Below are 72,089 nucleotides of genomic sequence, written 5' to 3' on the forward strand. Positions count from 1 at the left end.
GATGACGCTGGTCCGACCACCGATGACCACTTTCGGGATGACTGTCAGAGCTGACTGTGCTGTTTCTGCATGTAGCCCCCTCCCTCAGCCTATAAAAGCTCTTGCCCCCTGACTGTCAGAAGAGGGCAGTAGCTCTTTGGACAGATGCCCACCCTCCCCATCCCACCCGGCATCCAAAACAAAGCAAGCTTTCCTTCCACCACCCTGGCCTCTTGATTGGTTTTGAGTGGTGAGCAGCCAGCCCTGTGCTGGGCAGCAAGGTGCCAGTCAGCATACAGAGCTGGGACGTGACGGGGACTTGAGTGGTCCTGGCTCAGCAGGTCGGGGGCTCCCGGCCGTTCTCCTGGTGCCCGTGCGTCCACCCTCTGTGAACTTGTGGACTTGGTGCCCGTCCCTTTCCACATCCACGATGTCTAACAAAGGAAGGGGGGACAAGTTTACTTTCTCTTTACACTCCTCACACAGTGTTGACTGTGGCTTCGTAGTGTCTTTGTTAGAAAACAGAGATGTGCAAAATGAAAAAGTAAGGTAAGAACAGTGCATAATAAGTTGCCTGTTATCTTTATTATTATTATTCATTTATGGCTGTGCTGGGTCTTTGTTACTGCACAGGCTTTTCTCTAAACGAAGGCCAGAGGTTTATACTCTAACTAGATGGCAAATTGCACAGCATTAATCTACGCTGAGCTGGCCACAGGGAAGCCCTTGTCTAGTATCTCGGCCACAGAAGAGGCAGCAAGTCCCCTCAAAGGGCAAGGCCCCTCTCAGGGCTTGTCTGTGAGGTCCCCTCTTCCTTGGCCCTTTCCCACCCCACATCTGCAGTTCAGGGACCAGAGGTGAAGGCGTGGGGGCCAGCTCATCAGGAAGTGGGGCTGGTGGAGCAGGCTGGAGGCAGGCTGGGAGATAAGCTGGAGTCGCTCCGGGAGCCAAGGAGGTCTTGAAGCAGAGAAGTCATGTGACAAGATTAACTTTTCAGGACAACTCTCCATTGTGGAAAATGGAGCAGGGATGGGGTGAGGGGCTGGAGATGTGTTATGGGAACCAATCAGGAGGCTGTTGCCTTATTGGACTCTCACACAGTAACTGTATGTTACTCTATAAAGTATGCCTAAGGACCTCAGAGTCCTGTCACTTTTAATGTTTATTTAATATTCAACACAATTTTATTCCCTAGGCATCTTCCTCCCGTCCTCATTAGTATATGTTGAAATGCTATCCTAATAGAAAATAAACATTCAATCCAACAAACATTTTGAGATATGTATAGTAATCTTCACTCTTTCAAAAGAATAAAGTGAATAAAATATGCATGTTCATTCTATATATGGATATGAAAATCTTAACTTTGAATTTAAAAGACCCTATATCATCTGTAAATATATTTGCTTTGTGTTCCATGGTGCAGTGTGTCTATTTTCTGATGTAAACTAATGTCAAAGGTTTGGATACTAACTAGACACTAAATTGTACAGCATTGAAATATACTAAGCTGGCCACCTTCATCTGTAATAAGTCTGAATACACATGTGTGAATACACAGGCATATCCAAGGGCTCCACTGAGCCTAAACTGTCTCATAGGAGATTTACTAGCCGAATTTGCTCAAGTCACAGTTTGGAAGCTCACTCTTTTTAGGAGTTTTAAAGTATTCATAAAAGCTGAAAAAACTGCAAAAATTAGCATTGATGGATGTTTCCTTATCCTCCATCAGGAAATGATGTACTTGAAACTCATCCTAGGTTTTCACAGAGACTCGACTGAACGTGCCTGGGGCTTTGTGGCCGTCAGCACATACCACGTTGGTTGCATAATTCATATCTCTTGTGTCACATTTAATATATAACATGGATTTCCTGCTAATTATGAAAATAAAAGCACATCATATATTCTAAGAGCATAACTACAGAAAAATTGCAAGTTTGAAGCCTTTTAGCCAATTTCTCTTGTAAACACGTAAAGGGAAAGGGCCGTTTTCTTCTGCTTTTGTAAACTCAGTTTCACAGTGCTTCCTTTCTCCCCTCCACCTGACTCGGCAGAATGATATAGAGGCTCCATAACATAGGAAACAGGAAATAATAGAGACAGAGGAGTTACCAAGTCTATCATCTCGAAAGTTTTAGACAAATAAATAAAATGAACTCAGGACTTTCCAGGACAGAACTGAGATTGTTCTCTGGATAGGAAGACCAAAGCAATTCACCGATTAATGACTAATTATTTTTTTCTCTTTTAGAGATATCATTTTTTAATATATTTGTAGTTCATGGAAAAACAAAATTCCACAAAGGCGCTGATCCTATAAGCCTCCCATAGTCAAAACCCCCTTAGATAACATCTTCCTCTATAAAGAGAAAATATATCATGTAATTAAAATTCTAACTACTTAATAATTATAATTCAGCTTGAGAGGACTTTTTAAGTATCATGTAGGGTTCATAAATCCTGAAGTGCATGTGAAGCTATAACCCCAAGCGTAGTCTAAGCTTTCACACCTCCATAATATACAAGCCCTGCTCTATGAGGCAGCCACCACTCTTTGGTTACTAATTAAACAGGAATGATGTTAAAAATTAATTAGCTATACAATTAATATTGCATACTTGTCATCGGTAGTTAATGCGCATCTTTTCCCTTGACTCAGAAGAGAAACTTTTTGGCATGGAACTTTTGTGGGTTAATTTGATTCACTGCATAAGAAGTGAGCTGGATTGTTAGACTGGTTATCATCAGACATGGACTTCCCCACTTAGAAGCTGAACAGACAAGAGTTCCCTAAAGTGACTGCTTTGCCACCAAAAACCCTATCCAAGGAAATATTGTGATTCATTATCACACTAGTGTTAATAGCGTAATATGATAATAACTAATGAAAATAGTGTTCATTCACAAAGTTATTCATAAATTTGTTTTTTATCTACAAGTGCCATTAAAAACTAAGAGGCTTGTAAAAGCGAATATAGAAATGTTTATTTGCCAAAATGGAGATCAGGTTTTATCTGACCTCTCACCTCCACTCTCTTGGCATTAACTGCGTACCATGCTCATACGGGGGCTTCCCACGGTGCTAGTGGTAAAGAACCCACCTGCCAATGCAAGAGACACAAGAGATGAGGGTTCGATCCCTGTGTCAGGAAGATCCCCTGGAGCAGGAAATAGCACCCCACTCCACTACTCTTGCCTGAAGAATCCCCATGGACAGAGGAGCCTGGAGGGCTACAGTCCATCAGGTCAAAAAGAGTCAGACATGACTGAAGCGACTTAACACACACACACATACTCAGACAAGTTCAGCAAATAATTAATAAGAATAGCTATTATTTTATAATAATGAAGACGGTGATTGTGTGTTAAGTATTTGAAGACCTACAATAATGATTCCAGAAGCTTGTACAACATACAGAAAAGTGTTTCTTAGTGAGTAGAGACACCAGAGAATTCAAGGAGAGAGGGCCAGTGAAGAGTGGGACCCTCGGCCCAAGAGCTGAGGACAGGCGTGGACTTGAGTCATGGGTTCAGGCCTTGCCAGACGTTCCTGGAAGGTGTGGAGGTTTCTAGGTGGCCCAAGCTGGAAAGACATCCCAGGAAGCCACCAACTTGAGCAAAGAACATCCTTCTCAGCTTATTTGATAGTTTGTGACAATAGAAACATTAACAAGAGGCAAATGATAAAGCATTAGAAATGTATCTGTATGGAAGAAAGCATTAAACTAGAATTTTATTCTTCCTCAATTTGTATTTCTCGGAGATGAAATATGTCACCAAACTTACATCTTGGTGTATTTATATTTATATGTACATACTTTAGCACTCCTAATGGTGAAATTCTATTACTCAGTAACCTATTCTCTTTATTCAATCATAACTACTTCTTTGTGAACCTTATAAATTTAATATGTCTTTGAGACAATAACTCCATGCTGTCCATTTGTTAATGAGAAAAACTTGAATGAGATTTTAATAAGGATTTTCACATGTACTTACATACTCAGGGTTTTCTAATGAATGAAATTCTTGAATATAGTAGAACAAATACACAAATTTTCAAGGGCTTGTTTAAATGTGTCAGGCACAGTTCAAGATAAAACAAGTCTAGGAGTTTTATTAGACAAATTTTTTTTCTAAACTTGGGCAAATGGCTTAAAGTTCTCTAACATCAGTTTCTTCTTAAATGAAAAAACAAGATGAGAGAGGATAAACCAAGATAAAGCATGCATAGCATGAAAATGCTAATAAATAACGACTATACTCTTCCTGGGGCATCTTATTATGAAATGGTATGCATGGGCTCTGCAAAAAGTAAAGAATGTGTTCAAATTGCCCTCAAATGTAAACGCAGCCTACATGAGACCGTAGGTCATGTAATCGCTTTTAAGGAATCTACCATCAAGTGCTGTCCTAAGTGCGAGATGCTAAGCCAGTTTGCATTAGGACCGCCACCAGTGCACACATCCAACCAAAACCGCGTCCATCAGCAGTTTATGGATGATGGCATTTGTAATGTAGGGAAAAGACTAACAGAATCCCAATTTTTAAAAATTGCTTTTTAAAGATCAACTTAAAAGAGATGATTTCAAAATCATGAAATTATTTGATTACATGAAATAGTACATTTTAAAGGGCTTCCAATATTTGGTTAAAACCAAGTGTCCTTTGACTCAAAGAGCATCTTATTTGGAAGTTATTTCTAAGCCCCCGGTGGAGACACTCTCATTAGTCAAGTGAGATCGATTGCGGGGAGGAACATTCTAGTGTGTCCTTAAAATGGAACCCTTTCTCCCCCTTTCCCCTTTCCCTCCTCCTTCCTGCACAGATTTATTTGGATTTGTTTCCTGTTTTCCCGTGATTGATCACTCAGGGCCTGTTGTTTCACATTCATTATGGCCGGGCTGGGCGCAGAGCCGGCAGAAGATGCAGGGACCTGACTGAGGGCTAGGAACTGGGGTTCCTTACGCCTCTGTTCTGTGGCAGTCAGTTCGAGGGACTCACTCCACTTGCCATTTTGCTCTCGCCTTCTCTGTTAACATTCTCACTGTCACAAACACCTAGAATATTCTCTGCACCAAGAATTGGGCAAATAGTAAGAAACTATAATTTTAAAACAATGGGAAAAGGGAATTCTTCCCAAGTGCAGGATGACACGGTGATGGGGCAGAAAAGATTGGATTAACCCACAACACCCAGCCCCACTTCTAGAGGATCAGCAACACTTACGTTCAAAAGTTCGGGAAGAGAAACACACCATATTTATTTTTTCCCTGTATTTATTCCCTGGGTGATCTCGTCTGATCTCATGGCTTTAAACACCATCTGTATTTAAACGACTCGTGACTTCCAAGTATCTGTCTCCAGCTTCAACCTCTCCCCTGAACACCAGGCTCACACCCAGCGCCCTGCAGGATGTCCCCATCAAATGCTTAAGTGAGACCTCGAACCTGAGCTCAATGCAGAAATTCCAGCACTTTCTCCCCAAATCCCCCCGCTCCACTTGTTCTCTTGTCTCATTAGATGGACACTCTGCCCTTCTCTGATCCGTGAGGACAGCCTGCCAGCTTCTCCTGGAGTGTCCGAGCGGAAACCAGCCTCACCCCCACCTCTGCAGCGACCAACCTGCTCCAGCAACTGTCTGTCACCCAGATCATTCCGGCTGTCTCCCAGCTCAGCTCCTTGCTTCTCCGGATAGACATAAAGCAAAGCAAGGACAGCAGAGCGCGGCCTGAAGAACAGGGGGCAGGTCTCCGGGCTCCTCCCAGTGGCTCCCACTCCCTGGCTCAGGGACCACAGTTCTCACTTTGACCTACGGGGGCCCCGGGTTGGCTCCTGCCACCCCTCCGCCCTGTCTCCATCCTCTCTGCCCCTGCCTCCTCTCCTGCAGCCCCCAGCCGCCTGGGTTCCTCGGGGAGCCCGGGCTCACCCCAGCCCCGGGACATGTGCAAGCTACCCTCTCTGCTGAGATGCTGTCTCCCAAGCCCTTTCCTCCTCACGTCTTTCAGGTCTTTTTCGGAATGTCCTCTTATTATCAAGGTCTTTCTTCACCGCACTATACAAAGTAGCAACAGCGCCCTCCACGCACACGCACACGCACACGCACCCGCACACGCACGCAGAGAACGGACCATTCTCTTCTGATCTGCTGTATTCCACTCCCTAGTACAGCGCTGCCCGTCATCTGTCCACGTCCGCGTGTGCCCGTCTATGTCTACATCTAAATCTGCGTCTCCATAAACGGGTGAATTTGAGGCGCCCCCCCCCCCGCCCCGGGCACACGCTCCTGGAAGACGCGCCAGGCTCCTCTGCCTTTCCTATCACCCCCTCCCTTCCCAGCGACCCCACCCCTCCCCTCCCAGAGGGGAGCTCTCCAAGAGCAGAGACCAAAGTCGTCCCTCCTCCATTCTGTGCCTCTGCACCCGAGCTCTCCCCTGCAGTCTCTGGTATTTCCGGCCCCCCAAAAGAAGACACAGGCGTGGTTTCACAGACCCCTTTACACTTCTGAGCCACCCTCACAGGACAGTAATCACTACATCAGCCAGAAATAACTCTTTCCTCCCATGAGCCCACTTCAGAATCAGCTGTCTCTAGCTGACTCTTCTGATGAGGATACACGGACCAGTCACTCATGCAAGAAGGTGAACCATGTGCCCCCTCCCCACACAGAAGCCCAAAGAGCCCCCTCCTCTCTGCTCACACTGGGGTGGGGGGGAGTTACCAGAGGGTCTGGAGGTGGGCTTATTGTGAGGCTACGACATATTTCGAGCTTCCCAGGTGGCGCTAGTTGTAAAGAATCCACCTGCCAAGGCAGAAGACGCAGGGGATGCAGGTTCAGTGCAGGAAGATCCCCTGGAGGCGGGCATGGCAACCCGCTCCAGTATTCTCGCCTGGAGAATCCCGTGGCCAGAGAAGTCAGGTGGGCTACAGTCCACGGATTCACACAACCACCGGGCACAATGGAGAGACTGAGTCCACATGAGCCATGACAGGTCACAGAGCTCCTGTCTCACGACACCTCCCGAGGCCCGAGGCTTACGTGCCTATTCGTAAGTTTGCATTTTCTCTCTTAAAGAAAGCTGCACTTTAAATCTTTTAAACTTCAAACCCTTCACAACATGGATGCGGTGGGAATTCTCCTGAGACAGAAGGAAAGGAGGGGCATCAGCCCTTGGGTTCGACGCGCACGCACCTCTCACCGCTGAACGCTCACCTGCTCAGCCCCTACCTGTCCCTCTTCCCGCTTCCCACCCACCATGTTTGGCAGTGCCTGCTGACTCTGACATCCTTTAAACCTAGACTGAGTTTGTCTCTTTTCTTATCATTATACATGGTAATTTTCACTCTTGATTTTTTTTCAAGGCTCTTTAGCAACCTCGTTTCTGAAAGATTTTGCATCATAAAATCCGGCTACGATTTTTATTGCATTCCAGGTTTTCTTGTGGTTGGTTTCTCTCCTGCTCTGAGCTGTGGCAGGTTTCTCACTAATTGCTTTCTTTTCCTCCTTTTACACTCCTTTTCCTACTGCGCAGGCTGGCGGCCGACGTTGCCCTGTGGAGCCCGTGATTTATGGAGGAGGCCGCGGCTGTCAGCTTTATCGCTGCTTCCCTGCCTGTTCTCCACCATCAGGTTTCCCTTCCAGGCCTGACGCAGCACTTGGTGTTAGAGGCCCAAGACGGACTCACAAAATGCTAATCTAGAGGAAACGGCCTTTGAAAGGCATATGGCGCCCGCTCCCAGAAGGAATGCAGAGCTGCCTGTTCATTCATAAATTCAGAATCCCCAAACTGTATTATTCACAGAGTCACCCAGACATGTAGTCGCTGTAAATTTAACATTTATGGAGCAGAAGCTAAAACCTGGATTGTCCCCACGGACTTTCTCTGGGGTCGAGAAACTCAGGGAATTAGCAATATCTGTAAAATATTTTTTAAAAGAAGAACTACAGACCTGCAGACTAAAGGACACCTAAATTTATAAGGTGGCACATTCAATCAGCCAGAACTTTATTTATTTACTGATGCCAAAGGCTTAACAGGACTGGATCAAATGCACTGAAGTCAAAAACGTGGGGTTTCTGGTTTTCCCAGCATTTCCCATCCCTATAAATTTCCTTCTAGAACAGGATCTGCATTTTATGCCACTGATCAGGATTTTAGGAGAGAAAAATGATTTTGCCTCTGTGATTTACAGATAAACACAGAGAATTTCCGACAGAACAACCCCACAGTTTTCCTTCGCAAGAACTCATACCTGATACAAATACAACACAGCTCCCTGCGTTAGGCAGACTGCGCTCGCTGTGCTCTATTTTCCTGCCAATCCTCCTCCACAGAGCATCCAGTTTGCTTGGGAACAGCTGAAATAAAAGACAAGGAAGCCAGCCAGTCACTTCCCTCTGAACCTTCTGTCCCCAGGGGAAGCAAAAGAGCCCTTCCTCTCCAGGACCCTAGAGCGTTCTCGCTCCTTCCATTTCTACCTCGTCATCCGCACCGTTCAGAGTCTTCCCTGGGGCTGGACCACCAATGATCTGAGGTCCCAAACTGAACACTGTAGAAATTACACAGGAGGGGCACTCGCTTTTCCAGTCTTCTCTTCTCCTTGGAAGTAAATTGAGGGGGAATTCTCAGTTTGGTGCCAACAGGACGAGAAGCCCTCCTAAGCCTCACTAACAGGCGCTTTCAGTCAAAGAAGCGACTGAAAGCTGGACCAGCCCGGAGTCAACGACACGAGGCGCTCGAGTGGCCGGTCGTGCCTTTTAAGCTATTTCTGTTGCAGTGTAATTGACTTACAATGTTGTGTTACTTTCTGCTGTACAACAAAGTGGGTCCGTTACAAACACACAGACATCCACTCATTTCTAGACTCTTTTCCCATATAGGTCATTATAGAGTACTGAATAAAGTTCCCTGTGCTGTGTTCAGTTATTCAGTTCAGTTCAGTTCAGTTGCTCAGTCATGTCCGACTCTTTGCGACCCCATGCACTGTAGCATGCCAGGCTTCCCTGTCCTGGAGAAGGGACTGGCAAACCACTTCTGTATTCTTGCCTTGAGAATCCCATGAACAGTATTGATAAGGTCCTTGCTGCTAAATCACTTCAGTGGTGTCCGACTCTGTGCGACCCCATAGATGGCAGCCCACCAGGCTCCCCTGTCCCCAGGATTCCCCAGGCAAGAACACTGGAGTGGGTTGCCATTTCCTTCTCCAATGCATGAAAGTGAAAAGTGAAAGTGAAGTTGCTCAGTGGTGTCCGACCCTCAGCGACCCCATGGACTGCAGCCCACCAGGCTCCTCTGTCCATGGGACTCTCCAGGCAAGAGGACTGGAGTGGGCTGCCATCGCCTTCTCCGATAAGGTCCTCATTCGTTATCTGTTTCACATATAGTAGTGTGTCTATGTCAATTCCAATATCCCAATTTATCCCTCTCCCCTTGCCCTCCTAGTAACCGCAAGATTGGTTTCTGTATCTCTGTTTCTATTTTAAATAGATTCCACACGTAGCAGTGTCTTGTGGCATCTGCCTTCTCTGGCTCACTTCGCTCAGTGTGGCCGTCTCTAGGTCCATCCATGTTGCTACACATGGCCTTCTCCATTCCTCTCTGTGACTGACTAATATCCCGCTGCGTACGCGTACCGCATCTTCTTTACCCATTCACATTCCTTCTATTGAAAACAATCTGAAAAAAGGGTGACTTTATGTATACGTATAGGTGCACCACTTTTCTGTACACCTGAAACCCAAAATTGCAAATCAACTACACTTCAATACAATTTTGGAGTGAAACTATAAAAAAAATAATAAAACTTACTCCAATAAAAAAGAAATACAAGATGGTTTCCCCTTTGTGGGAGTGACTCAAAGGTTTCTTTTAATCCATAAAAAGTGAGTTTCGAACAATCATAAAGAAGTAATGGCTGATAAATAGACGTGGCAAAAGCTCTGAAGATTGCGTGGGAATAATGAAGATTTAATAAACAGAAGGCCGAGTCAGTGGCATTATTCACGGAGGCCTTTAGGAAAACATTCTCTGCCTGGAGTAAGAAAATGGCTTTTATGGCCCCAAACTGCCCTGATCGCCTGGACTGCCTTTCCTTGTGAGTGGCCTGTCTTTTCTGAAGGAACGCAACGGTGTCCCCCTAATAACTAAGGCAGGGAAAGCGCTCTGGCTGAGGCTGAACGGGAGGCAGAGGAGAACGGCTAGCACAGTCGGGGGCAGGAGCAGCGGAGGGACCCGAGGGGAGGACCCTCACATCCTGCCCTGGAGCAGACACCCCAGGGTTCTCCCCCAGAGGTCAGCGCTCCCTAGAAGGAGGGGGACCTAGAGATGGGATGACGCCCGTCTTCAGGGTGGAGCGGCCAGAGCAGACGATCTAGCCACCTAGCGAGCCCTCCCTGCTCTCAGCTGCTCATCTGAACTCTCAGCATCTCGGCCAACCCCAGCCTCTACACAACTCCCCACCGAATAGCCTTCACTGCCCACGTGGACCAGGAGACCCCAGCTCTTATAGCCCCACTACATTCCAGGAAGCCTTCCAGAAACGTAAAAACGCGTAGCAACCATGCCTCAGCCACACGTGTGCTTCCTCACCCTCCCTTCTCAGCGACACTTTATGCACAGCGTTCCAACCACAGAGGCCCCCCCCCACCCCAGGTAGCAAAATCCCCAAAGACTTCACGGGGATGGGGGGTTGGGGATACAAATGTAGGCAGGCTCCTACTCGGACAAAACACAAACTGACGCTCTCAGAAGGAGTAAGGCCTGTGGGTTTGCCCAAGGTCTAAAGTTTACCGCTGAAGAACAAGACTTAGAAGCTGGGACCGTACCTAGGGGGGAGACAGCAGGAACAGAATTTTAACTAAATTGGAAGTTTCACCAAGACCTCAAGACATCAGTTAGTCTTTTTGTTACAGGGGACTGTTTCTAGAATAAAATACAACTGTCTGGGGGTTGTTTCAATGAGCTTTGCACTTCAACACCTGAAACGAAAAAGAGCAGTTACTAATTGGACGTGCTCCTCGAGCACGCCTTAAAATTCTTCTCGGAATTAATGAGGGCACGTAGTACACAAAGACGCTCAGAGGGAGACATTTGAACATCTCACCGAAAGGCAGCTGTTGAACAAGTTCGTGACATGCATAGGGATGGTAGTGGGCTTCCACCTGTGCCCACCCCTCAGAGGGTTTCACACCCCCGAGCAAAATTAAATAGTTCTGCCACAGACTTTCAGGTCTATTGTGCTATTCAACCGACTCTTGGTGCCTACATAAACAGCTCATTTCCTTTTTCTCTTTAATTACATATGGCGATGGCTGCATATTAATCTTGTCTCATTTTAAAAGGAAACAATGTCTGTTTTTGTCTGTCATTCAGAGTGTTTATAAATTCTTCGCATTTGAAGCAGAGTCAATCCCAAAGGCACCCCTACCCCAACTACCTCTGGGCTGCCAACTGTCCATACAAATGGGAGGTGGGGTGACAGGAAGGGACCTCGGATTCACTAAGTGTTTTATGCATGCTCCCAGTTCCAGGAAAAGGATAAATTTGTTTTCCAGATCCTCCTTCTCTCTACATGTGTCCCTGGTGAAAGAGGCAGGGGTTCTTTTATCTTACTGAGAGCTTTGTTTTGTAGAGGATACAGAAAACAGAAGATGATTATAACAATGAATTTAAGGTTTCCAATATCAAAATGCATATAAACTCCTGCACGAAAATATTGTCTAAATGAACGCAGCTATGAAGATAGTAACGGCATCGCCACGTATTAATCCGTCCCTGGCTGTAGGGTACACAGACTTAAAAGGCAGCAGTTCTCCTGTCTGTTCATCAGCTCCTCATAGTTTACTTTTCACGGAGAATAAGAGGCACGCTCTGTGCTGCTGGCTGCCGTCTGGCAGTCAGTGAGCGCCCTGCCCTCTTTCCCCCCACAGCTGCATGGAGACGTTTCCATGTCACCCCAGGACCCAGCAGAGATGTAAGAAAGTGTCTGGCGTGTGCATTAGGGAGTTAGCCGGCAGGCACGGAGAAGAGGCAGGTTTATAGAGCACAGCAGAGTCAGGCAGTCAGAAGCGACAGCAAGGAAGTTTTCAAGATGTAACTTTGGCTCTGGAGCCAAACCATAAATGAGAAAAAAAGAAGAAATCTCGACTACAACTTCAAATATGCAGACCGCTTTTCCAGTGCTTGGTTAAGTTCCTTGCAGCCTTTGAGGATTTGCAGACATAGTATTTCATTGCTAGTAACTGGTTTGTATAATTCAGGTTGTTTTTCTGAAAGCCCTCTGAATCGGAGAACACACAGAATTAGCCTCCGCCTGGTTCGGAGTCAGAGCCCTCAGGTAGAATGAGGTTGCATGTGAGCACGTGACTCATTTGTTTTATGATTTACTTAATTCATCCTAGGATTTTCCTCTACGACTTACTCCCCAACAATATTGATCTGCTCTTCTCCCAAAGCAGGGAGTCCAGATCTGGATCGAACCTGTCTTTGCTGGTCACAGGCTGTCCTGGAGACAGTTCTATTTAGAATGCTCCATGGGCCATCTAGTTATTCGTTCATTGTTGGGGATGGTGGGAGAGGCTATAACAGCCGGGCAGCCGCAGCTGGCGCTGGAAGGAAGACCAGGGCTGGTATTATTAAAAGGATAGATGGTATATTCTATGCCCTATGGAAAATAGTGGGATAATACATCTTGACCCAGAACTTATTAAAAAATCCATTACCTTTTTAATTCAAGTTCATAATGCCCTTTGGAATTTCAATTTAGGCATTTCTTACCAAAATAATAGATAGCTTTAATACTGGACACGGGAAAATAGTGTGTCTCCCACTGACAATTTTAACATGACGGTTATTCATTTATTATTGACGAATTCATGTTCTTCAAAAAAAAAAAAAGAAAATGCTAGGGGGTGCATATCCTTTTCTTGGGAGTAGACCTTAGATCAACTTGGCTGTTTCCTTGTGTTAATCTTACTAGAGGTGCACAAATTCTGTTTATTGGGCTGTTAATCTTTGCCTAACAGGACCAGGATCAATCCCTCAGGTTGCTCATAAACTCCGCACGGGGAAGACAGTTGACTTTGAAAGCTGTACACAAATGTTGAGAGAGGGCAGTGACACCCACGGAATCTGAAAGACCACCATCTCGTCTGCAGTATCCAAGATGGTGCACAGCAGCTGCTGGAAGAGCACCAGGGCACCCCGCTGGCAGGGAGCCCACCCCCAGAGCCCTCCCGATGGCACGCACGCAAGACCAGCGCGGGCCCATGGAGGTCACTCCTCCAGCCCCGCTTTGTCACCTTCCCACACACCCGGCTTGAGATGGTGCCTGCGTCGGGGGCATCAGGCCAGTCAGGATGTCTTGGGATCACGGAGCAGGGGGCCTCCTGGGAGGCCGGCTGGTGAACTGGCCACAGTGCCAGCCGCCCAGAGCATCCTCCCAACTCCAGAGCCAGGCTGAGCTCAGGCCTTTCTCCCCCGTCTTTCTGAGGTGTTTAGACTCCTCAGGACGTGCTGGCCAACTCAGCATCCTGGTGACTGTAGCCAAAAGGCAATGTGGTGTCTTCCCCCACCCTGTCCAGCTAGTGGAGGTCCTCCAGACTTCTTTTAAAATAATCTACAAGCCAAAAATTGCTTGTCTGAGTATCAGATGCTCTAATGACTGTTCTAACTGCCACAAGGAGCTAGTGAATCCAGCCTAGAGATGTAGCGTGATTATGAAACTGCTTATTCTCTGAATTTGGGCCACAGATTCTCCACATGAGTCTCATGGGTCAAGTGTGATTGCAATTTTTGGCACAATCTGAAATTCTTGGGGAGGGTTTGCGTGCATGTTTAATCCCTCAGTCGTGTCCAACTCTTTGTGACTCCCTGAACTGTCGCTCACCAGGCTCCTCTGTCCATGGGATCGCCCAGGTAAGGATCAGAGTGGGTGCCATTTCCTACCGTAGGGGATCTTCCCAACCCAGGGATAGAACCCGCATCCCTTGCGTCTTCTGCTTTAGCAGGAGAATTCCCTACCACTAGCACCACCTGGAAAGCCCCTTGGAAGGCCTTTGACCAATCATAAATGTATCAGTATTAAAAAAGAAGGCATCCAAACAGCAGGGACATCTCTACGGGCATTTTAAAAAGATGCAAATTATCATTTAAGTAACACTACCTGTCTGTCAGGGGAGAAAACCTGAGGCAACGAGCTCTACGTTTGAGGAGTACAATGATCAATACCCACCTTCCTCTCCTTTCTGGGCTTTTAATGAATGGTCAGTGGCCTTTCTTCAAGGTGCAGCCTCGGCCTTTCCCAGGAGGAAAGAACACAAGCCCATTCAGCATGAGTGCCCAGGGGCAGGGTCAGTGATGCCTTTGTGGGTGGGGCGGGGGGAGCGCTTTGGACAGTTAGCACTTAGGGACAGATTAGCTTGTCTTAAAGGGTCTTCATTAAGACCTTAAGATGGGAAAATTACCTAAAGGGAAAAGGCTGGGGAATAAACTGGGAGATTGGGGCTGAGTATATATACACACTATTATATTTAAAACATAACTAATAAGGACCTCTCGATAAAGGACAGAAATGGTATGGATCTAACAGAAGCAGAAGATATTAAGAAGAGGTGGCAAGAATACATGGAAGAACTGTACAAAAAAGATCATCATGACCCAGATATCACGATGGTGTGATCACTCACCTAAAGCCAGACATCCTGGAAAGTAAAGTCAAGTGGGCCTTAGAAAGCATCACTACGATCAAAGCTAGTGGAGGTGATGGCATTCCACTTGAGCTATTTCAAATTCTGAAAGATGATGCTGTGAAAGTGCTGCACTCAATATGCCAGCACATTTGGAAAACTCAGCAGTGGCTACAGGACTGGAAAAGGTCAGTTTTCTTTCCAATTCCAAAGAAAGGCAATGTCAAAGAACGCTCAAACTACCACACAATTGCACTCATCTCACATGCTAGTAAAGTAATGCTCAAAATTCTCCAAGCCAGGCTTCAGCAATATGTGAACCGTGAACTTCCAGATGTTCAAGCTGGTTTTTGAAAACGCAGAGGAACAAGAGATCAAACTGCCAACATCCGCTGGATCATCGAAAACACAAGAGAGTTCCAGAAAAATATCTATTTCTTCTATATTGACTATGCCAAAGCTTTGACTGTGTGGATCACAATAAACTATGGAAAATTCTGAGAGAGATGGGAATACCAGACCACCTGACCTGCCTCTTGAGAAATCTGTATGCAGGTCAGGAAGCTACAGTTAGAACTAAACATGGAACAACAGACTGGTTCCAAATAGGAAAAGGAGTACATCAAGGCTGTATATTGTCACCCTGCTTATTTAACTTCTATGCAGGGTACATCATGAGAAATGCTGGGCTGGAAGAAGCACAAGCTGGAATCATGATTGCTGGGAGAAATATCAATAACCTCAGATATGCAGATGACACCACCCTTATGGCAGAAAGTGAAGAGGAGCTTAAAAGCCTCTTGATGAAAGTGAAAGAGGAGAGCGAAAAAGTTGGCTTAAAACTCAACATTCAGAAAGCAAAGATCATGGCATCTGGTCCCATCACTTCATGGCAAATAGATGAGGAAACAGTGGAAACAGGGTCAGACTTTATTTTGGGGGGCTCCCAAATCACTGCAGATGGTGACTGCAGCCATGAAATTAAAAGATGCTTACTCCTTGGAAGGAAAGTTATGACCAACCTAGATAGTATATTCAAAAGCAGAGACATTACTTTTTTGACTAAGGTCCGTCTAGTCAAGGCTATGGTTTTTCCTGTGGTCATGTATGGATGTGAGAGTTGGGCTGTGAAGAAAGGTGAGCGCAGAAGAATTGATGCTTTTGAAGTGTGATGTTGGAGAAGACTCTTGAGAGTCCCTTGGACTGCAAGGAGATCCAACCAGTCCATTCTGAAGGAGATCAACCCTGGGATTTCTTTGGAAGGACTGATGCTAAAGCTGAAACTCCAGTACTTTGGCCACCTCATGTGAAGAGTTGACTCATTGGAAAAGACTCTGATGCTGGGAGGGATTGGGGGCAGGAGGAGAAGGGGACAACAGAGGATGAGGTGGCTGGATGGCATCACGGACTCGATGGATGTGAGTCTGAGTGAACTCCGGGAGTTGGTGATGGACAGGGAGGCCTGGCATGCTGTGATTCACGGGGTCGCAAAGAGTCGGACACAACTGAGTGACTGAACTGAACTGACAGTTGACTTACAGCTTCTGCACAGCAGTAATTCAGTCATCTGTCTATACTGCCCCCAGTGATTCAGTCATCTGTCTGTACTGCCCCCAGTGATTCAGTCATCTGTCTGTACTGTCCCCGTCCTCTTTTTCACTGTGCTTTACCCCCAGATGCTGGGGGCAGTGCCCTGTGCTGCACCGCAGGACCTCGTGGTCTACCCGCTCTGTGTCTAAGGGTCTGCCTCTGCTGACCCCAGCCCCGCTGCATCCTCCCCCATCCCCGCTCCCCCTGGGCTCCCACAACTCTGTTCTCTATCTGAGAGTCTGTCTCTAGACAGGTTCATGGGCGCCATAGCTTAGATTCCACAGGTGAGCGCTGTCGTGCGGCACCGGTCCCTCTCTTTCTGGCTCACCTCGCTTAGGACGCTTTCTGGCTGCCTCCATGCTGCTGGGAGCAGCGTGACCTCATTCTTTGTAAGGCTGAGTCGTCTCCGTTGCATATATGCACCACGTCTTCTGTGTTCTTCCATCTGTCAACGGATATGTAGGTTTTCCCATGTCTTGATTATTGCAAATAGAGCTGCTGTGAATGTTGGAGTACAGATATCTTTTAAATTATAGTTTTGTCTGGATATATGCCCAGGTGTGAATTTCTGGGTATGGTAGCTATGACTTTTTAAGGAACCTCCATACCATGCTCCAGAGTGGTTGCACCAACTTACATCCCCATCTATAGTCTGAGAGGGTTCCCTTTCTCCACACCCTCTCCAGCATTTGTTATTTGTCGACCTTTTCATTAAACAAATCTGCAAGACTGACAATTCAGTATAGGGGTTATAGTTCAGTTCAGTTCAGTTCAGTCGCTGAGTCGTGTCCGACTCTTTGTGACCCCATGAATCGCAGCACACCAGGCCGCCCAGTCCATTACCAACTCTCGGAGTTCACTTAGACTCAAGTCCATCAACCCCGTGATGACATCCAGCCATCTCATCCTCTGTCATCCCCTTCTCCTCCTGCCCCCAATCCTTTCCAGCATCAGAGTCTTTTCCAATGAGTCAACTCTTCACATGAGGTGCCCAAAGTACTGGAGTTTCAGCTTTAGCATCAGTCCTTCCAAAGAAATCCCAGGGTTGATCTCCTTCAGAATGGACTGGTTGGATCTCCTTGCAGTCCAAGGGACTCTCAAGAGTCTTCTCCAACACCACACTTCAAAAGCATCAATTCTTCGGCGCTCAGCCTTCTTCACATTCCAACTCTCGCATCCATACATGACCGCAGGAAAAACCGTAGCCTTGACTAGACGGACCTTTGTTGGCAAAGTAATGTCTCTGCTTTTGAATATACTATCTGGGTTGGTCATAACTTTTCTTCCAAGGAGTCAGCATCTTTTAATTTCATGGCTGCAGTCACCATCTGCAGTGATTTTGGAGCCCCCAAAAAATAAAGTCAGCCAATGTTTCTACTATTTCCCCATCTATTTGCCATGAACTGATGGGACCGGATGCCATGATCTTCGTTTTCTGAATGTTGAGCTTTAGGCCAACTTTTTCACTCTCCTCTTTCACTTTCATCAAGAGGCTTTTTAGTTCCTCTTCACTTTCTGCCATAAGGGTGGTGTCATCTGCATATCTGAGGTTATTGATACTTTTCCCGGCAATCTTGATTCCAGCTTGTGCTTCTTCCAGTCCAGCATTTCTCATGATGTACTCTACATAGAAGTTAAATAAGCAGGGTGACAATATACAGCCTTGACGTACTCCTTTTCCTATTTGGAACCAGTCTGTTGTTCCATGTCCAGTTCTAACTGCTGATTCCTGACCTGCATACAGATTTCTCAAGAGGCAGGTCAGGTGGTCTGGTATTCCCATCTCTCTCAGAATTTTCCACAGTTTATTGTGATCCACACAGTGAAAGGCTTTGGCATAGTCAATAAAGCAGAAATAGGTGTTTTTCTGGAACTCTCTTGCTTTTTCGATGATCCAGCGGATGTTGGCAATTTGATCTCTGGTTCCTCTGCCTTTTCTAAAACCAGCTTGAACATCAGGAAGTTCATGGTTCACATATTGCTGAAACCTGGCTTGGAGAATTTTGAGCATTACTTTACTAGAGTGTGAGACGAGTGCAATTGTGTGGTAGTTTGAGCATTCTTTGGCATTGCCTTTCTTTGGGATTGGAATGAACGCTGACCTTTCCAGTCCTGTGGCCACTGCTGAGTTTTCCAAATGTGCTGGCATATTGAGTGCAGCACTTTCACAGCATCATCTTTTAAAATTTAAAACAGCTCAACTGTAATTCCATCACCTCCACTAGCTTTGTATGTAGTGATGCTTCCTAAGGCCCACTTGACTTCACATTCCAGGATGTCTGGCTCTAGATTAGTGATCACACCATCATAATTATCTGGGTCGTGAAGATCTTTTTTGTACAGTTCTGTGTATTCTTGCCACCTCTTCTTAATATCTTCTGCTTCTGTTAGGTCCATACCATTTCTGTCCTTTATTGAGCCCATCTTTGCATGAAATGTTCCCTTGGTATGTGTAATTTTCTTGATGAGATCTCTAGTCTTTCCCATTCCGTTCTTTTCCTCTATTTCTTTGCATTGATTGCTGAAGAAGGCTTTCTTATCTCTTCTTGCTATTCTTTGGAACTCTGCATTCAGATGCTTACATCTTTCCTTTTCTCCTTTGCTTTTCGCCTCTCTTCTTTTCACAGCCATTTGTAAGGCCTCCCCAGACAGCCATTTTGCTTTTTTGCATTTCTTTTCCATGGGGATAGTCTTGATCCCTGTCTCCTGTACAATGTCATGAACCTCATTCCATAGTTCATCAGGCACTCTATCTATCAGATCTAGGCCCTTAAATCTATTTCTCACTTCCACTGTATAATCATAAGGGATTTGATTTAGGTCATTCCTGAATGGTCTAGCAGTTTTCCCTACTTTTTTCAATTTGAGTCTGAATTTGGTAATAAGGAGTTCATGATCTGAGCCACAGTAAGCTCCTGGTCTTGCTTTTGCTGACTGTATAGAGCTTCTCCATCTTTGGCTGCAAAGAATATGATCAATCTGATTTCGGTGTTGACCATCTGGTGATGTCCATGTGTAGAGTCTTCTCTTGTGTTGTTGGAGGAAGGTGTTTGCTGTGACCAGTGCATTTTCTTGGCAAAACTCTATTAGTCTTTGCCCTGCTTCATTCCTTATACCAAGGCCAAATTTGCCTTTTACTCCAGGTGTTTCTTGACTTCCTACTTTTGCATTCCAGTCCCCTATAATGAAAAGGACATCTTTTTTGGGTGTTCGTTCTAAAAGGTCTTGTAGGTCTTCATAGAACCATTCAACTTCAGCTTCTTCAGCATTACTGGTTGGGGCATAGACTTGGATAACTGTGATATTGAATGGTTTGCGTTGGAGACAAACAGAGATCATTCTGTCGTTTTTGAGACTGCATCCAAGTACTGCATTTCGGACTCTTTTGTTGACCATGATGGCTACTCCATTTCTTCTGAGGGATTCCTGCCCGCAGTAGTAGATATAATGGTCATCTGAGTTAAAGTCACCCATTCCAGTCCATTTTAGTTCACTGATTCCTAGAATGTCGACGTTCACCCTTGCCATCTCTTGTTTGACCACTTCCAATCTGCCTTGATTCCTGGACCTGACATTCCAGGTTCCTATACAATATTGCTCTTTACAGCATCAGACCTTGCTTCCATCACCAGTCACATCCACAGCTGGGTATTGTTTTTGCTTTGGCTCCATCCTTTCATTCTCTCTGGAGTTATTTCTCCACTGATCTCCAGTAGCATATTGGGCACCTACTGACCTGGGGAGTTCCTCTTTCAGTATCCTACCATTTTGCCTTTTCATACTGTTCATGGGGTTCTCAAGGCAAGAATACTGAAGTGGTTTGCCATTCCCTTCTCCAGTGGATCACATTCTGTCAGACCTCTCCACCATGACCCACCCGTCTTGGGTTGCCCTGCGGGCATGGCTTGATTTCATTGAGTTAGACAAGGCTGTGGTCCTTGTGTGATTAGATTGACTAGTTTTCTGTGAGTATGGTTTCAGTGTGTCTTCCCTCTGATGCCCTCTTGCAACACCTACCATCTTACTCGGGTTTCTCTTACCTTGGGCTTGGGGTATCTCTTTACGGGCTTAGGGGTTACAGAGCATTCAGATTTCTCTAGGCCAGCAATTTAAAGTGTATGCTTTAAGATTCAGAAAGCTAATAAAAATGCAAATGACCGTCACTAGTTCTAACACTGCAAATTACTTTAAAAATGAGTTACAATGTCAGCTACAGTAGCAAGTCTAGCAGAGCAACATGAACAGCTTAATAGGTAAATGGGTGAATGCTGTGAAAGTCAGAAACACCTATATTTACAAAAATATTTGGAAAGTGTAATTTGAAGATATTTCTTTAGCAGATTTTCACAAAGCATTCAATAATAGCAGATCTTCTCACAAACCCAATCAAAAGATTTCACTCTAAATAATTACTCCTTTTCAGTCATTCTATTGAAGACCATATTCCAGGGTCTCCTGCAGCCGTGCCTCAGAAACACTGGCCCAACTCCTGGCCGAGGAGAGGACCTATGTGGCAGTGGCTCAGAGGACAGCAGCAACCGCAGCCAGCCCATCCACGATGTCGGCCGTGCACGACGAGCTGCTTAAAGCACTTCTTAAACACCAGCTCATCCAACCCTCTGAACAATTCCACGAGGTGTATATTTTTATTATCCCCATTTTTCCAATAAGGAGATGAATAGCTTAGGTGGCTTTCCGATGTTGAACAACTAGTCACTAACAGATCTGGGATTAGCTGTCTGGCAGGAGGACTCCAGAATCTGTGGTCTTCGCCACCATACTATGTTGCTTTTGAAATTGGTCGTAACTTTTTTTATACAGCAGTATATCTCTGGAAGTTAAAGAATTAAGGATAATGTTTCTTAGTGCTGTTGACTTGTCCTCAATGCTAATTTTCACTGAAATTAATAGTTACATGGTTTACTTCATCCGCAAATATTCACCAGGCCTGAACCACCCATCTGAGCCAGCAGAGAAGCCCAGATATTCATTAGTATGTATTAATGAGAAGTCACATTACTAACATTTTTTTTTCTCTAAAAGAAAAGTTAAAAACTCTATGAAATGGGGCTTCCCGTTGCTCTAGTGATTAAGGATCTGCCTGCCAGTGCAGGGGACAGGTGTTCGATCCCTGGTCCAGGAAGATTCCGCATGCCACAAGACAGCTAAGCCCTCGAGCCACAGGTCCTGAAGCCCTCGAGCCCAGAGCCTGTGCTGCACAACAGGAGACGCCACCACATGGAGGAGTCCGCATGTCAAAACGAAGGGTAGCCTCCGCTCCCCACAGCTAGAGCAAGGCTAGAGCAGCAAGGACCCAGCAGAGCCAAACCTGAACACATTCACTGAGAAAACAGGCTAGAGGGAGAAGGGCAGGAGGGAGGGCTCTTTAAAAACAAAATGAGATGCTGTGAAATGTATGTATGGGGAAATGTATATAATGAGCCAAAGTAAATTGAGTGACATTTAATCCATTTGGGTCAATATGCAGTTCTGTGTAATTTTCCAAAATTAGGGGGAAACGGAACACAGAATAGATAGAAAACCACCTTTATATGACGACAGGACCCCAGGTCTCCCTCTTTCCTCTAATCAGATCTGAGGTTATGTACATATCAGACATTTACCCTACTTTATAATGAGCGTTACTTATTGTTTCCAAATCTATCCTAATGTACACCTTACAAGAAATGTATTACTATGTCAAAGAGGCCAAACGTAAAAGTCCAGGTCTCCACGGGGGTGACTGGTCATCTGGAAAAAGCAATGTTCCCTCCGTGTTATTGTCATAATAATAGTCATAAAAACTGATATTGATAACATTGATAATTGGAAGCTTTTATTACTATCTGCCAAGCTCTGTGCAGGAAATATTTCATTGACTCCTCATAACCACCTGACTGGCAGGTCCTCTTATTTTTCCCATTTTCCAGATGAAGAATTTTGTTCCAAACCACCCGAGCAGAGGTGGCCCTGAGCTGGGGAGGCTGGCTGGAGCCTGGGGGAGGAGGTCACGGGCGCTGGGGCTGTGACGGGGCGCTGGGGCTGAGACGCTGGCTGGTGTGTGTGGGCACTATGTGTCCCCGCTTACGAGCTGCCACATTAGGTCAGCCTCTGTGTCTCTGCTTCCCAAAGGATAAAACGGAGACAGTAACACCTACATTACGATGCTGTTACAAAGATGGAATTAAAGGAGGTAAGCAAAGTTTATGACACCTAGGACATACTTGGTAAATAAAAATATCTACCATTCATCAAATGCTTATGGTATCTAGACATTATGCTGAGTACAAGCATTATTCACTTAATCTTCCAATAACTTCACAAGGTAGCTTTGTGTTCTGTTTTGTTTTTTACTATTCCTAAATATTTTATGGGAAATGAGCCTAGAGCGGCGATGCAGTCAGCCCGGGCGCCACAGCAGAGAGGGGCAGTGGGGCCGTGGACTCGGGTCCCCGTGGGCGACCTGGCCTGGGTGGGCCCCTGGGGAGCAGGAACCTCATGCTCTGACCCTGCTGACATCAGTCCTGGGACCCCTGTGCACACCGCATGCCCCACCCTAGCTGCCAGAAATGGTAAATCAGAATGGAGATTCGAGCTGACACTCAACTGTTTGAAAAAGATCTCAGTATAAATGTGAGTGCATGCCCAGTCATTCAGTCATGTCTGATGCTTTGCGGCCCAGCAGGCCCCTCTGTCCATGGGATTCTCCAGGCAAGAATCCTGGAGTGCGCTGGCACGCCCTCCTCCAGGGGAGCTTCCCGACCCAGGGATCGGACCCGCATCTTTTTTGTCTCCAGCATTGCCAGGCAGGTTCTTTACCATCAGCGCCACCTGGGAAGCCCCAAACTGTGAATACCTCCACCCTACTAGCCTCTGGAGACCACCCTCTTGGGTCTGCCCACAGAGGCATCTCTGCCTTTGTTCGGATGGTCTCTCAGGAGCCCTCAGTGAGAGAGCAGCTGTTGAAATTAGAGGCCCGGCAGCACGGGGATCTACTCTCACCACCTGTAACGGCCCTTAAGGCAAAGGGAAGATGCTGTGTGTGTAGCGCTGATTCGCCTTGCTGTACCCCTGAAACTAACACAGCCTTGTCAATCGATGAGACTTCAGTAAAAAAATTAAATAAAATTAGAGACAGTATCTTCCTACAGGGCAAAGGAGGGTCTGCTCACAGACAGGAAAGCAACGCGGTGTCTCCTGGGGCAGCTGTGGGCAGACAGGCTAGTTGCCGGTCGGGAGAAACGGGGCTTCCCCAGACCCAAGGTTCCTCTCCTGGAACAGAAGCCACCGTGCCCGCAGCTGTTCCCTGGCTGGGGAGCTGGGGCCCCAAGAACCAGGGAATCAAGGGCTACTTGGCGCCCGCCCATGCTGTAAGCTATAACCTGGCCCTCCCTCTGACCAGGCGTCACGACATTGCTGCCTCTCGGAACCCTCGCAGCTGGTGACCCCCTTCTTCGCATCCTTCCCCCACCCTGGCCACTGAGCTCAGTGGGGACCAGGTCCTCACCCATCTGTGTGACCCAGAATCTGAACACCACGTGTCCGCAGCGTGTGCTCCACAAATGCTTGTTACATGAACAGAAAGAGGAAATAGTCTCACTGACACAAAACTGATCAGTGATCAACCATTGCCCTAGATCTGCAGTCCAGTTCAGTTCAGTCGCTCAGGCGTGTCCGACTCTGTGCGACCCCAAGAACCGCAGCACGCCAGGCCTCCCTGTCCATCACCAACTCCCAGAGTCCACCCAAACCCACGTCCACTGAGTCGATGATGCCATCCAGCCATCTCATCCTCTGTCGTCCCCTTCTCCTCCTGCCTTCAATCTTTCCCAGAATCAGGGTCTTTTCCAACGAGTCAGCTCTTCGCATCAAGTGGCCAAAGTATTGGAGTTTCAGCTTCAACATCAGTCCTTCCAATGAACACCCAGGACTGATCTCCTTTAGAATGGACTGGTTGGATCTCCTTGCAGTCCAAGGGACTCTCAAGAGTCTTCTCCAACACCACAGTTCAAAAGCATCAATTCTTCAGTGCTCAGCTTTCTTTATAGTCCAACTCATATCCATACATGACCACAGGAAAAACCATAGCCTTGACTAGAGGGACCTTTGTTGGCAAAATAATATCTCTGCTTTTTAATATGCTATCTAGGTTGGTCATAACTTTCTTTCCAAGGAGTAAGCGTCTTTTAATTTCATGGCTGCAGTCACCATCTGCAGTGATTTGGGAGCCCCCAAAAATAAAGTCAGCCAATGTTTCCACTGTTTCCCCATCTATTTCCCATGAAGTGATGGGACTGGATGCCATGATCTTCGTTTTCTGAATGTTGAGCTTTAAGCCAACATTTTCACTCTCCTCTGTTACTTTCATCAAGAGGCTTTTTAGTTCCTCTTCACTTTCTGCCATAAGGGTGGTGTCATCTGCATATCTGAGGTTCTTGATATTTCTCCCGGCAATCTTGATTCCAGCTTGTGCTTCTTCCAGCCCAGTGTTTCTCATGATGTACTCTGCATAGAAGTTAAATAAGCAGGGTGACAATATACAGCCTTGACGTACTCCTTTTCCTATTTGGAACCAGTCTGTTGTTCCATGTCCAGTTCTAACTGTTGCTTCCTGACCTGCATACAGATTTCTCAAGAGGCAGGTCAGGTGGTCTGGTATTCCCACCTCTTTCAGAATTTTCCACAGTTTATTGTGATCCACACAGTGAAAGTCTTTGGCATAGTCAATAAAGCAGAAATAGATGTTTTTCTGGAACTCTCTTGCGTTTTCGATGATCCAGCTGATGTTGGCACTTTGATCTCTGGTTCCTCTGCCTTTTCTAAAACCAGCTTGAACACTCTGTACAATCAAATCAACTTGACATTAGACTGGTTTTGACTTTCTGAATTACTTTTAAAATTCGCTTTCTAACAATTAGATCAAAAATTATGTAAACATATGAAATTCTTTTCTTTAAGAACTTAAGCACAGTGCAAATATACTTGACACCCTTGTGTCCTTGGAGCTTCCCAGGTGGCTCAGTGGTAAAGAATTCGCCTACCAATGCAGGAGACACAGGAGAGACTGCTTCCATCCCTGGTCGGGAAGCTCCCCTGGAGGAGGAAACAGCAGCCCACTCCAGCATTCTTGCCTGGGAAACCCCATGGACAGAGGAGCCTCACAGGCTATACTCCACGTGGTCACAGACAGTCGGACACAGCTGAGCACGCACACACACTCATGTCCTTAGAACTGGTTCAGATGGTAAATTTCACGTTATATGCTTTTTTTTAACCACCATTACACATTTACATTTTTACGCAAAAGGAGCTTGGACACCCCCACACCCCGAGAAGTAAATCTTTTCAGTACCCATGCTTCCCACAGACGGGAGCCACCATCGCCTGCTGCTATTGTCATCCACAGGCTCCCTGGGACCCCTGACCCTTCAAACAAGGGATCAGAGAGCTCCGGCTTCTCAAGGGGATCCCCTTAGGCTCAAACATCTCCCCCTATTTTTCCCCTGGTCACCTCGATCAGGCCATATCTGCTCTCATTCTGGTCTTTGTGGGGAGCATGGGCTATGGGAGATATGAAAACTACTTGTCAAAATTCACGGATCAGCAAAGGTTCCCTCTAAGCTGTGTTGTAAAATAGATCAGTCCTCACAGATTCATCACAACGTTGGGATCGACACGCAGCTTTGGTAACTGTATCAAAGCTGGCAGGTGTGTGCCCTCATGGGGAACGGATGCGGGCAAGACGAGATGTGGAAGGCAGACAAGAGAAGGGAGGAGAGGACCCAGGGCAGCAGGGCGGCGAGTCGAGGCCTAGCTTCCTTTTTGTCAGAGGTGCATTAAATGCTAAAAATCAATGGGCACCTTCAGAAACGAGAAGGTCCAAAGCAGACCCTTTTCTCAGTGAGCCGTCTCTTCCTGACCTAGGAGCCTGGCTCCTCCACTGCGTCTAATAACAAAGAGCCCCAGACTGGGTGCCTTAGACAACAGATGCCTCTTTTCTCACGCTTCGGGAGGCTGGACATCCAAGATCACGGTGTCAGCAGCCTCGGCTTCTCCTCGGGTCCCTCTCCTTGGCCTTCAGCAGCCGCCTTCTCGCTGCGTCTCCACATGGTGGCCCCTCCATCTGTGTGTGTCTGCACCCTAATCTCTTCTTAGAAGGACACCGATCACACTGCCGTAGGCCTGCCCCTAGGACCGCATTTTCCCTTAGCTGCCACGTTAACTGCCCTGTCTCCAGCTACAGCCGTGTTCTCAGGTCCCGGGGGCTAGGACTTCAACGCTCAGGGAAGGCCCTAGCATCCCTCATCGGAGTCACTGAAGGCCCAGGGGTGGATAACAGGTCAGCCCGCACCACCCGTCAGAGCCTTCCCAGTGCTTCTACTGCAGATGAATATCTTCCCTCCTCCTCCAAAGGAAAGAAATGAAATCAGAAGTCATTGAATAACCAGGCATGGGTGAACTTGCTATTTTGGCTGTTTTCTATTTTCCCTGAACTATAATTCACAGAACTGGATTCTTCCCTAGGACTGCACTTCTTTAACAATTTCCCTGCCAGATGGAGCATGAATACGTTGTTTCTTCCATTTTTTGTTTATATAGACGTTGTTAACACTCAGCCATGTCTGACTTTTTGCGACATCATGGACTGTAGCCCTCCAGGCTCCTCTGTCCTGGGATTATCCCAGCAAGAATACTGGAGTGGATTGCCTTTTCCTCCTCCAGGGGATCTTTCCCGACCCAGGGATCGAACCTACATCTCTTGCGACTTCTGCGTCAGCAGGTGGATTCTTTACCACTGTGCCTCATGGGAAGCCACATATATAGACATATAATCAACATATTATAAACGTTAGTGTATATATTTAACTAATTTTATTGGGATGTACTGGCTTTACAGCGTTGTGCTAGTTTCTGCCGCACAACACACTGAATCAGCTATGCATACGCAGACATCCCCGTTTCTGGATTTCCTTCCCACTTAGGTGAGCACAGAGCACCGAGGAGAGCTCCCTGAGCTTCACAGCAGGTTCTCGTCAGGTATCTATTGTATGCACAGTATCAGCAGTGCATACATGACAGTAACATAGTGTATATATGACAGCAGGTTCTCGTCAGGTATCTATTGTGTGCACAGTATCAGCAGTGCATATGTGTCAGTAGCGGTCTACCACTTCCTTCCACACCCCTTTCCCCCTTGGCATCCATGTGCTTGTTCTCGACACCTGTGTCTCTATTTCTGCTTCACAAATAAGACCAACTGCACCGGTTTTCTAGATCCCACAAACGTGCACTAATACATGACATTCGATTTTCTCTTTCTGACTTACTTCAGTCTGTATGACAGTCTCTAGGTCCATCCGTGTCTCTACAATGAGCCAATTCCATTCCTTTTTATGGCTGAGTAATATTCCACTGCATGTATGTACCCCATCTTTATCCCTGCCTGCTAATGGTAGTTTGTCTTTTTTGTACTGAATACAATAGATGCAAACAGCTGCCATCAGCTACAAATGTCACTAGTTTTCCAGTCATCTCTTTATATAAGCAGATATAAGCCCAAGTTACTGGATATTATTTTATATATATATACACACACACACACACACACACACACACACACACACACACACACACTGGATATTATACTGGCTCTCTTCTGAAATGATTTGAATATTGAATGGTTCATGTAATAAATACTGTAAAATAAAATAAATTCCATTTAAACATTTTAACCGTGAAGCCAACTTATTTAGACATCTCATGAAAGTGAAGATACACAGGCTCATCTATAAAGATTGTATCGCTTGCTATCAGCATTAGCACAGAGTTTGGGAAGCTGCTGTGAGGTGCAGGGAGCTCAGCTCAGTGTTCCGTGATGACGTAAAGGGGTGGGAGGGGCGGTGTGTAGGAGGGAGACCCAAGAGGGAGGGGGTGCAAGGAGACACATAGCTGATCTGCTTCACTGTACAGCAGAACTAATGCAACATTTTAAAGCAATTACCCCAATTTGAAATAAAATTAAATTTTAAAAAGTTTATGTTAATAGTTACATGTATCGTTGAGTGCAGATCTGTGGTCAGGTAATGAACTCTCCAGCTCACACAAACATTTTTCCTAGACTTTCTTCATCAGAGAAGCATGAATAAAGGAAATTATTGGCTTTTTTATCTTCATGTAACATAAAATGTAGACCAGTTATTTGAAGGGGTGAGTATACTATATTCCATATTTTCTATGGTGTAGATTAATTGTAGACAGTACTTGAAGGAGTTGTTCAGTTCCGTTCAGTTGCTCAGTCGTGCCCAATTCTTTGCGATCCCATAGACTGCAGCACGCCAGGCTTCCCTGTCCATCACCAACTCCCGGAGTCTACTCAAATTCATGTCCATCGAGTCGGTGATGCCATCCAACCATCTCATCCTCTATCTGCCCCCTCTCCTCCTGCCTTCAATCTTTCCCAGCATCAGGGTCTTTTCCAACGAGTCAGTTATTCGAATCAGGTGGCCAAAGTATGAACAGTATGAAAAGGAGTTGTACTGAGGTATTTAATAACACTGCATCTTAGGAGGCAGAGTGGTTAAAGGAGAGAAAAAGAGAAGAAAAGCAAGTGTGAAAACCCACGTGAAAGTCTTGTTCCACCTGAGTGATCACGAGAACTGGGAAAATGGTGCTCTTGTGTTACCGTAATAGGCATCTTAAAACTAAAACTAAAAGTTTTCTCCTTCAATACCCTTCCCTGGTGGCTCAGAGGTTAAAGCGTCTGCCTGCAATGTGGGAGACCTGGGTTCGATCCCTGGGTCGGGAAGATTCCCCTGGAGAAGGAAATGGCAACCCCACTCCAGTATTCTTGCCTGAAGAATCCCATGGACGGAGGAGCCTGGTGGGCTGCAGTCCACGGGGTCACAAAGAGTCGGACATGACTGAGCGACTTCACTCACTTTTCTCCTTCAACAGTTAGAATATTTCTGCTGCAACTCTAAGTAACCTGCAGTTTCATTGGGGGCTGGGAGGGTGGGAAGTTGCAGAAGTTTCGAGAGGCCTGAAGCGCCTGCCCTGGGGCAGCCCACCTCCCTGGGGGCTCCGGGATCGCCCTTGCTTCTGCCTCACCTCACCCTGTATCCTGCGCTGTGTTAGGTGCAGGTTCAAACACTAGTTTGAAAGCATCAATTCTTTGGTGCTCAGCCTTCTTTATGGTCCAACTCTCACATCCATACCTGACTACAGGGAAAATCACAGCTTTGAGTAGATGGACCTTTGTCGGCAAAGTGATGTCTCTGGTTTTTAATACGCTGTCTAGGTTTGTCATAGCTTTTCTTATAAGGAGCAACTGTCTTAATTTCATGACTGCAGTCCTCCGTAGAACCAACTGCTATCCTTTATAAACATCAAAACTTTCTTCTTCACCATCTCCTCCTTTTACATATAGCCACACCACACAAAAATCTGCCCATTAGTTCTGTCTCAAAGTGGATTCCTCTTTTATTAAATCTCTTGTTTGAGACATCTTGCTGTGATAATAAGATGTTATCATAAGTGTCATCATCAAGGAAGCATCTCCAATGAGCGAATGACATTAACATGTAATGAAGAGGTAAATATCCAAAACAATAGATTTGAAACATCGATAAAAGGTCTTCCGTTCTCACTGGGCCGTGTAAACATTTTTCTTTTCACTTTGTATTTACATAGTTGCTGAGTGCACGCACAAGGAGCTCCCCAGGTTGGAACTGGAGGGCTCTGCTCTCCCTGCGGGTGGAGAAGCCAGATCTACATAAACCAATGAGCCGCCACACAGCCACCTGACCCAGGACCTTGCTCACCAGCATCACTTAAAGACAATACTCACCCGGGTGTGAGACAGAGCATTTGTGTTAAAGGGACTTCGGCCTTCCCCCCAAAGTCAGACTGAACATCTTGGAGGGGGGGTGGTTCTTGGGAGATGGCGTAGGTGGTGGGCACCATCTCGGAATGCTGCTCTCTTCTCATCCCTCCTGCAGGGGCACCTGCCGAGGCACTTTTTCACCTCCAGAGAGAACTGACTTTGCACTCCAGTCTAAATAATCAGGCGTGTACTCTTTATTGTCCAAATAATGTATGCCTACTCACATGCCAGGGAAAGTCTTGCCAACATTTGACAGTAACTATAAATGGAGCATAACCTTTGCTGCTGCTGCCGCCACTGCTAAGTCGCTTCAGTCGTGTCCAACTCTGTGCGACCCCGTCCCTGGGATTCTCCAGGCAAGAATGCTGGAGTGGGTTGCTATTTCCTTCTCCAATGCATGAAAGTGAAAAGTGAAAGTGAAGTCGCTCAGTCATGTCCAACTCTTCACGACCCCATGGACTGCGGCCTACCAGGCTCCTCCGTCTGTGGGATTTTCCAGGCAAGAGTACTGAAGCGGGTTGCCACTACCTTCTCCAGGAGTATAACATTTTAAAAACTGTTAATCATTGTATTGTACACCTGTAACATATAATATTGTACACCTGTAACATATAATATTGTACAACAACTATACTTCAATAAAAAATAGATATCTGAAAAGCTGAAAAAATAGATATCTGATAGCTTTGGCCTAGGAAAAAGAAGAGAGTCTCAATGTAGGCACTTTGTTAGGCTGTTTATTTCTGTATCAGTGGAGAAAGGAGTCCTTCCACACAGAAGCAGGTCTGTCCAAAACTTGCTCAGAGCTGGTGAGTGAGGATGGGGAGGCATTCAATACAAGGGCTGAGTTATCAAACTACACAAATTTTTTAAGAGTAAGTTCATGGCGGCACACTCGGGGCAGTGCCACAGCAGCAGTGCAAGTGATGTGGTCTCCATGGGAACCATTCGGCAGGGGAAGGAGCCTGAGTCATCACCCCAAGTCCATATCTGAAAAGCATTTGACTTTGGATAATTTAGTCACTTGGAGATCAAGCCTCTAATGACTCTCAAATGGTGGAACCATGGAAACTGCCCTCTAGCTGACACTGATGTCAGGAGGATAGGGTAGACTCTAGGGAAGAAAGAAGCTGTGTAAACCCTGGGTTCTAACACAACCAACCAGTGTATACTGAGGTCGCAGGACACGGGCTAGGTCATCATGTCCCTAGCACCCAGGATACTCCATGGAAAGGAGTCTACAGGTTCTTCAAATGACAGACAAGTTGAAATGACCTAAAAGTGTCTCGACAGAGACTTAAAGAGGGACCGATTAAACTGCAATGCTTACGAGGAAACTACAGACCCCAGCTGCCCCCTAGGAACCGTACTCCAAGTTCCCCATCAAATAGGGAGCTTCCAAACCAAGAGAGGAACATAAAGGGAATTCAATATAAAGGGTGACTCTGGAGCTCTTGACGTGAGGCTCCTAAGTTGGCACTCTGGGGTGCCATAGTTAAGACACCTGAGCACAGGCCTGGGCTTTGGATGGGTTGATGGGCACTCATTAGAGCTATTACATCACCCATACTTGATCCAGTGTGGCACAGAGAGAACTGACCTTCCAAACGGTACCATAGGACGTACTGTGAATGAGACAGTGCAGTGTGATCTGGGCTAGCACACCGTTTGCCAGCAGAGAGGGATACAAGGCTGCTGATGACAGGCATTGGGAGGTGGATGGATTTCAAGCAGGGAGAGCATCCAGTCCTTGGAAGGTCCTTCCGCTCTGAAATGTGAAGTGAAAGTCACTCAGTCATGCCCACCTCTTTGAGATCCCAAAGACTGTAGCCTGCCAGACTCCTCTATCCATGGAATTCTCCAGGCCAGAATACTGGAGTGAGCAGCCCATTCCCTTATCCAGGGGATCTTTCCAATCCAAGGATCAAACCCAGGTCTCCCACACCGCAGGTGAATTCTTTACTGTCTGAGCCACCAAGGAAGCCTAAGATACTGGAGTGAGTAGCCTAACCTTCTTCAGGGGGTCTTCCTGATGCAGGAGTCAAACCGGGGTCTTCTGTATTACAGCCGGGTTCTTTACCAGCTGAGCTAGCAGGGAAGCCCCAAATTACTGGAGTGGGTAGCCTAACTTTCTCCAGGGGGTCTTCCTGATGCAGGAGTCAAACTGGTCTTCTGTATTACAGCCAGGTTCTTTACCAGCTGAGCTAGCAGGGAAGCCCCAAATTACTGGAGTGGGTAGCCATGTCCTCCTCCAAAGGATCTTCCCAACCCAGGGATTGAACTCAAGTCTCCTGCATTGTAGGCAGATTCTTTACCAGCTGAGCTACCAGGGAAGCCTAAGAATACTGGAGTGGTTAGCCTATCCCTTCTCCAGGGGATCTTCCCGACCTAGGAATTAAACTGGGGTCTCCTACATTGTAGGCAGATTCTTTACCAGCTGAGCTACCAGGGAAGCCCTTTGCTCTGAAATCTTCCCCTAATTCAAATTTCATTTGCAATAAATGTTCTCCTTGTAAAATACAAATCTGACAGGAGAATGGATAAAGATGTGGGACATATCTTCATAGATACAAAGACATATTTACTCAGCCACAGAAAACAAGAATGAAATAATGCCATCTGCAGCCACATGAGTGGATCTAGAGATGGTCATACCGAGCAAAGGAAGTCAGACAGAAGCAGAAACATCATATGGCACTCCTTATATGCAGACTCTAAAAAGAAACGGTACCAATGAACTATTCACAAAACCAAAACAGACTGAAAGACGTAGAGAACAGATGTGCGGCTGACAGGGCGGTGGGAGGGGAGTTAAGGGGTCCGGGACAGACATGTACATGCTGCTCGATTTACAATGGATAGCCAGCAAGGCCCTCCTGCACAGGGAGGGAACTCTGCTCAGTGTTATGCGGCAGCCTGGGTGGGGGGGGACTTCGGGGGAGAATGGATCCATGTATATGTACAGTTGAGTCCCTTTGCTTTCCACCTGAAACTGTCACAACAGTGTTAGTTGGCTATGCTCCAGAGGGTGAGATGTATGGAGAATAACATGGAAACTTACATTGCCATATGTAAACTAGATAGCCGACAGGAATTTGCCGTATGGCTCAGGAAACTCAAACAGGGCTCTGCATCCGCCTAGAGGGGTGGGGTTGGGAGGGAGATGTCTGGTTCATGTTGACGTTTGACAGAAAACAACAAAATTCTGTAAAGAAATCCAGTTCAGCTCAGTTCAGTCGCTCAGTCATGTCCGACTCTTTGTGACCCCATGGACTGCAGCACGCCAGGCCTCCCTGTCCATCACCAACTCCTGGAGTTTACTCAAATTCATGTCCATCACGTTGGTGATGCCATCCAGCCATCTCACCCTCTGTCGTCCCCTTCTCCTCCCGCCTTCAATCTTTCCCAGCATCAGGGCATTTTCCAGTGAGTCAGTTCTTCCCATCAGGTGGCCAAAGGATTGGAGTTTCAGTTTCAGCATGGTCCTTCCAATGAATATTCAGGACTGATTTCCTTTAGGATGGACTGGTTGGATCTCCTTGCAGTCCAAGGGAATCTCAAGAATCTTCTCTAGCACCACAGTTCAAAGCCTCAATTCTTTGGTGCTCAGCTTTCTTTACAGTCCAACACTCACATCCACACATGACTACTGGAAAAATCATAGCTTTGACTAGACAGACCTTTGTTGGCTAAGTAGTGTCTCTGCTTTTTAATATGCTGTCTAGGTTGGTCATAACTTTTCTTCCAAGGAGCAAGTGCCTTTCAATTTCATGGCTGCAGTCACATCTGCAGTGATTTTGGAGCCCCAAAAATAATGTCTGTCACTGTTTCTACTGTTTCCTCATCTATTTGTAATTATCCTTCAATTAAAAATTTAATTAATTTAAAAAGTCTATTAAAAATTACAAATGTTCCATGAGAAGAAGTTTCTTCCATCAACTCAATTGCTGGCTTGATATAGGTGGTTCTCAAACTGAAAGGAGTTTTGCTTGGGAACTAGTCAGGTGAAGGCAGAGGATCATTTGAACATGAGTCACTTTGGAGGCAGCGAGTCCTGAAGGGCCATGAAGCATTCAGACCGTGAAGAGCCAAGGCCTGTGGGAGGGGGCAGGCAGAGCGAGGGGCGCCGTGCCTCCCAGCCTGGCTGGTCTCCTAGCGCACCTGGCCTGGAGCCGTGAGCATCCTTCACCCCTGTCTCCCGTGAGCATCCTTCACGCCGACCCTCGTCTCCCGCGGGTGGGGGCTGACTCCTGGCAGAATGAGTTCCTGCATCCCTCCTGTCTGTCTCACCGAGACCCCTGCCAGGTGAGATGATTTAGGTTTGCTTCGGGCACTCTGACTGGGGTATTTTAAGAACAGCAGTTGAATTTCTTTGTGAACCAAAGTTGGTGTCCAAATCGAAATATCGCTGAAAACTTAAAATGGTCCGTGCAAATCCCATAAGTGACTATGTTCTTATAACCTCTTCTGTCAGATAAGAGTAGGCTGCACGAGTGTGTATTTTTAAGAAGTGAGAGTCTCCACAGACATGGAAAACAAACTTATGAGTTACCAAAGGGGATAGTCAAGGCAGGGGGTGGGCCAGATACACTAGGAGTTTGGAGTTGGGGATAAGCAGATACACCCCACTATACACAAAACAAGTAAATGACAACGGCCGCCACAGAGCACAGGGAAATATACTCAGTGCATTGTGATAACCTGTAACGAAAAGAATCTGGGAAAGAATATATGTATATACACGTGTAATACAAAACTGGGTCATTTTGCTGTACGTTTGAAATTAATACAACATTGTAAATTAACTCCATTTTTATAAAAGAAATGAGAATTTAAATATCTACAAATTTAATATTCTTGGAGAAATAAAGTCATCCTCTGCAGAAAAGAAGGCAAAATGATTTTCATGGAGAACTAGATGCTTCTTGGAGGTTTAAGAAGAGAGGACAGCAGGGTGGGGTTGCCTCCTCCCAGCCAGAAGATCCTGGACTAATACACATGCGCTTCTGTACTCTCCATCACAGCCTGTGAAACTGCTGTTCGTACATTACTTTTATAGATTCAGAAACTGCAGTGTGAAAAATACCTATGCTAGGTACCACAGCCTGTAAATGCTGAAGCTGGAGTTCAAATCCAGACACTGTGAGTCAGAAGCCCACACCCTTAACCAGAGGCTGGCAAACTTTTTTCACAGAGGGCTCGATAGTATATATTTTCCACACTGAAGGATGTACATCTTGTTTCACGCCTGTTTGAGTCTTCCATAGCAATGGGAAGGTAGCCACAGGCGATACATAAACAAATAGGCAAGCTTGTGTCAAGAAAGCTTTATTTACAAAAACAGATAGGTGAAGATTCGGTCCGTGTGGCTCTGGAATGCCAGCCTTGCTCTTAGCCAGTCTTATATGACTCTGCCTCCTAGTTGGTCATATTCATTCTGGGAAAACTGAAATGACTGTTGCTTCTGTACCTTGGTTGCTATGCACACACTGACCTCCTTGTTATTATTCTGCTAAGTAGCCCAAGATACACTGCAAGAGCCTGAGCTCCTTTTAAAAAGCCTTGCTTGCTTGCTTGCTAAGTTGCTTCAATTCTGTCCAACTCTTTGAGACCCCATGGACTATATAGCGCCCCAGGCTCCCCTGTCCACGGAATTCTCCAAGCAAGAATACTGGAGTGGGTTGCCATGCCCTCCTCCAGGGGATCTTTCCAACCCAGGGATCGAACTCAGGTCTCTTGCATCTCCTGCACTGGCAGACGGGTTCTTTACTACCAGCGTCACCTGGTTGACGGACCAGTGGAACAGCCCATCATCAGTTACCTCCTGAGAGAGCAGCACACGGGCTGTACTTTATACCTGTGCAGTCCCCCAGGCTGCTCTGCGGGCTCCAAAGCCTGCCCCACGTGGAACCTCTAGCTTGGAGGTTGGGGTGTTTGCTTCTGAAGATCAAGTGACAACGCAACCCAGCCTGATGACTCAGGACAGATGTGGGGGTCACGTCTAAGCTGAATATATCCCAGCAGAACCTAAGCCAAGATCAGAGGCATTTCCACCAGGCATGTGGCAAGTTGGGGTTTGGAAGATGCGCTCTGTCTCAGATGATTTCCACATCCCGCCACACCCCTCGCCTTTGACACTTACTGCTGCGGAAGCAGGAGGTCAGATTGACAAGCGGCGTTGGCCTCGTTGTCCAGGGAAGTGAAGTCAGTGTGGTTGCACTCTCCTTCCTTCACCTGACAGAAGGGAAAGGGCTTCTGCAAAAAAACCATGAAACTGACCCCTGCGCACCTCCTGAAATTTGATGCTGTGTATTCATACCTCTGGCCTTCCTAGGGGGCTCAGCAGCAAAAGAACCCGCCTGCCAATGCAGGAGACGTGGGTTTAATCCCTGGGTGGGGAAGATCCCCTGGAGAAAGAAATGGCAACCCACTCCAGTATTCTTGCCTGGAGAATCCCATGGCAGAGGAGCCTGGCAGATGACCATCCACAGGGCCCCAAGGAGTCAGACAGGACTGGGCGACATGCAACCCTCTGTTTCTCACTACCTCTTCCTTGGAGACGGCTGTATTCATTTCGCTGCATTTATGCCTAGAGAAACCACGCATGGCCAACAAGCCGCTCACACCGACAAACAAGCGCCGATTGCCTGCTCAACCCATTAGTTCCTAAGTCACAATATTAGTATGTAAGCATCGCAACAGATTTGCAGTCTTCTTTTTCCTACTCCAGCTCTCCCTCCCTCTCTGTCTTATTCACTACCTGGTTACCTTGTTTCTATAGCTACTAATAGCACAGCTACTCTCGGAACTATAATGGAGTTTGCCTCTTTCATTCTTATTTTAAAGAAAATGGAAAATTGAGTCTTTCAAAACTTAGTGAATTCCTGCTTTTTAATTGCCCTGCTTCTGATGGAAAATCTACTTTCCTGTACCTGATTTTATGTCATTTGAAATGAGGCTGCCATCTTATGTGCATTTAGATGATGGGACCGATAAAGTTCTCTTTTCTTGAACTGAATTCTGGAGAATAAACAATTATCCTCATTGCCAATGGGAAGTGGGAGATAATAAAACCCACCTGTATTTGCACAAATCTTTTCGATATCGCTCTGAATTAAGAGAAAACCTGTTATATTCACTTGGGCAATTTAAAATTTCAATTAAATGTTTGTTTTTTAAAAGTGCCACTCTATGTATCACAAATAAAAACAGCCCTTTTTTTGCCTGAAAGGCAGAAAATAGTCCAGCAAATTTATGGGAAAGCAAATTTTTTTTTCCATCGATCAATCCCTAGAGGGGCATTAACTACTCCTAAGGGAGCTTATTGCAGAAGATGGCACAAGTGACATGCACAAAAGACAGGGTGAGGATGCTGAGAAGTGGAGGAGGAAATGGAAGCCTTCAACATTACATCCTGGTCGTGCCAAGGTCCATTGACCCTGTGTTCATTCCAGGTAATTAATTTACAACACATTAAACCTTGATGTGAAGAAGGCAGTTACGCGTCAGATGTGTGGGAATAAAAAGTGTTATTGACTCAGGATTTCCATTGTATCATGTGCTGACAGAAACAACCTCCACCACCTACTTACATCTCAACGATGGAGCAAACCTTTGCTGAAGGACGAAACTGCCAAATAAGTGCACTCTGGAATACACTCAGCTGAGCGACAGCCAGAGAGGGATCTGAAGGGTGAGTTAGGAAGCATTATTAGATCCACCAACATGTCTAATAAATATTGATATATAAGCACTCTAGAAATCAAATTTTGGATGTGATAATGATCCTCTTTACAGTAAAGGCCTAAAATAGCTCCCACCCTCTGCCAAAGCCAACCATTAATATTTATTAAATAAAATATGAGTATACCATTAATTTTAAACAGCTGACATAAATCGAAATGCTCACCCTATTGAAGTGTAGAAATTATAAGGCTGAGGCCACACAAACTTGAAGCCATGATGACTTGAAGGGACTGAAAGAGTCAGTTCTAATTTTAAAAATTAAGTGGTTTCATTAACTAATAGAATTAGCATACTGGAGAAAAATAGACAATGGCTATTTGGGTTCTCTAAAATTCTCAATCTTTTTTTATCCTGGTTCTATGAATAAATGCCATTGGTAACTTGATAGGGATTGCACTGAATCTGTAGATCGCCTTGGGTGGTACGTGTGCTTAGGCCGTCAGTCGTGTCTGACCCTGCGACCCCATGGACTACAGCCCACCAGGCTCCTCTGTCCATGGAGATTCTCCAGGCAAGAACACTGGAGTGGGTTGCCATGCTCTCCTCCAGGGGAGCTTCCCGACCCGGGGATCAAACCCAGGTTTCCAGCATTGCAGGCAGATTCTTTACCATCTGAGCCACTGGGGGAGCCTGGTGCACTGTAATCGGGCATTATAGTCATTTTAATAACATTGATTCTTCCAATCCAAGAACACAGTATATCTCTCCATCTGTTTGTGTCGTCTTTAATTTCTTTCATCGACGTCTTGTATCTTCCAGAGTACAGGTCTTCTGCCTCCTTAGTAGGCTTGTTCCCAGGGGTTTTACTCTCTCTGATGCAAAATGGTAAACGGGGCTGTTTCTCTAATTTCCCTTCTATTATTTGGCTGTCATTGTTCAGTCACTCAGTCGTGTCCGACTCTTTGTGACCCCATGGACTGCAGCACGCCAGGCCTCCTTGTCCATCACCAGCTCCCGGAGCTTGCTCAAACTCATAGCGATTGAGCCGGTGATGCCATCCAACCACCTCACCCTCTGTCATCCCCTTCTCCTGCCTTCAGTGCTTCCCAGCATCAGGGTCTTTCCCAGTGAGCCAGCTCTCCACATCAGGTGATCAGTGTATGGGGAGCTTCAGCTTCAGCATCAGCCCTTCCAGTGAATATTCTGGGTTAGAGCATATAAATACGACAGGCTTCTATCTATTACTCTTGTATCCTACAACTTTACCAGATTCATTGATGATCTCTAGTAGTTTTCATGTAGCAACTTTAGGATTTTCTATGTAGAGTAAATCAAGTGTACTTCAACGGAGTAAAATTCAGTCAGTTTAGTTCAGTTGCTCAGTCGCATCCAACTCTTTGCGACCCCATGGACTGCAGCATGCCAGGCCTCCCTGTCCATCACCAACTCCTGGAGTTCACTCAAGCTCATGTCCATTGAGTCGGTGATGACATCCAGCCATCTCATCCTCTGTCATCCCCTTCTCCTCCTGCCTTCAGTCTTTTCCAGCACTAGAGTCTTTTCAAGTGAGTCAGTCCTTTGCATCAGGTGGCCAAAGTATTGGAATTTCAGTTTCAGCATCAGTCCTTCCAATGAATATTCAGGACTGATTTCCTTTAGGAAAATTATCTCAGTTCAACTCCTTGGTAACCAAGGGCAAGTCACTGAGCATTTCTGAAGTCACAATAGTTGCATCTAATAAAGCAAAAATAACACCCATTCTACTTGATTCATGGGGTTAATGATAGACATAAATGAGATAACACATACGAATGTGATTTAAAATATTAGTCAAATATGTTACTGAAATTTTCTTTGATAATTGATTTTTAAAGAAAAAATGACAAAGACTTTTTTTTTAAGGTGAAATATTCTTAACATAGCTTTCTAACATATCACAAATTCTCTCCATTTTTCTGTAATGATAGTTTAATCTAAAAAGACTTATTTAGGAATTCCTTGGAGAGCCAGTTGTTAGGACTTGGCACTTTCACTGCTGAGGGCCCCAGGTTTAATCCCTGGTCGGGAACTAAGAACCCTACAAGTCATACAGCATGGCCATAAATAAATAAACATACCAATTTAGATAGAAAAAGTAGTACAGGATGGACATGTACACAACAGAGACAGTAATAAGGCTATAAAAAATATTACTTAAAAATTTGAATGTCCATTACTCCATGGGTCAAATTAATATGACTTGAGCTCTTTTATTAATTCAAGGTCCTCTATATGTCTGAAAGGACTCTATCACATGTAATTTCCCAGATGGTTTTTCTTGTTCTACATACTACCTACCCAAACACCGTTTCTGCACATAGCATTTTCGAAAACACAATCGAAAATTGATGGATCCATCAGTAGGTAATTATACTGATGCTTACAGATTCTTCCTATACTAAAAATAAGATTGCTATTGAAATGCATTGTGTCCAATATGATAGACACTAACCACACATGGATATTTAAATTTAAATTAGTTACAAATTAAATACTAAATATTCAGTTCCACAGTCCCCTGGGTGATTTCTCCTGTTCAACAGCCAGAGGTGGCTGGCTGGTGGTCACAGTTTGAACACAGCATGTATAATGTATCCATCCTCACAGAAACTTCTAGTGGACAGCACCGCTGTAGAAGATCTTTGAAGTCATTGCTCCAGCTCAGCATCCGGGTACCCAGCCTCACCCATTTCTCCAGTGGGAAGCTTCTCCAAGGAACACTGTGAGGCCTGCCCTTCCTGCTCCTCAAAGCCCAAGTTTCTCGCAGGGTATGGAAGAATCACATTGGTTTTGATTTTTAAGACTAAACTTTTAATTTTGTCTTGGGGTATAGCCGGTTCACAGCGTTGTGATAATTTCAGGCCAACAGCAAAAGGACTCCGCCATGCATATATATGTATCCATTCTCCCCCAGGGCTCCCTGGAGGCTCAGTGGTGAAGCGTTTGCCAATGCAGGAGACATGTGGGGTTCAATCCCTGGGTCAGAAAGACGCCCTGGAGAAGGAAATGGCAACACACTCCAGTATTCTTGCTGGAAAATCCCATGGACAGAGGATCCTGACGGGCTACAGTTCAGGAGTCACAGTGAGTCAGACCCAACTCAGTGGCTAAAACAACAACAACAAATAATTCCCCTGCAGACTCCGCTCACATCCAGGCCGCCGCGTGACGTGAGCAGAGCTCCACGCAGCGGGCCAGTTAGAGCATTTTCTTTAGTTTTGCCACTAGTCATAGCACCTGGTTAGGGACCGTTGTTATTTGGGTGGGAGGATTTATGCATGTGAGAAAAAACTAGAAATGATATAGGAAAATTGAGTAACTAAAGGGTTTGCCTAGGTCTTCTGGGGTCTACCTTTTAAATGGGGTCTTAAAACTTGGGTGATTTTTTGAACACCAAATAGACTTCCCTGAGAGGGTAAATTGTCATGGCCCCTCTACTAACAGACTCAGTGGCATCACCAAGAAATGGTAAACCTTGCCACGAGATAAAAGTCCGCATAAGATCAAAGCGGCTAAGAGGAGGCACTCTGCAGAGACCTATCAGGGCTTCCCGGGTAGCTGAGGAGACAGGGATTCAATCCCTGGTCCGGGAAGACTGACTGCCGCAGAGCGACTTAGCCTGAGCACCGCCACTACTGAGCCTGGGCTAGATCCCCAGAGCCACGGCTACTGACCACGTGCTGCAACCGCTGAAAACCGTGCATCTCAGCTACTGAAGCCCGTGAGCCCTGGAGCCCAAGCTCCACAGCAGAGCTCACTGAAGCCAGAGGGTAGCCTCCACTGGCCTCGGCTAGAGCAAAGCCCACGCAGCAACAAACACCCACACGGCCAGAAGGAAAGCGAGCCCCGGCCAACGAGACACCAGCGTGGCTCCTGGCACAACCAGTGAGCAGTTTCGAGGCGAGCGGAGGAAAACTCGCGTTTACTAAGCGCTGAGTTGGCAACTGCACGGAGAAGGCAATGGCACCCCACTCCAGTACTCTTGCTGGGAAGGCCCCATGGATGGAGGAGCCTGGTGGGCTGCAGTCCACGGGATCACTAGGAGTCGGACAGGACTGAGCGACTTCCCTTTCACTTTTCACTTTCATGCATTGGAGAAGGAAATGGCAACCCACTCCAGCATTCTTGCCTGGAGAATCCCAGGGCCAGGGGAGCCGGGTGGGCTGCCGTCTCTGGGGTCACACAGAGTCGGACATGACTGAAGCGACTTAGTAGCAGCAAGTATGTATTCAAGAAACTCTATGAATTGGGTAAAATAAATCCCCTTTAGCAGAAAAGGAAACTGATGTTTGCAGTAAATGTTCTCAAAGTCGCACAGCTATGTGATGTACATATCATTTAAATTTATGTTTATCCAGCTTCAGGCCCTTAATTTTCCCATAATATTTTAAAGATCTCCAAAGAGAATAATGTGTCAGTAAAGTCTGAGATTCCGGCCTTCCAATCATGGATAAAATCAAGACCTAAGACTTTCCTCAGAGGCAGCTGGCCAAGAACAAAATACACCACAAGGTGAAATTTAAGGGTGCTCAGACCTAATGTGCAGAGATGGATCACAAATACGTAGAGTTTTTAAAAGGCATGCTACTTCAGGAGTGAAAAAGTTTTCATAACTAAGATTTCAAGGTTTATCTAATACTACTCAGATCCTGATCAAATACAGAGGGAGTCTTTCATTGTAGCCAAAATGAGGATCGACACAGAACTCAGAAAACCTAACAAGGAAAAGGGTGGAAGGGAAGGAATTGGAATGAGCATGTGACCCCAAACGCTGATGCAAAGAGGCTAGTAAGTGAACTATGGAAATGAACGAGAAAGCTGTGAATGAACAAATGAAAGCTATGGAAATGAACAAGACAAAGACAATTATTTAGACACCAAAAATGTATTGTAATCATGCAGGTTAACCACAGTAGTTTGAGGATCTTCTCAAAGAATTTGTATTTCCCAAACTGAAGAGCTCATTTCTGCCTGAAGCCATGATGTAGTAACTGGAATTGCCCCCCACTGTACATTGCTAGAGAACTGGGCAAAGTGCACGAAACAACTGTTTTCAGACCTCGGACAAGGAAAGCGCAGGACTGCCTCTGCGAGAAGAGACGCAAGCAAGGTAACCTCTGCAGTTGTCTTAGCTGTCTCTCTAGAGGTTCTTTTTAGGCTGTGGTGCAGGGAGGGGGAACTTCAGCAGGCTACAGTGGTGGCCGAGTAGAAGAGATAGAAAGGGGATTTCAGGGAAGGTGGGCTTTGTGGAGTTTGAGGGGCAGAAAACAGGAGCGCAAAAAAATCAATATAAACTACAACAACTTTGCCAGGACAAAATTCAACATTCTTCAGGGAAAGACACAAAATCAAACAATCAGTAAACTAACATTCATAATCCTGAACTCTAAGAAATTATTACAAAGGCAGCAATGCAGGGAAATGGGACCCATAACCAGGAGGAAAGCTGATCAATCAAAAGAGAACTTAAGATGGCAGAGAGGACGGAATCCACAGATAAGACATTAAACGAGCTTTTATAATTATTTTTAAAGACTTAAAAGGAAATATAAACATAATGAAGAAAGAAAGGGAAGATGTAAGAGAAAACCAGATGGATTTTTAAGTGGTGAAAACTACAACACCTTCTTGAAAGCTTCACTAACTAAACCAAATAGCAAATTGGATATTTCAGAACAAAAGATTAGTTAATTTGAAGATATAGCAGTAGATTCTATCCAAACTGAAGCACAGAAAGAAAAAAAAAACACTAGAAAACAAAAAACTTAAGAAAGTTTCAATAACTTGTGGAATAACATTAAGTGGTCTAACAAATATATAACTGGAGTTACAGAGGAAGGAGGAGGAAGAGAAAAAATATTTGGTGTGTGGCATAATTTTTTTCAAATTTGATTAACACTGTAGATCCATAAACCCAAGAATTTCAAAGAACCCCAAGCATAATAAATAAAAAGAAAATCACACCAAGTCATGACACAATAAATTTGCTGAAAACTAGTGACTCCCTAGGTTATCTAGTTTTTTATTAACTGGAGAATATCTTCAAAGTAGAGACAGAAAAAAAAAAAAGACATTATATACAAGAGAACAAAGATAATCTTATTTTCTAATCAGAAATAATGCCAGAAAGAGGGCAATGAAATAAAATATTTAAAGCACTAAAGTTAACCTAGTATTTGATATCTAGAAAATAATACTCTTCAAAAATAAAGAGCACGGAAAAATATTTATGACATTCAGTTTGGAAACGATTTCATGAACACGACACCAAAAGCGCAAGAAACAAAAGGTAAGATAGACACATCGAACCTCTGCAAAGTCAAAACCGTCTATGTATCAACAGATAACATCAAGAAACAGCCTACTGAATGGGAAAAGAAGCCCTGCTAAACAGGGGGAAATATTTATAAATCATGCATCTGATAAGAGATCAGTATTAGTATATAAAGAAAGCCTAAAATTCAATACCAAAATACAGTGCAATCAAATTTAAAAACAGGCCAAAACCTTGAGTAAACATTTCCCCAGAAAAGGTATTCAAATGGCCAATAAGTATGTCACTAGTCATAGGAAAATGCAAATCAAAACCACAATGAAATACCACTCCACACCTACCAGGAAGGCTATAATTTTTTTTTAAACTGGAAAACAACAGTGCTGGCAAGGATTTGGAGAAATTGGAATACTTGCGCATTGCTGGTGGGAACACAAAATGGTCTAGCTGCTATGGAAAACAGTTTGTCAGTTTCTCGAAGAGTTAAACATAGAGTTACCATACGACTTTAGCACTTCTACTCATAACTATATACTCAAAAAATTGAAAACATTGTATACCAACATTCATAGCAACAATACTCAGACAGGACAAAAATAGAGACACTGAAATGTTCATCAATAGATGCATAAACAAAGTGTGGTGAACACATGCAAGGGAATATTATTTAGCCATATAAAGGAATTAAATTTTGAGATATGCTAAAACATAGATGGACAGTGGGAACTTATGCTAAATGAAATAAGCCAGATATAGAAGGAAATTTTTTTTATGATTCCACTTATTTGATGTATCTAGAATAGGCAAATTCATAGAGACAGAAAGAAGAGCCAGTGTTATCAGGGACTAGGGGAAGGAGAAGATGGGAAGTCACTGTTTGGTGTACAGTTTCTGTCGGGGATGATGAAAATGGTTTGAGTACAGACAGTAGCAACTTACACGTGACTGTGTATTTAATGTGACTACATTTAAACACACTGAATTGTGCTTACAAATAGCTAACATGGTAAATATTATTATATTTTATCACAATAAAAAGAGTATGACAGAATGAAAAAAAGTAAATGAGCAAAAGGAAGTTAAAAATTATCAGTTATCAGCCCATCATCTGAAGAAAACTACAGTTACATTTTTATGTAAAATCTGTCTTTTTTGCATGTTCATAAGTTTAATAGCAAAAATGGAAACATGCTCTATGTATGAATTTTTGTTAAACAATAAACATGTTCCCATGTCATAAAAAATGAAGACTAAATCATGGCTTCGGATAAGCAAAAGCTGAGGGAATTTGCTTTCAACAGACGCGCCCTGTAAGAAACGTTAGAGGAAGCTCTTCGGGTAGAAAGAAGACAACACAGATGGAAACCGGGACCCACAGGAAGGAGTGAAGAGAGCTGGAAAAGGTAAAGACGAAAGCCTTTTCTTCTCAGTTTTAATTTCCTTTAAATTTAAGAAATCACTTTGAACATATTAAACGGAAAATACATAAATTTATGTTACCCCATCTGCCCAGTGGTATGCTCTCCATTCATTCATTTCTTTATTTAATATATACTATGCTGGGAGGTTCTCCGGAAGTTGGTGATGGACAGGGAGGCCTGGCGTGCTGCGATTCATGGGGCTGCAAAGAGTCGGACACAACTGAGCGACTGAACTGAACTGATGCTGGGAGGTCCGCTCTGCTAGGTGCTGACTCTCCTTCAGAGAATAAAAGACAAAGTCGCTGTACTCTCCACACGTCCGATCTACTGGCAAAAAGCCAGTTACAATTTACAAACACACAAACGACAAATACAACGAGTGAATGAGATTCGCGCTGTGACGCTGAAAAAGGGTAAGAAGTTTCGGTTTCCTCGCTTTACAATGCACTACTCACACTCCCTTACTGAGGTTTTAACCCTACCGAAGGCATTCTTATTAAGATGCCATCTTGGGTAGATTCCCCAGGAGCGGAGCCTGAGGTGGACACCCCTTTGCGAGTGACTCATCATGCGGTGATCTCCGGGAATCAAGTGAGAGACGCACGGTGGGGCAGGGACAGAAAAACACTAAGAACATCCTCTCTGCCGGAGACGAACTTTAGCCAAACCCGCAGGGACGTCTATGCATTGCCCCCAGAGACAAGAGGTGGGCACTAGTGAGGGGACGTCAGGACAGAGGACCCTCACCCCGGACTCTGCTGCCTCCTGCACCCGCTTCCTCCCGCGACTCAGATGGGCAGTGCGATTGGCTTCAGGTACCTGAAAAAAAATAAAAAAAGGCAAATTAGAACAAGATAACTACTTGCTTTCCCTGCCAAAATAGCAAATCAGTTTTATTTGAGAATACGCATTGATGATGAAGATGAGGTGAAATGAACCCTGCTGTCTAGCATGGTTAGGAGGGTGACCGGATACAATGTCTCTGGGGGAAAATATAGAATCTGGCAAACTGGGTTACTCACTCAAACGCAGTCACCCTACTTCTGTGTTTTAAAAACTGCAAAGAACAGATGAAGGTTTGTGCACAGCAATACTTATCACAGTGTCCTTGAAAATATCCAGAATTAAAGGTCACCTAAGCCCTAGCCAACGGGAGATTGTAGCATACCATATGGCATACCCAGACAAGGGAATACAATAATTTAAAAGGTTAAATACCTCAGAATTGCCTATGTTGTAGTAATCAGCTAAAAAGATGGAATTATACTTTTCTCAAAAATCCTATATGCTATGTTGTTTCAAGTGGAAAACATATCTGAACACTCTAGAAGCCAATATAACGAAGTGTCACTGCTGAGGCAGCATGTGAGTGCTCGCCTTTGTCCTGGACTATACTTTCCACAGCTTTCATGTTTTCTAACTTCCACTTACTCTTTCAGTTCACTATTGAGCATTCTTATATACCAGCCATTGTCATAGACTTTAGGGATACAGCCATGGAAAAATATGAAACTCTCTAATTCAAAAAGATACATGCACACTGGTGTTCACAGCAGTTCTGTTCACAATAGCCAAGACACGGAAGCTCCCTAAATGTCCATCAGCAGATGAATGGCTAGAGAAGATATGCTACATATATACAATGGAATACTACTCGGCCATGAAAAGGAACGAAATAGTGCCATTTTCACCAAAAGGGAGGACCTAGAGGTTATCATACTGAGTGGAGTGAGTCAGCCAGACAAAGACAAATGCCATGTGGTATCTCTTACATGTGCAACCTAAAAAAAATAACGTAAATGCACCTATCTACAATGCACTCACAGGCACAGGAACAAACAGCTAGTTATCAAAGGTGCAGGGTAAGAGGCATAAGCTAGGCGTTTGGGATTAACAGATACTCACTAGTGTGCATAAAACAGACCATCAACGAGGAACTGCTGGACAGCACGGGGAGCTTGCCCAATATTTTGCAACGCCTTTAAGGGAAAGGAATCCAAAACCAGAACTGCTGTTGCTCAGTCACTAAGTCGTGTCTGACCCTCTTGGGGCCCCTTGGACTGTAGCCAGCCAGGCGTCTCTGCCCACGGATTTCCCAGGCAAGAATACTGGAGTGGGTGCCATTTCCACGTGTGTGTGTTAGTCACTCAGTCGTGTCCGGCTCTTTGCGACCCCATGAACTGTGGCCCGCCAGGCTTCTCTGACCATGGGATTCTCCAGGCCAGAGTACTGGAGTGGGGCGCCATTCCTTTCTCCAGGGGATCTTCCCCACCCAGAGATGGAACCCAGGTCTTCGGCATTGCAGGCAGTTTCTTTACCGTTTGAGCTACCTGGGGAGCTGCCATATACATGCATACATAGACATACCTGAATCGCCTTGCTGAAACTAGCCCTGAAAGCAGCCCAATGCTGTAAATCAACTCTGCTTCCGTTAAAAGAGAAGCGTGGCATGACCCACTGCTCCAGCCCCACTGACCTCCTCGCTGTTCTTTGAACACTAGGGGGACCCCCCCCCGAACTTGGCACCTGCTGCCCCCTCTGCTGGCCACACTGCCCCAGACAAGCCCCTCACTGCACCCCACAGCCAGCTGGCCCGTCCTCATCTCCTTGGGGCCCTGCTCTGAGGTCTCCCCCCCAGGGAGGCCTTCCCTGGCTGCCCTGTTTATCCTCATGCTCTTCACCCTCATCGGCATTCCAAACCCTCTTCCTTGCTGCACTACAGGCATTTAATTGCTTTCTCTGGGATGATATATTCGAACTTTTCAGGGGTTGTTGTTTATCCTCTCAAAGAAGCAGAAGTTCCATGAAAGTGGGGATATTGTCTGGTTCTTTTTTTTTTTTGTAAATTGAAGTCATATCATGGCCAAGGCACCATCCGTCCAGGGGAAGCAGGGTCTTATTTCTAAGGGAGCAACTTTGCACAAGGCTGCCGTCCGTGATAAGGAAGCTTCCTTCCTTCCTTCCCTCCTTCCGCCACCCTTGCTCCGTGACGGGCCACCATCTGTCTAGGTGTCAGATAGGCAATGGTGACCAAGGGTTTCCACCCTCGTAAATCTTACAGTGCAGTGGGAGATCCGAGTCAAGTCCAACACCAGGTGGAAGCTTAGAAGCATTATAAATATTAAGTGACAGAGTAATTTACTCAGCCTAGAGAGAGAGAGGGCAGTGGGCAGAAGAATCCACTCTGAACCTGGGTCTGAAGCGTCAGGTAAAGTTTACCAAATGGTCAAGGGGGAGGAAACACACACGGAGGGTGAGAGGTGTGCAGTGCCTCAGCACAGGGGCATTCTCTCCATCCCCCTCGGCCTCAAAGTGGGGCCACAGACTAAAGCCAGTTTTGAATAAAGATTCTAAAGCTATATGATTTTTCACGTCCAGGGAAAATATCATTCATGTACGGTCAACAAGGTACATTTTCATCTAGAATCTATCAACAGAGACGAAATGACAAGGCTTTAGAATTTGCTCATAATCTAAAACCAACCAGGGGTCCAGCAGAAAAAAAAAAAAAAAAAAGAGGAAGAAATTTCATTTCTAAGCAGGGTCACAGCGACTTCCCTGGCCGTCCCGCGGTTAAGACTCCATGCTTCCGATGCAGGGGTGCAGGTTTGACCACTGGTTGGAGTCGTAAGATCCACGTGCCTTGCGGCCAAAAAACCAAAGCATAAGACAGAAGCAGCACTGTAACAGGTAACAAGTCCAATAAAGGCTCAGAAATGGTCCACATTTTAAAAAAAATTTTAAAAAGAGTCACAGCAGAAGGAAAAAATAAATAATTTAAACTGAAAAAAAGAAAAGACAGGTCCTTTCCTTCTACTTCTCCCTCAGTCTGTACCCTAACGACCCAGATGATGACTCCAGCCCTTCCTGCTCCCCTGTTGTGTGGGGGCCGCTATCCCGAGCAGATCTCCAAGCGTCTTAGCAAAGTGTGGATGGAGGTTACAGACCGCATTTTCTCATCCATCTCCCCAGCACTCGTGGGAAGTGCTTGCTTACAGAAGAGCTGGGGTGCAGCCAGCACAAGAACGCAGCCACCCATCTCTTCCTACGGCGGGCTGGCCCTCTCAAAGTCTGGGGTCACCTGTGGGCCACCAGAGAGGATGAATGCGTGGCTGGTTTTATGAGGGCTGCCGCAAAATAAGAAGTAGGCTGCAGCTCAACTGCCACAAGGTCAAATTCTTGACCAAAAGTGAAAACAAAAATCGAGTTAACAGAATATTGCCAACCACAGAAGAAACAAGAGAGAGAGAGAGCGAATGAGAGGAACTCTTAATATTACATACAGGCTGCTCTGGAAAATAATCCTATTAAGGCCACTCTGCATCTGTGTGTGGTTTCTATTCTGCCTTTTTATCATCATCTCGAGTAACTAGGTACATATGGCATGTTTGTAAGTAAAGCAGTCGATGAAGTTGGTTACACCTCTGCGTTTATGACCATGCCCCTGAGTATTATTAACTTTTACACTCCCCATAAAATATAATTTATCACTTAAATAATTTGCTTTGTGTCAGGGTTCAGTGTGCTCCAGTGCTTTCCTGCTCATTAAATGAGATATTTTTACTTAATGAGCCAAGGATGTCCTTTGTATTTAACATTTGAATCGATTTCTAACACTTCATTTATATAATAGTTTGGTGTGTAGTTCCCAAAAAAAAGTGGGTTTCATTTCACCGTGTCAAAGGCCAACAGTTCAGAAAACTATTAAATACATGTGGCGTTTCCAGTGATAAACAGTCTTATCCTTACGAACCAGCAAGATAGAGCGTACAAAAATCATGAAATTATGCAATCGTAAAATAATTACTTCTTTACACAAGCAAATCATGGAATTTGAGAACTGAAAGATGGATGGAGTGTGCAGAGCAAAATTCTAAGCCGCTCAGAAAAAAAAAAGGTAGGATGTGATGAGAAACAGTATTAAGCTGCAGCCACTCAGGTTACCGAGACCTGGGATTCTTCAGGGACAACCACACCCTTTCAACTCAGGACATCTGTGTAACAGACGACCAGCGCCTGGTACCTTTCTGCCCATTCAACAGACCAGATCTTGAGAAGTGAAACACCCTGGCTCCTCAATCACTTCCCACCCCTGTCAGAACAAGTGAGGATGTTCACTGTCGCCTTGCCACAAGGCAGGGGAAGAAGAGAAAAGTTCTCAGATCTGAGGACCACTAACAGAAGAGCTTCGTAAATCCAAACTACTTACACTTCGCAGCTCACATGTGGACTCATATGTACCCATCTCTTAATGCAGAGTTCGGGTTTGAGTAACAGTACGCAGGGTGTATCATTTATTAAGCATTTATTATTATCCTTTAAATAGATACAGCTGAGCCTACCATTACAGTACACCACAGAATTATTAAGGAAAACAGGACTTGAAGGATTTGAGAATATAACAGCCCAATGCCAGGACCTCCCTGGCAGTCCAGTGGTTAAGACTCTGCCTTTCAGTGCAAGGAGAGTGGATTCCATCCCTGGTTGGGGAACTAAGACCCCAAATATCCCGTGGTGTGACAAAACAAAAACAATAAACAAACAAAAAAAGCAGGCCAGTGCCCATTCTCCACATTGTAGCTTGTAGAGCTTGGCTGCCTGCCCTGGTTTCCACGCAGAACCCTCCCACATCACTGGTGGGACAAGCTTGGGAAGTTACACTCCTCCTAAGCCCCATTCACAGACTCACAGTGCAAATGAGCACTTCTAAAAACCGTGGGAAAAACCTGATTGTCCCAGAGTTTCTCAAACCTTTTAGACTACAGAAATTGGGTCCCAAAACACCTCTGAACCTCCCTTGGAACCAGAGTTTCCTCTAAAGATTTTGGGAAAGCTAAACAGTTAAAAGTAATTTAATTTAATAACCAGCTGATTCAGTGAGAGTATCTTTTAAAAAATGTCTTTCCCCAGGCCCCACATCCCAGCCACAGGGCAGACACTGTGCACAGCCCCAAGGATCATTGCCTTTCAGATTGTATTTACGTGAATGGCGCCCCCTGGAGTTGCCCCATTTAGGACCTGAGGGGCTGTGTGCCCCCTCACCCCAAATGTGATTTTCTTAAACCGTGGGGTCTACAGCATACAGACAAGATTTGTTATATATACAATACAAAAATCAATTTATTCAAATACTTCATTAGAGAAAAAAAGTATTAATAGATGGAAAGGTAAATTGAACCCAGAGAAAAGTTAAAATTATGAAATATTTCAAAGAAATGCAAATGAACTGATTTGAAAGAATATAGTTTGTATCTTTGAGATTCATGTCCTGGATAATCCAACTTTAATAAATGGAATAGTAATTATTTTAATTAGTTCAGTTCAATTCAGTTGCTTAATCGTGTCTAACTCTTTGCAACCCCATGGACCACAGCAGGCCAGGCCTCCCCATCCATCACCAACTCCCAGAGTTTACTCAAACTCAGGTCGATTGAGTCAGTGATGCCATCCAACCATCTCATCCTCTGTGTCCCCAACTCCTCCTGCCTCCAATCTTTCCCAGCATCAGGGTCTTTTCAGGTGAGTCAGCTCTTCACATCAGGTAGCCAAAGTATTGGAGTTTCAGCTGAAACATCAGTCCTTCCAGTGAACACTCAGGACTGATCTCCTTTAGGATGGACTGTTTGGATCTCCTTGTGTCCAAGGGACTCTCAAGAGTCTTCTCCAACACCACAGTTCAAAAGCATCAATTCTTCAGCGCTCAGCTTTCTTTACAGTCCAACTCTCACATCCATACATGACTACTGGAAAAACCATAGCCTTGATGAGACAGACCTTTGTTGGCAAAGTAATGTCTCTGTTTTTTAATAAGCTGTCTAGGTTGGTCATAACTTTCCTTCCAAGAAGTAGTTGCTGTTGCTTTACTAAGTCACTTCAGTTGTGTCTGACTGCACAACCCCACAGACGGCAGCCCACCAGGCTCCCCTGCCCCTGGGATTCTCCAGGCAAGAAAACTGAAGTGGGTTGCCATTGCCTTCTCCAATGCATGAAAGTAAAAAGTGAAAGTGAATTCACTCAGTCATGTCTGACTCTTAGCGACCCCATGGACTGCAGCCTACCAGGCTCCCCCATCCACTGGATTTTCCAGGCAAGAGTATTGGAGTAGGTTGCCATTGCCTTCTCCGAGGAGTAAGCGTCTTAATTTCATGGCTGCAATCACCACCTGCAGTGATTTTGGAGCCCAGAAAAATAGTCAGCCACTGTTTCCACTGTTTCCCCATCTATTTGCCGTTAAGTGATGGGACCGGATGCCATGATCTTAGCTTTCTGAATGTTGAGTTTTAAGCCAACTTTTTCGCTCTCCTCTTTCACTTTCATCAAGAGGCTCTTTAGTTCTTCTTCACTTTCTGCCATAACGGTGGTGTCATCTGCATATCTGAGGTTATTGATATTTCTCCTGGCAATCTTGATTCCAACTTGTGCTTCCTCCAGCTCAGTGTTTCTCATGATGTACTCTGCGTGGAAGTTAAATAAGCAGGGTGACAATATACAGCCTTGACGTACTCCTTTTCCTATTTGGAACCAGTCTGCTGTTCCATGTCCAGTTCTAACTGTTGCTTCCTGACCTGTATACAGGTTTCTCAAGAGGCAGGTCAGGTGGTCTGGTATTCCCATCTCTTTCAGAATTTTCTACAGTTTATTGTGATCCACACAGTCAAAGGCTTTGATGTACTCAATAAAGCTGAAGAAGATGTTTTCCTGGAACTCTCTTGCTTTTTCAATGATCCAGCGGATATTGGCAATTTGATCTCTTGTTCCTCTGCCTTTTCTAAAACCAGCTTGAACATCTGGAAGTTCACAGCTCACATATTGCTGAAGCCTGGCTTGGAGAATTTTGAGCATTACTTTACTAGCATGTGAGATGAGTGCAATTGTGCAGTAGTTTGAGCATTCTTTGGCATCGCCTTTCTTAGGGATTGGAATGAAAACTGACCTTTTCCAGTCCTGTGGCCACAGCTGAGTTTTCCAAATGTGCTGGCATATTGAGTGCAGCACTTTCACAGCATCATCTTTCAGGATTTGAAAGAGCTCAACTGGAATTCCATCACCTTCACTAGCTTTGTTCATAGTGATGCTTTCTAAGGCCCACTTGACTTCACATTCCAGGATGCCTGGCTCTAGGTTGGTGATCACACCATCGTGATTATCTGGGTCGTGAAGATCTTTTTTGTACAGTTCTTCTGTGTATTCTTGCCACCTCTTCTTAATATCTCCTGCTTCTGTTAGGTCCATACCATTTCTGTCCTTTATTGAGCCCATCTTTGCATGAAATGTTCCCTTGGTACCTCCAATTTTCTTGAAGAGATCTCTAGTCTTTCCCATTCTGTTGTTTTCCTCTATTTCTTTGCACTGATCACTGAGGAAGGCTTGCTTTTTTCTCCTTGCTATTCTTTGGAACTCTGCATTCAAATGGGTATATCTTTCCTTTTCTCCTTTGCTTTTCACTTCTCTTCTTTTCACAGCTATTTGTAAAGTCCTCCTCAGACAGCCATTTTGCTTTTTTGCATTTCTTTTTCTTGGGGATGGTCTTGATCCCTGTCTCCTATACAGTGTCCGTTATTCATCAAGCACTCTGTCTATCAGATCTAGTTCCTTAATTTTTAATTAGTACATAATCTGTTTTCAATTAATTTATTATTAACATGATTATTTATTTAAAAAATTACCCCAAGTCCTAATGCAGTATTCCAAGTTAACATAGTCCAAAATAATTAAAAATTTTGTAAGTCTTGACATCTTGGGTCAAAATGTACATCAAAGAAAAACAGGGCATTTATTACAAATAAATTGATTCACTTCTTAAAGACTGATTCACACAATTTAGCTTCTTTGAATCACTGATATATCACTTTTTAAATACAAACAAAGACAATGGATGAGACTTTAAATAGAACTACAGTAATCTAGTTCTGGAAAATGAAGTTTGGCAACGTCAATTTTTCAGCTCCTAACACATTTGAAATTCAATCCTATCAAGTGATTGTAACTTTTTCCTTTGACTTTTATGGGTATATAATCTTTAAAGGGTATTCATGTTTTAGTTTTAGGCCTAGAAAATTATATTGAATGGGTGTTACTGGAAAAGCCCTTGCGTGTGCGATGCCCTAGCCCACTGAGGACTCCCGTTGCTCCTGAGTCTCCTTGTCCTCCAGCAAAACCAGAACTCCTGGGAGCTCCCTGGCCCAGGGACTGACCCCTCACCTTCCAGGGAAGGGGCTCCTGCCTCAGTCCCTGGTCAGGGCGCTAAGACCCCACATGCCTCTTGACAGGAAACCAAAACATAAAACAGAAGCAATGCTGTAACAAATTCAAGACTTTAAACTATGGTCCACATCAGAAAACAAGAGACCCACACAGAACCAACACGCCTCTACGAAGCCTTCCTGATCAGCGCCCCTGCTCCATGCTGGTTCAGGCTCCGTCTCTAACGCTCAGAAATATCTCATGCATCTCTCTTCTGTTTTACTTCCTACAATTTATCATAATTGTCCCTTCATTGGTTCACCTGTGGAAGCTCAAAAAATGGTGCCTGAATGAAGGGTTGAACGAAAGGCAAGACTTTGGACAAACTCCCAACCTTCTAGAAGAGTATTAAACACTGCCACCTGCCTTCAGGGCCTCTCAGCGCTTCAGACTCTTGCTCCCCCATAATATAAGGAGCTAAGGCTGATGTACATTCTCGGCATTGTCTTTAAAATTGAGTCCGAATGTAATACTCTTTACTGACTACTGATTTTTTCAACTAGCCCCCAGGAGCTCCCAGCAGCATTATCTACATCTGCTCAAGAGGAGATCTGGCATATTCAGTATCTTCAACTGAAAAGGAGAATTATCCACAAACTTGGATAAGTGGGGGGAGTGCAAGCGAGTGAGGCCCTTGGAGAAAAAGGAGGCTAGAAAGCAGAACAAATCAATCATCTTTCTTTGTTCCTGCGTTCCTTCCCTCCTAGAGATAACCCCTTTCCAAGCCTCAGTGGTGCAGTAGCGGGTGTGGAACCAAGGTTCACAAAATCAGCAACGGTGTCTTTCCATAAGTCCTTATTTCAATGGATGCAAAAAAAAAAAAAAGGATATTCTTAGCCATCACCAATCATCAAAGGCCTCCAATTAAAATTAGAACTTTGATATTGCCAGATATTTCCTCTGGTGTTTCATAAAAAAAAAAAAATGTATACTGAGTCTCTGTGGTATCTTTTATTTATGTACAGAAGGTGCAGTTTGCACAGCTCCACAGCTGGGAAAGGGTAAAGGCATTTTACTGAATCAGAGCAAATATTCATCTTAAAAAGTAGGGGAAAGAAGCTTCAACTTTCAACTGTCAGCGAGTGCTCACCCTCTATCCGCACCTGGCCTTCAGGTGAGGATGCACTGATGGAGGTGGATGGGCTGGTCCTTCTAGCTTTCAGGGGAAGGCGCATCCATGGACACGGATGAGGCCGGTCCTTGCCTGGCACCCTCCACGCAGCACAACTTTGATGCTGTTGCCTCTAGCACAACAGCTCAACGTAAAAGCACAGTTCTCCCAACAAAAGTGAATGCGGCATACCCTGGCAGAAGTATGCCATTTACAAGGGGGGAGGTGAGGTATCAGCATCACCATGGAGAAGCTGGACAGTGTTGCACAGCCACCTGGTCCTGTGTATTTACTTCCCAAACTGCAGCTCCCAACTCTGCAGGAAGAGGGGCTGTGAAATATGCAAGGCTTAGGAAAGTATATAACGCAGGTCTTACAGAACTTCGCAGTCTTCAAAAAAATTTATATTGGAATACATATGAGAATTGGACTATAAAGAAGGCTGAGCACCAAAGAATTGATGCTTTCGAACTGTGGTGTTGGAGAAGACTCCTGAAAGACTCTTGGACAGCAAGGAGATCAAACCAGTCCATCTTAAAGGAAATCAGTCCTGAATATTCATTGGAAGGACTGATGCTGAAACCCCAATACTTTGGCCACCTGATGCAAAGAACTGACTCACTGCAAAAGACCCTGATGCTGGGAAAGATTGAGGGCAGGAGGAGAAGGGGAAGACAGAGGATGAGATGGTTGGATGGCATCACTGACTCAATGGACATGAGTTTGAGCAAGCTCAGGGAGACAGTGAGGACAGGGAAGCCTGGTGTGCTGCAGGCCATGGGGTCGCAGAGAGAACGACATGACTTAGTGACTGAACAACAGCACAGTTACTTTACAACGTTGAGAGTTTCTTCTGCGCAGCAAAGTGACTCGGCTATGCATATGCACACATCCCCCTTTTCTGGATTTCCTTCCCATTTAGGTCGCCACAGAGCACTGAGGAGTTCCCTGAGCTACACAGTAGGTTCTCATCAGCTCTCTATTTCGTGCTTAGTATCAGCCATGCTTAGTATCAGCAGTAGGTTCTCATCAGCTCTCTGTTTCATGCTTAGTATCAGCAGTAGGTTCTCATCAGCTCTCTATTTCGTGCTTAGTATCAGCCATGCTTAGTATCAGCAGTAGGTTCTCATCAGCTCTCTGTTTCATGCTTAGTATCAGCAGTAGGTTCTCATCAGCTCTCTATTTCGTGCTTAGTATCAGCCATGCTTAGTATCAGCAGTAGGTTCTCATCAGCTCTCTGTTTCGTGCTTAGTATCAGCAGTAGGTTCTCATCAGCTCTCTATTTCGTGCTTAGTATCAGCCATGCTTAGTATCAGCAGTAGGTTCTCATCAGCTCTCTATTTCGTGCTTAGTATCAGCCATGCTTAGTATCAGCAGTAGGTTCTCATCAGCTCTCTGTTTCGTGTTTAGTATCAGCAGGGTATATACGCCAATCCCAACCTCCCAATCTTTAGTCTTTCATTCTAAGCATAGTCGAAAGTGAAGCAAACCACGCCCCAAAAGTGAAATTTACAAATCAAATAGATTTTGCCAAACAAATTTGATTTTTCTTCACAATAGCCTGTCTTGTGATTTCATTAACAAAAGGGATATGTTAGCTCAAATCTGATATTTTATATCATTAAAACATCCACAAGCAAATTTGTTTAACATAACAGTTGAGTAATCCTGCCAAGACAGCAAGCCCAGGGGAACAGAAAGTGAAAGTACAGTCTTAGCAGCATGATTTAAATTAATTAAGCAAGCGTTAATACCTTCAAGCACACTACTGTGTCAGTCTTTGGTGGGAAAAAGCTATAATTTATGTATGCAATCATTTTAATACTTTGTATGAATTAGATATCTACAGAAGCTGTGTTAGCTGATGCTGTAAACAAAGGATACAGTTGAGAACACATGCTATAATAATTAAACTGTTATTATGCTGACACCATCTTTCTTCTAGGATCCTGTAACATCTGTATTGACTGTGATAAGCATTGATTATCTGGAGTGATATAAATATTTGGGGAGTTAATAACAATGAGGAATTCAGAGCATGCTGAGACACCAAAGATAAATCACAGGAAATTCAGATCAAAGCAGGTTTGTGAATAAGCTTGTTTTTATAGTTAATGACTAACTATAAAGTGCATACGCACATTTCTTTTCTCCAGTGAAACGCACAAGGAAATGTCATAAAGAAACATCCCGTTCGTTCTGCATGGCATTTCTGTACATCTGTCGAATTTCCATATGTAGAGAGGAGGATGTCAACCCAGAGCTACTTCAACTACAAAGAGGGAATTGATCCATCCATCAAGTACTTAACATGCACTTTTCAAATCATTAAAAAGTTCTTTGAATTATTAAGACCTTTTTTCAAAAGAGAAAAAAAAGCCCACAACTTATAAATCTTGCATTTCCTGAGAGGTTAATTTAAGGATGCTGGGGTCAGCAGTTATCCAGTTCCAGCAAAGATTCTGAAATTTCCCTTCAAGTATAGCCCAATAACTAAGTTGTGAGTTTTCTTGTTTTTTTTTTTTTTTTTTAAGAAAATCTCATGCAGTCTCATCAATTGGACATCTTACACTCAAGGGCACCCTATTTTGAAAAGTGAACCCACCAAAATGGGGACCTTTTCAGTTTATCAAAGTTAGTTCAGAAGTAACTGGTGGTCTATGACCCACTCCCCACATGGACACATGTAAATACACTGAAGCTTTACAGACTAGAAAGTAACTGTAAAATGAATCTAAACCCCACCACGGTCTATCACCTCCCTCTCTCTAGCCTCACCCATGACCACTGAGCTTTTTAAAAAACAATTCCCTATCTCCCGACCCGACACCTCAGAGAAGCCCCTCTGCCTGCAGCGCGCTTCCCTCTGTGGCCTGCTGTTTAACTGCTCCTGGGTTCACCATAACATATCTCAGTCTTCACATCCTTATCTTGAGCCAGGTGTATTTCCCTGCTCCTAAGACACGGCGCCCTGTGCGTATTTGTGCGTACTCCCCACATCGCAGTGAAGTGGCCGTTCGTCCCGGCCCTCCGCCCACAGGCCTACGAACTGTTTAAAGCCCAGCTTGACTCACTTTCGTACCCCCAGGGACAGCACAGAGAATCCACCCAGTGAAGAGGAAAGCTAGCCAACGACACGTTCATCCTCGTGATGTCACTCGACTTTGAGAAAGACCGTCCAGAGGTGCTGCAGACTCCGGACAGCACTTGCATTTACTCTAAGCAAGTTTCAGGGGCCCAGAGTGGGGCCCAGAGCGGCTGGTCCTTGGCCTTCAGAGACAGTCTAGACCCTTGTGAGTTCTAAAAGCGAAGTGAGAAGCAGCCACGAGAAAAAGTGACAGCAGCCTAGACTTGCACCCTAGAGCAAAGCTGGCAGGTAATCAACATGACAACCGATATTTTCCAGAGACCACCTGAGCTGGTAAAATGCTTCCCAAATCTGAGTGCTCACTCCAGAGGCAGGGGTGGGAGGAGGGGAGCAGAGGAGCAGGAAACAGATCCACAAGAAGGCGGGTCAGGAATGTTTACAGCAACTGCGTTCACGTCAGCCAGGACCTGGAGGCACCCCAGGGCTCCTCCAGGCGAGAGCAGCCCAAGATTCTGCCGCATCTTCCCGTTATGAAACGCCACTCAGCAATAAGAGCGAACCAACCACTGATACAGCCAACAGCAGAGTCAGTGTCAAAACACTGCGCTGAGTGAAAGAAGTCTTACGCAGAAGACTGCACCCTGTGTGATTCAACGTCTGTGGAGTTCTAGAATCGATACAGCTAACCAGCGGTGAGAAGGGAGAAAAGGAGAGTAGTTGCCTCTTCTGGAGCAGGAAAGGGGACATTGCAACTGGAAGGGAAAGTGTCTCATATCTCACACAGACATAAGCGGCACAGGCATGTGTGTTTCTATCTGTGTATTTGTATTTATATCACAGCTGTATATATTTGTCAAAATACGCCAAAGCATATATTTAACAGTTGTGCATCCACTGAATACAAGTTTACCCTAAAAGTCATAAAGAAATAAGTTCTAGTTGGTGATATACTTGCTGAACTGTTTAGGAGTGAAGTGAACTAATATTCACTTGCTTTGAAATTCATCAACAATAAGATGGGTTGATGAATAGATAAAAGAATGAAAAAGATGAACAACAGCCAAATGTTCACTGGACACGCTTAGCCGTAGGTATCTGGGTAATCACTATAATTCTTTTGACTTTGCTGTATTCAAAATTTTTATAATACAATATTGGAGGTAAATTAAATATTCTGAGTCTTCCATTCTAGAGTTACTGGGGGGGGCAATGGGGGATTGAGGTACAAACTTGCCATTTATCTACGTTTTGTTGTTTTCCAAGTGATGTTTTATATGGCCATCAGCTACCAGTTTATAGTATTTAATATTTAGGACCTACCAAAATTTGGTCCAGTCTAGTAGTATTTGGGGGGCTTCCCTGGTGGCTCAACTGGTAAAGAATCTGCCTGCAACGCGGGAGACCTGGGTTCAATCCCTGGGTTGGGAAGATCCCCTGGAGAACACAATGGCTACCCACTCCAGTATTCTGGCCTGGAGAATTCCATGGACTGTATAGTCCATGGGGTCGCGAAGAGTCGGACACGACTGAGTGATTTTCACTTCACTTCAGTGATGTTTTGAGAACCTACACTCCAGCCTCACATTTTCCCTCCCATCTGTCATAAATTGGTGCTTAAAACTTTGCCAACATAGATTCACTGCATGAAGGTAAAACAAATAAGCCAGTAAACCAGCAGTTTACCCACAATGGCAAAATGATATCATTGTTATCTGGACGCATATTGTCACGGCAAGACCTAGAATGGAAAAATCAGGGAGCTACAGAGCACGTGAAAATACCCGTGACGATCTTGCCTTCTTTGTTCCTGCTCCTGGAAGCTGCTGTCAGTGAGATAACTGAGCATAGCAAAGCACTGGGTTATTGAAGAAAAACTACTTTATCACAAGCGTCGTCATTACTCTGACTGTGATAGAGAGACCGTCGTTCCTGTTCACCATAATGGTTCCAGGAGAAAATGCAGGATGCTTGGTGAAATTTGAATTTGCATGAATAGTGAATATTTTTTCGTACAATTATTTCCCTACTATTAATGGTACATACTTACATTAAAAAAAAAAAGATTTCCCTGGTATTCAGATTTAAGTGGGCGTCCTATCCTGTTACGGTGTCCCCTTTCACAGCATCTGGCAGCCCTGCTCTGAGGGGATGCACACGTTAGAGCTGGAGCCCAGAACCACTGCTATTTTGATGAGAAACGCCTCTTGACTGGGCAGCCAGAGACACATTTGGAAAAATTTAATTACTGTGTGTGCAGAAGATTTCGATGTCTGATGCAGACGGCATTTCAAGCCACAGGTCACTCAGGCGAGGCCTCCTGGCCCCCCTGAAGACCACGGCTGGGTCCTTCAGAGGCCTTACGGCCCTCAGCCCACAAGCAGCAGCGGGCTGAGTGCTATTCCACGGCATATATGGGCCGCAGCTTCACTCATTCTTCCGCTGATGGACATTAAGAGGAAAACCATCGTGCATTAATGCATATATGTGGCATCTAGAAACAGATGAGACAGATGAACGTGTCTGCAGGGCAGGAATGGAGAGGCAGACATGGAGAACGGGCGTGTGCACAGGGCCGGGCGTGGGGGGCGGGTGAACTGGGAGCGCGGCACTGGCACACACCCTGGCGCGTGGGGACCGATGGCCGCGGGGAAGCTGCCGCGCAGCACCGGGAGCCCAGCCCCGCGCTCTGTGATGACCGGGGCGGGGGGGAGGCTCAGGAGGGAGGGGTACATGTGTGCCTGTAGCGGGTTCTCTTCGTTGTGCAGCAGAAGCTCACACGATACTGTAAAGCAGCTATACTGAAAGTGAAAGTGAAGCCGCTCAGTCGCGCGACCCCAGACACGGCAGCCCGCCAGGCTCCCCCGTCCATGGGATTCTCCAGGCAAGAGTACTGGAGTGGGTTGCCATTGCCTTCTCCAAAGCAACTATACCCCCCCAAAATTTTTTTAATTTAAGGAATAGTGGTAGCGGGTGCTTCTCTGCAGAGAGGGAAGCAAAGACTTGCTCCAGGATAGGGAGGTGCAGGCGGATGTCCAAGTGGGTAAAACTTGTCACAGAGCTGGTGAGGATGAGGGGCAGCACTCGACTTCAATCCGTCCATCTGCTTCATGCATCGTGCAGAAGGCTCTTGGTAACTGAGCCCAGCTCCAGCTAAACGCCTTGACCCCGACCGCATTTAGGAGCAGGAAGTTGCTTCTTACTTGTCTGAAGTCACAATGAGTTCGAATGACCATCAATCTTAAAATCCCACCAGAAATCTGGAAGAGGTCACTGGGGCTAACTGGATACTCCATTGTTGTATTTTTAAAATCTGATGTGAAATGATGACTGCGTGGATTAAAAAAAAAAAAAATGAAGTTTTTCTGAAACGCTGATGGAATCTGTTTTGGGGGGAAGGGCTGGGATACAGGGGCAGTTGAAATCTCCGCCGGAGCGTTCAGCAGGAGTGGGGACCCTAGCCACTTCACATTACAAATCTGAGGCCAAACTTAGAGCCTCTGGGGTAGGTGTCAGCTCCAGAAATGCCTTCTTTATTCCTGTTTATTCTCATAAATATGGGTCATCGTGAAAGAACTTTGGAAAGAGTTGAAAGGAATATAGAAGTGACCACGAGACGAAAGCTGACCATCAGAGTGGACACCATCAGATCCTTCCAGGCTCCTCGCCCCTTTAAGTGGAGGGTGAGGGGTGTGTGATGTGTTCCTGGAGCTTTTGAAATCTTGCCTTCACACCAGCTGACTTCACACCCAGAGAAATAAAAGTGTTTATCCAAATGCAATCTTGCCTTCACATATACATCAACACCAATTTTATTTTCTATGTTCTAGAAACGTTTTCAGTTCCCTTTCCCTGTTTTTATAATATAATGTGTGGTCTTGGCTATTTAATTTCTCAGCTATTATTCATTCTGCCAATGTATGCTCTGCATTTAAGCTCTTGATTTTTTTAAAGACTATGCATTAACTTCTATTTCTATAACCTCTGTGCAGCTTTTCTTTTGCTGGTTGTAACAGTTTGTACTGTGCAGAGGCATCAGAATTAATTGTGTCTCCAGTTATTATCTTGTCCTTGTTGTTTTTTTTTTTTTTCACTCTTGAAGCCTCTGAAATGTTTCAAAACAGCTCATGGCCTAAAAAGACATCATCCTCACAATAGCATAAACGAATGCTCGGTAGACCCAACAATGGCTGTTTATTGCACCTTACAAAAACGACTTTAATTACCTTCAGATTACTGGTTTTACTCAAATAGATTCATTCTCATCTGAGGGCGCCTGTGGACATTTACAAAGTCTTTACAATGCAATGCTCTATGAAGAACAATTGTAATATTTTCCCCTGGCTCATATTTTTTTTTAAAAAATGAAAGAAGGAAATAGATTTGTATTAAATTAGGAAAAAAAAAAAACAAAACTCTAGGTATTAATGCAACAGAGAGGCTTTATCACTGTATGTCGTGAGTTGAAAGCCTGACGCCTTAAAGCTTGATTTTGTCTCAGCGAGTCCTATACGTTCCCCAGTGGCGACAGGATCAGGTTAACTCATATCAGTCTGTCGAGTGTAACCAAGCTTCCAGTGTCTACTGACCCACTGGCTTAGACATAATACAATATATATGTATTTCTTTACCCTTGGCATCAATGGAAAAGACAAGATGTCTGTGTATACCTCCTCCCATGCTACTTGAGTGTATACTCTACATTACTGCCCCAAAAAAACAGAAGCAATTGATGCCAATTTCTTATTTTGTAAATAAAAATAATGAGCCTAATGTGCATTGAACAATTGGTATGTCAGACGCTGCACTGTGTGCTTCATTGGCTTTATGTCATTTAAACTTTACGAAACAAAGAATCTCTGTAGATGTGTGGATCTGAGGTCTTCCCTAACCACCATGCACTGTACCATGCATTAAAATATATTCTAACCAAGGCTTAGCAGTTGAGGAATGTGCTTGCCTTCAAAGCGATACTTCTGTGCACATGCTGTGTGGCATCGCTTTGTCAGAGAAGCCATAGAAATGATTGGGACACAAGAAAATATGCCCTTCAGATGGAAATCACTGCTCATCACGCCCATCCTGCGCTGACATTTCTACATTTTAAAAGGTGGCAAGTCAATGGCGATGGAGAAACTCTCCACCTCAGTCAACATGATCAGACTGGTTTTGTCTCTAAACACAGTCCACACAGTCCCTTTTCAGAGCTTTCATGATAAGACATAAGAAATGCAAGGCTTTCCTATATAAAAATATAAAATTGCTCAAATGTCTTGACATAAGAGCTTCATTGAAATTAGTTTCCAGATATTCAGAGTCACATCTCAAATGTCCTGTCTGCATTGCCTGCCCTGATATTTCACCCTTACACTGTTGCTGCTGCTAAGTCACTTCAGTCGTGTCCGTCTCTGTGTGACCCCATAGACGGCAGTCCACCAGGCTCCCCCGTCCCTGGGATTCTCCAGGCAAGAACACTGGAGTGGGTTGCCATTTCCTCTTCCAATGCATGAAAGTGAAAAGTGAAAGTGAAGTCGCTCAGTCGTGTCCGACTCTTAGCGACCCCATGGACTGCAGCCCACCAGGCTCCTCCGTCCATGGGATTTTCCAGGCAAGAGTACTGGAGTGGGGTGCCATTGCCTTCTCCGACTCTCACACTAGGGTTTCTAATCTCTGATAACAGCCTCATAGTTAGTTTGAGGCAAAATCATGGAAACAGATTGTCTTTGTCTTTGACCTCTGTGACATTGTAATGTATAAGAAATATGTATATTTAATCATTCTCATATATATGTGGTCATGCTGGAGAAGACTCTCCAGAGTCCCTGGGACAGCAAGCAGATCAAACCAGTCAGTCCTAAAGGACACCAACCCTGATATCCATTGGGAGAAATGAGGCTGAAGCTGAAACTCCAAAACTTTGGCCACCTGATGCGAACAGTTGACTCACTGGAAAATACCCTGATGCTGGGAAAGATTGAGGGCAGGAGAAGAAGGGGACGACAGAGGATGAGATGGTTGGGTGACATCACCACAGGAGTCTGAGCAAGCTCCGGGAGTTGGTGATGGGCAGGGAGGCCTGGCGTGCTGCGGTCCATGGGGTCACGAAGCGTCAGACACGACTGAGCGGCTGAACACCACCACTGTGGTCTTCCCTCACAGTTCCTGGCTCACACCTTGGAATTTTCTAAGTGGCTAAAGCCATAAAGGTGTCTTTTGTTATGTAAACAAGGTGATTTTGGGACCCCATCTGGAGAACCAACTTTTAGTTCTACCCCTCTGACCCCAGGGAGAGGTGGGGCGCTAAAGGTTGAATCAGTTGCCAATGGCGGAATCCCCAGGCACTGTTGATGGAATGTAAATTGATGCAATCACTGTGGAAAACAGTATGGAGGCACGTTATAAAACTAAAACCAGAACCACCATATTACCCGGCAATCCCACTACCAGGAATATGCCAGGAGAAAACCACAGTGCAAGCAGACACACGCACGCCAAGGTCCGCTGTGCATCACTGTTCACAACAGTCAGGACACGGAGGCAGCCTGAACGTCCATCAGCAGAGCAATGGGTGAAGGCACGGTGCACATACACAGTGGACTGTCACTCAGCCAGGAACATGGATGGAATCAGGTCATGTTTAGAGACACGGATGGACCTGTCATACAGAGTGAAGTAACTCAGAAACAGGAAAAAATATCATATATTAATGGATATACGTGGAATCTAAAAAAAAAAAAATGGTATTGATGATCTTATTTGCAGAGCAGAAACATAGACACAGAGGTAGAGAACAAACATGGATACCAAGGGGATAAGGAGGGGTGGGACGGACTGGGTGACTGGAGCTGACACACGCATGCTGTTGACGCTACGCATAAAATAGGTAACTAACGGCAACACGCAGAAAACGAAGACCATGGCATCCGGTCCCGTCACTTCATGGGAAATAGATGGGGAAACAGTGGAAACAGGGTCAGACTTTATTTTGGGAGGCTCCAAAATCAATGCAGATGGTGATTGCAGCCATGAAATTAAAAGACGCTTACTCCTTCAAAGAAAAGTTATGACCAACCTAGATAGCATATTCAAAAGCAGAGACATTACTTTGCCGACCAAGGTCCATCTAGTCAAGGCTATGGTTTTTCCTGTGGTCATGTATGGATGTGAGAGTTGGACTGTGAAGAAGGCTGAGTGTGGAAGAATTGATGCTTTTGAACTGTGGTGTTGGAGAAGACTCTTGAGGGTCCCTTGGACTGCAAGGGGATCCAACCAGTCCATTCTGAAGATCAACCCTGGGATTTCTTTGGAAGGAATGATGCTAAAGCTGAAGCTCCAGTACTTTGGCCACCTCATGCGAAGAGTTGACTCATTGGAAAAGACTCTGATGCTGGGAGGGATTGGGGGCAGGAGGAGAAGGGGACGACTGAGGATGAGATGGCTGGATGGCATCACGGACTCGATGGACGTGAGTCTGAGTGAACTCCGGGAGTTGGTGATGGACAGGGAGGCCTGGCGTGCTGCGATTCATGGGGCCGCAAAGAGTCGGACATGACTGAGCAACTGAACTGAACTGGACTGAATGGCAACATGCAGGACAGCACAGGAAACTCTACTTCATACACTGTGGTGACCTCAATGGGAAGGTCACCAAAAGGGCAGGGATATATGCATGCATATGGCTTGAATTCATGCTCATTGAACTCATACTGATCTACACATGAATCTGAGCAAACTCAGTGATAGTGGAGGACAGAGGATCCTGTCAGGCCACAGTCCATGGGGTCACAAAGAATCAGACATGACTCCGCAACTGAACAGCAGCATGGCTGATTTATTTTGCTGTACAGTAGAAATTAACACAATTGTAAAGCAACTGTACTCCAATAAAAATCAAAAAGAATCGTCAATGGCCAATTGTTTAACCAATTGGTTAACCATTTGTTCGAAACCTCCAAAAAAAAAAACTCAGAAGGACAGGGTTCAGAGAGCTTCCATTTTTGTGAGACACATGGCGACTTGGGGGCATTCAGAGAGCGCAGGGAAGCCTCACCGTCTTTCTGTATCCCTTGCCCTGCACGCCTCTTCATCTGGGGGTTCCTGAGTTGTATCCTTCTATAATAAACCAGTCATCTACTAAATAAAATGTTTCTCTGAGTTCTGTGAGCCACGCTAGCAAATGGTCCAACCCAAGGAGGGGGCCTGGGAACTTCTAACTTACAGTCAGGGCACTGGGCCCATTGACTAGCATCTGAGTTGGAGGAGGGGGCCTGGAGATGCAATCTTGTAGGACAGAACCCTTAGCCTGTGGAATCTGATGTGATCTCTGGGTACATAGTGTTGGAACTGAGTTACGTTTTTAGACACACTGCCGGTGTCTTAAAATTGCTGGCACTGTGTAGGGAAACACACACATAACACATGGGACTTGGTCTCAAGATACCAGAAGGGTATCCCCTCCATTCTTTAGGAGTTCAGCTACTTCTTCCCTATGCTTCTATCTTCCTTAGCACTTCTATCATGACCAGCCATCCTGGATTTTTTTGCCCTATCACTTCACTGGTTGAGAAAAGCAGCAAGATTACTAGTCTAAGGCAATGCACCCTTTTAGTCACTAAGGCTCTGAATAGGGAGGCATTTGGGACTAAGAGAGTCTCAGATCAACACAGACTCTACCAACGTCTGATACATTATTCCTGCTGGGATCCGTCTGCTGATAAGTAGCTGGAGTCAATACTCCCTCCCCTAAATTTTTGAAAGAGGGGAAAACCCTTGCGTTTAATATTTCAGATAGAAATCAAAGTCAAGGGAATTTTCAGAAAGTGTAAGTAGTCCTGAGTTGGCCTTCATTCTAAAGTAAGAAACCCACCAAAATGAAAAGCAAAATTAACGAGTCCCATTGCAATCTTTGGCAGCATTAAAGAAGGTGTCCAGAGGACCAGACGTCTCACTAGATGTAGCTCACATTTCTACTGCAAACTTCTGAAAGAGAACTCTTCAAACAGGAGGCCAGGTAATGCCCAGCGGAAGGCACTTTAATTGCACAGTGATTAGATAAAAGCTTTAAGTATAAAGGACAAAATATGAATTTAAGTGAGAAAATAAATGATACATTTCAACTATAAAAGGAGAGTTTTCCCATGTATTTTTTTTTTAAATCGGTCATAATGAGTAACAAATTGACCAGATATTTGGATTCTATGGGATACATTTAAAAGAATAATACAGCAATTTATTTCAGTCTTAAGATTGTCAATTTCAGACCCCACACATTCCATAAATTGCTCTTAGGAGATCAGTTTAGACTGATCTTCTCAAGAGCAAGCCACAGTCGGGCACCACACCTTCTCTTCTTTCCCACCTTCCTTGCACAGTTGCCCTTGCCCGCCGGCCCCTGCAAACCTTATTTCAGGGCACTGTCCCCAAGGTGTGAACACTTTGAGGCACCAAAGAGACAACATGGAATGCGTGAGGGCTAAGCCTGTTAATCAAGACATGGGCTGTTTCTCAGCGGCATGTTTTGCATGATTTCAAGGTAGCGAAAGTTTCACGTGGACCTTTGATAGCTCAACATTACATCTGGAAAGGAAAGGGAGGGACGTACTGAGAGAGTAGCGTTGGCGTATACACACTGCTATGTGTGAGAAAGGTCGCTCGCGCAGGGAGCTGCTGTAGAGAGCAGGGGGCTCAGCTCAGCGCTCTGTGAGGACCTGGATGGATACGGTGGAGGGGAGGGAAGGAGGCTCAAGAGGGAGGGGGTACATGTATGCATACAGCTGATTCGCTTCACTGTGCAGCAGAGACTAACACAGCAGTATCAAGCAACTATAGCCCAATCTAAAAGATAAATTTTTTAAAAAACACATTATATCTTGGAATTCTAGAAAAACATCTACTTCTGCTTCACTGACTATGTTAAAGCCTTTGACTGCAGATGACAACTTACTGTGGGAAATCCTTAAAGAGATGGGAATACCAGACCACCTGCTTCCTGAGAAACCTGTATTCAGGTCAAGAGGCAACACTTAGAATCAGACATGGAACAATGAACTGGTTCAAAACTGGGAAAGAAGCACATCAAGGCTGTATATTGTCACCCTGCTTATTTAACTTATATGCAGAGTACATCATGAGAAATGCCAGGCTGGATAAAGCAAAGGCTGAAATCAAGATTGCCAGGAAACATATCAATAACCTCAGATATGCACATGACACCACTATTATGGCAAAAAGCTAAAAGGAACTCAAGAGCCTCTTGATGAAGGTGAAAGAGAAGAGTGACAAGCTGGCTTAAAACTCAACATTCAAAACACTAAGATCATGGTATCTGGTCCTACCACTTCACAGCAAATAAATGGAAACAGTGACAGGCTTTATTTTCTTGGGCCCCAAAATCACTGCAGATAGTGACTGCAGCCATGAAATTAAAAGATGCTTGCTCCTTGGAAGAAAAGCTATGACAAACCTAGACTACGTATTAAAAAGCAGAGACATCACTTTCCCAACAAAGGTCTGTCTAGTCAAAACTATGATTTTTTCCAGTAGTTATGTATGGATGTCAGAGTTGGACCATAAAGAAGGCTGAGCACCAAAGAATTGATGTTTTCAACCTGTGCTGTTGGAGAAGACTCTCGAGAGTCCCTTGGACAGCAAGGAAATGAAACCACTCAATCCTAAAGGAAATAAACCCTGAATATTCATTGGAAGGACTGATACTTAAGTTGAAGCTCCAATACTTTAGCCACCTGATGTGAAGAGTCGACCCATTGGAAAAGACCCTGATGCTGGGAAAGATCGAGGGCAGGAGGAGAAGGGGACGACAGAAGATGAGATGGCTGGATGGCATCACCGACTCAATGGACATGGGTCTGGGTGGACTCCGGGAGTTGGTATGGACAGAGAAGCATGTTGTGTTGCAGTCCATCGGGTCACAAAGAGTCGGACATGACTGAGTGACTGAACAAGAAAGAACACACGTCAGAGGTGTGAGAGTTATATTTTCTCGGTCATGTGTTCAAACCCATAAAAGAAACATTTTCATTATTTTTCTGAAAAAACATTGGGTAGCGTATTCATTTGTTGCCTGCCTTGATCAGATCTCCAGCTCACCCTCAGCCATTTAACTGATCATATACTTATTCCTCCAATACACCTATTTAATTTAAATTAACTCAAAAGGTCAAGATGTAGTGGATTCAAATGTTACAGCTGCTCAAAAAGAATTCGACTTTCATAAGTGCTGAACTTCCTAGCAGCCCTAGCCTTCTTTCATTAATTTTCATTCTCTTGAATGTTGTCTCAAAGTCAGCAAATGTGATGTCTACCCATAGACCCGTGAACTAGCTGAAAGAGAGACACAGCCAGATTCATCATCTGAAGAGACACAATTTCGATGAAATTTTCCTTTTGATGTTTCAGTTCAGTTCAGTTCAGTTCAGTCGCTCAGTCATGTCCGACTCTTTGAGACCCCTTGAATCGCAGCATGCCAGGCCTCCCTGTCCATCACCATCTCCTGGAGTTCACTCAAACTTACATCCATCGAGTCGGTGATGCCATCCAGCCATCTCATCCTCTGTCGTCCCCTTCTCCTCCTGCCCCCAATCTCTCCCAGCATCAGAGTCTTTTCCAGTGAGTCAACTCTTCGCATGATGTGGCCAAAGTACTGGAGTTTCAGCTTTAGCATCATTCCTTCCAAAGAAATCCCAGGGCTGATCTCCTTCAGAATGGACTGGTTGGCTCTCCTTGCAGTCCAAGGGGCTCTCAAGAGTCTTCTCCAACACCACAGTTCAAAAGCATCAGTTCTTCGGCGCTCAGCCTTCTTCACAGTCCCACTCTAGTAATTATTAAATATTGCATCCTCTGTGTCTCCCTCACATAAAACTCCTTTGTGCTCTCACCACCCAGCTCTTTTCCTCCCCCTCATCCGTATTTCTCCCCCAGTTCCCAGGTTGTTACACAAAATAATTGTTACATTTTATATCTTTTCTTTAAAAGTGGTATTTGTATTTGCATTGAACTTTTTCCTCAAGATCTTCCAAGTATTTATCCTAAGTTCTACACTTAAATGCTTGTGCGATTCACTGCCATTTCTTTTATAGTACGAAGCTTCCATCCTTGAACTCTATTCTCCCTTATCCACCTGGTGACAGACACAAGCAATTTTTTTTCAAGGTATAAAAAAGAATCATACTCTTTGGAGCGCCTGAACATGAATTATGTGTCTGGGTATAAAATCTGGGAGTCAACATCTTTTTCCCTCAAAACTGCCCTCTGATGTTCCAGATGATAGGAGAGAAACCTTACAGAACCTTGGTTTTTGACAAGTCATCTCTTTTTCTCCTTGCATGCATATAAAGCTCTTTTTCTTTAACTTTTTAATAAGTTGTTTGCCAAGATTATCTTCACACACTGGTTTTTCCTAACAAGTTTCTGTCATACTTTGCACTTTTCTTCAGAAACACTTTTGACAATAATCCCTAGACATTATCCTTTATACCTGCTTTTGCCGTTTTCTCAACCCTTTGCTTCTTACTCTGTATTATGGGCATTTGCTTCCCAAATCAGCAGTTAAGTTTTCGAGACCACACTTTTATTTTTCCTCATGTGCTCTGCCGTGGCCTGAATGCGTAAATTCATGGGTAGAAACCTAACTCCCGGTGTGCCGGTCCCTGAAGCTGGAGTGTTCCGAAGATGATTAGTTGGGCTTCCTGGTGGCTCAGCGGTAGAGAACCCGCCTGTCGAGGCAAGAGTGGCAGGGGATGCGTTTTCGGTCCCTGGGTCGGGAAGATCCCCTGGAGGAGGGCATGGCAACCCACTCCAGTAATCTTGCCTGGAGAATCCCATGGACAGAGGAGCCTGGCAGGCCATGGTCCTTAGGTCTGCAAAGAGTTGGACACGACTGAAGTGGCTTAGCACGCAGCACGTGTCAAGTTTTGGGAAAATTCCAGTTCTGACAGTGAGCTCCCCTTTGTGGCTCACATTAAGCTGATGAGCTCTAAAGACTGGTTTACCCGGAAGTGCACTCAAGCTGAGAAAGTGTATCCCCTTTAAAAGAGGGTACAGGTAGATGCGTTCTGAATTCTACATGGACAGT

This window comes from Budorcas taxicolor, chromosome 16 (assembly GCF_023091745.1).
Source record: "Budorcas taxicolor isolate Tak-1 chromosome 16, Takin1.1, whole genome shotgun sequence".
NCBI classification, from domain to species: Eukaryota; Metazoa; Chordata; class Mammalia; order Artiodactyla; family Bovidae; genus Budorcas; species Budorcas taxicolor.